This window comes from Lactuca serriola, chromosome 1 (genome assembly GCF_051521515.1).
Source record: "Lactuca serriola cultivar US96UC23 chromosome 1, Lser_US96UC23_V15, whole genome shotgun sequence".
In the NCBI taxonomy this organism is placed as follows: Eukaryota; Viridiplantae; Streptophyta; class Magnoliopsida; order Asterales; family Asteraceae; genus Lactuca; species Lactuca serriola.
The window spans coordinates 31885310-31957398 of record NC_136408.1 but is presented as its reverse complement, the minus strand read 5'-3'; the positions used below and the strand labels follow the sequence as shown (position 1 = coordinate 31957398).

General features: G+C 36.0%; 4 protein-coding genes, 1 long non-coding RNA gene and 1 pseudogene across 5 annotated transcripts; 2 read left to right on the top strand and 4 right to left on the bottom strand.

The window, feature by feature from the left end:
• Positions 1-16940: 16940 nt before the first annotated feature.
• LOC145067948 (uncharacterized) lies at positions 16941-21013 on the bottom strand. Its single transcript, XR_013688909.1, has 3 exons — positions 20880-21013; positions 20503-20583; positions 16941-17105 (listed from the first exon to the last, which is right to left on the bottom strand). It is a non-coding gene; the product is annotated as an uncharacterized LOC145067948 (long non-coding RNA).
• A 21274-nt stretch (positions 21014-42287) lies between these two features.
• On the top strand, positions 42288-43822 carry LOC145080835 (MICOS complex subunit MIC10-like). The gene is made up of 3 exons (XM_079023200.1): positions 42288-42544; positions 43352-43473; positions 43601-43822. The coding sequence occupies exons 1-3, from the start codon at positions 42415-42417 to the stop codon at positions 43604-43606; spliced, it is 258 nt and encodes an 85-aa protein (XP_078879326.1). The 5' UTR covers positions 42288-42414; the 3' UTR covers positions 43607-43822.
• A 625-nt stretch (positions 43823-44447) lies between these two features.
• Positions 44448-47151, top strand: LOC145080819 (receptor-like protein 46). Its single transcript, XM_079023198.1, has one exon. It carries the CDS (start codon positions 44560-44562, stop codon positions 46966-46968), a length of 2409 nt encoding a protein of 802 aa, XP_078879324.1. The 5' UTR covers positions 44448-44559; the 3' UTR covers positions 46969-47151.
• Positions 47152-49976: 2825 nt separating this feature from the next.
• LOC145080803 (alpha/beta-Hydrolases superfamily protein) lies at positions 49977-51449 on the bottom strand. The gene is made up of 3 exons (XM_079023197.1): positions 51210-51449; positions 50765-51060; positions 49977-50672 (listed from the first exon to the last, which is right to left on the bottom strand). The coding sequence occupies exons 1-3, from the start codon at positions 51309-51311 to the stop codon at positions 50144-50146; spliced, it is 927 nt and encodes a 308-aa protein (XP_078879323.1). The 5' UTR covers positions 51312-51449; the 3' UTR covers positions 49977-50143.
• A 283-nt stretch (positions 51450-51732) lies between these two features.
• LOC145080787 (ATP-dependent protease La (LON) domain protein) lies at positions 51733-53578 on the bottom strand. Its single transcript, XM_079023196.1, has 7 exons — positions 53179-53578; positions 52979-53047; positions 52752-52871; positions 52572-52646; positions 52343-52477; positions 52111-52252; positions 51733-51999 (listed from the first exon to the last, which is right to left on the bottom strand). The coding sequence occupies exons 1-7, from the start codon at positions 53479-53481 to the stop codon at positions 51839-51841; spliced, it is 1005 nt and encodes a 334-aa protein (XP_078879322.1). The 5' UTR covers positions 53482-53578; the 3' UTR covers positions 51733-51838.
• Positions 53579-56506: 2928 nt separating this feature from the next.
• LOC145053193 (14-3-3 protein 9-like) lies at positions 56507-57844 on the bottom strand (annotated as a pseudogene).
• Positions 57845-72089: the final 14245 nt, after the last annotated feature.

Sequence of the window (72089 nt, the reverse complement as noted above, 5' to 3'; positions counted from 1 at the left end):
ACATCAGTACGCGGGGCGTACTTCGGATAGGTCGGCTGACTCCTCTTCGGATAATATCGGAGGTTTAATTAAAAATAAATATTAAATATTTATTAAACTTCAAAAATTCATATCTCCTTCATACGAACTCCGTTTTCAACGTTCTTTATATCCGCACGTAGGTGAGACTACGCTCTACAACTTTCGTTTAGACTCCGTCGGCAAATTTTTATTTTATTTTTATTATTTATTTATAGGAGGTCGGGACAGAAAAACTTCGTTATAAATTCATAACTTCTTCGTCCGACGTCCGTTCTCGCCTATCTTTTCATCGTTTCACTACTAACAACGAGATCTTCGATTCTCGTTTAGATTGTTTCGGCTAAAAACCGCTCGATCTCAAATCGAGTATTCGGGCTGCATACTGCCCAGTCGAAACTTCAGAAAATCATAACTTCCTCATACGAAGTCAGATTTGGACGTTCTATATATATTCGGAAACCTCGTTTCGGCCACTACAACTTTATGCGAAGACATCGGGCATATCTAATACTTTAATTTTGACGCTTATTTTATTCTTAATTCATTAAATTATAATAATTAAGAAAATAAACACATAATTCACATAATTTACATATAATACATTTTTATTGTTTCAAATTGGGGTTACAAAGGTTAACCTAGACTATTACATTGTTAAAAATGGCAAGCCCAGAAACACGGGCGTTACAATTCTCCCCACCTTAGAATGATTCCGTCCCCGGAATCAGACACCAGCAAACAAATGCGGATAGCGACTCATCATGTCACTCTCCGTCTCCCAGGTGAGATTCGGCCCATTCGTGTGTTTCAATCGGACAAGCACTAACTCAACCATCTTACGTCGCAATTTCTTAGTCTTTCGGTCAACGATTGCCTCCGGTTCCTCAATCAACCTTTTGTTCTCATCGATCCTCAACTCCGAAAGTGGAATTATGTCGGGAACTTCTCCCGTGAACTTCCTCAAGTAACACACATGAAAAGTGTTATGAATTCCATTCAGTTCTTCTGGTAGTTCGAGCTTGTAAGCTTGGTTCCCAATTCTCTGAAGAACTTTAAACGGTCCAATAAACCTTGGACTCAATTTTCCCCTTTTCCTAAATCTTATAAGTCCCTTCCACGGCGAGACTTTAAGCAAAACCGAATCTCCAACTTCAAAACTCACCGGTCTTCGCTTTTTGTCAGCATAGCTCTTTTGACGGTCCTGAGCTACTAACATTCTTTCCCTAATTATTTTCAACTTTTCAGCAGTTTGATGGACTATCTCCGGCCCCATAAACTGCTTTTCCCCAGCCTCAAGCCAACAAGACGGCGTACGACACTTCTGTCCATACAATGCTTGATAAGGTGCCATCTTTATGCTCGAGTGAAAACTATTATTATAGGAAAATTCTACCAAAGGTAAATGTTCATCCCAATTACCTAGGAATTCAAGGTACACGCTCTCAACATATCTTCAAGTGTTTGTATCGTCCGTTCGCTCTGACCATCAGTCTGCGGATGGTAAGATGTACTTAAACACAACTTGGCTACCAATTCCTCTTGTAGACTTTCCAAAACCTCGAGGTGAAACGGCTATCACGATCCGACACAATCGTTAGCGGAACACCGTGAAGCCTCACAATTTCCTTCACGTAAGAATTTGCAAGCTTCTCCATAGACCATTTCTCATTGGCTGCTATGAAATGCGCACTCTTAGTGAATCGATCAACGACCACCTAAATCATGTCGTGACCACTTTTTGTTCTCGGTAGTTTAGTGAAAAAATCCATAGCAATGTCTTCCCACTTACCCATAGGTACAGGTAATGGTTCTAAACTCCCGTATAGTTTCTGATGTTGTGCCTTGACTCTTGCACAGGTCACACACTCTGCCACATACTTCGCAATGTCGAGCTTCATCGTCGGCCACCAATAATAGGGTTTCAGGTCCCTATACATTTTTGTGCTACCGGGATGAATCGAGTACATGGTTTTGTGAGCTTCTTTCATCAGAAGATCTCTGAATCCTCCTGTCTTAGGTATCCAAATCCGATCTTGGAACACCTTCAGTCCGTGACTGTTTACACCGAACACCAACGTTTTGCCCAAACGTTCCTCCTTCCGGTCATTCTTCTCAGAAGCTTCGCTTTGAGCTTTCTTTATACTTTCCAAAATAGTCGAGACAACTTCAATTCTCAACGCTTTTGGCCTTCTCCTTTCAAGATTGACTTTCTGACTGAGAGCATCAGCAACAACATTGGCTTTACCGGGGTGGTAAAGTATCTCACAGTCGTAGTCTTTAAGTAATTCCAGCCAGCGTCGTTTCCCCATATTCAATTCTTTCTGACCAAAGAGATATTCGAGACTCTTATGATCAGTGAAAAGTTTGCACTTTGTGCCATAGAGGTAATGCCTCCATATTTTCAGAGCGAAAACTACCGCTGCCAACTCCAAATCATGAATCAGGTAGTTCTTTTCATGCTCTTTCAATTGTCGAGACGCATATGCGATCACCTTATCTCTTTGGGTCAAAACACAACCCAATCCAACTCCAGACGCATCGCTATAAACAGCGAAGTCTTCAACCCCATCGGGTAGAGAAAGTATCGGTGCCTCGCATAGTTTCTTCTTTAGTCTCTCGAATGCTTCTTTATGCTTATCGCTCCAAGCATAAGTAGCTCCTTTGTGGGTCAAAGCTGTTAATGGACTAGCGATCGAAGAAAAAGCCTTGGATAAACCTTCGGTAATATCCGGCTAATCCTAAAAAGCTTCGGATCTCCGTGGGACTTTTTGGTTGTTCCCACTTCATTACAGCTTCAATCTTTGCTCGATCAACCATTATACCTTCTTGGTTGATCACGTGACCCAAGAATTGGACTTCGCGAATCCAAAAATCACATTTGGAGAACTTTGCATACAGTTTCTCCTTCTTCAAGACTTCCAACACTTCTCGCAAGTGTCTGCCATGCGCTTCTTGGCTTTTTGAATAAATCAGAATGTCATCTATGAACACTATCACAAATTTATCTAGGAACGGATTACAAACTATGTTCATTAAATCCATGAATGCTGCTAGAGCATTGGTTAGTCCAAACGACATAACCAAGAACTCATAGTGTCCATATCGCGTTCTGAATGCAGTCTTCTCTATATCTTGCTCTCTTACTTTCAGCTGATGATATCCTGAACTCAGGTCGATCTTTGAAAAATAACTTGAACCTTGTAGTTGATCGAATAGGTCATCAATCCTCAGCAACGGATATCTATTCTTTATTGTTGCCTTATTCAGCTCTCGGTAATCAATGCACATCCTCATGCTTCCATCTTTCTTCTTTACGAATAACACTGGAGCTCCCCAGGGTGATGAACTAGGCCTTATGAAACCTTTGTCCAATAACTCCTGAAGTTGCATCATTAGCTCCTTCATCTCCGTCGGTGCTAATCGATAAGGTGCTTTTGCAATTGGCGTTGTTCCAGGCAACAAGTCGATACGAAATTCTACTTGTCGATCGGGTGGTAATCCAGGAAGATCTTCTGGAAATACTTCCGGATAATCACACACAACAAGAATATAATAGGTCATCAATCCTCGGCAACGGATATCTATTATTTATTGTTGCCTTATTCAGCTCTCGGTAATCAATGCACATCCTCATGCTTCCATCTTTCTTCTTTACGAATAACACTGGAGCTCCCCAGGGTGATGAACTAGGTCTTATGAAACCTTTGTCCAATAACTCCTGAAGTTGCATCATTAGCTCCTTCATCTCCGTCGGTGCTAATCGATAAGGTGCTTTTGCAATTGGCGTTGTTCCAGGCAACAAGTCGATACGAAATTCTACTTGTCGATCGGGTGGTAATCTAGGAAGATCTTCTGGAAATACTTCCGGATAATCACACACAACAAGAATATTTTGCATCACCTTCTTTTCCTTCTTAGCATCGATCACGAATGCTAAGTATGATGTACACCCATTCGTCAAACATTTTCTGGCTTTCATTAGAGAAATGATTCCAGAATTTACTCTGCGTTTATCTCCGTACACCATAAACGATTCCTTCCCAGGCGGGTTCACTTTCACTATTTTCTTTTTGCATAAAATTTCGGCATCATTGGCGCTAAGCCAATCCATTCCTAAAACGATGTCGAAACCGTTAAGTTCGATAGGCAATAATTCATCGTGGAACTTATTCCCATTCAGATCAATTAAGATGTTTTTCATACGATGGCTAACAGGTACAAACTTGCCACTAGCAACTTCGACTAATAAGGCATTATCTAGTCTATCAACAGGTAAAGCCAGTTTTCTACCAAATCCATGCGATATAAAGGAGTAGTTGGCTCCAGAATCAAATAAAATTTGGGCAGGCAATTTGTTAACGAGAAAGGTACCTGAAGCGACATCAGCTTCATCTTTAGCAGCTTCCAGTGTCATCTGGAATGCTCTCTCCTTTGGCTTTGGCGGAATGTTGGGTCTTCCTGCTTCCTTCTTTTTCGGACAATCCCTTGAGATGTGCCCCTCCTCACCACAACCATAACAAACATTCTTGGTAAAGGTGCAGTCGTTGGCATAATGCCCTAGCTTTCCACATTTGAAGCATGTGGTTTCCCCGCCACACTTCCCATGATGCTTCTTCTTGCACTTGTCGCACCATTTCGCCTCTACCTTTCCTCCACTTCCCTTCGAACTAGACTTCAAGAATTAACTTTTCTTGTTGGACCCTGAAAATCCATCGATTTTCCTCTTCTCACCAACCTCTGACCTTTCCAGACCTTTTTCCCTGATCTGGGCCTCAACATTTCTAGCAGCCCAGATGGCGGCTTTCAATGTGGTTGCTTGCTTAACCATTGGACCATAGTCCGCTGGTAGTCCAAGGGCAATCTTGTTGACCTTAGAGAGTTCTGTAGGCACCAAATATGGGATAAACTTCATCTTTTCTGTGAAACTTGAAGCGTATTCAGTAACACTCAATTTCCCTTTCTTCAAATTCTGAAACTCATTACTGATTTCCAGAAGGTCCTGCTCGGAGCAGTATTGCAGTTTTAGTTGCTCCACAAAGTCTTCCCAAGACATTTTGCTTGCTTCTCCCTTGGGCATAGAGTCAGCTAACAACTTCCACCAACTCAACACGCCAGATTTTAGCAGAGGGATCGCAAGAGCGGTCTTCTGCCTGTTGCTGCATTCGCAACTTTCAAACATAGTCTCCATTTTGGAGACCCAGTCCATAACTTGCACCGGCGTCGGGCTTCCGGATAGACATGGTGGTTTGGATGCCATGAAATCCTTATACTTGCACCCACGACCATCATTTCCTCCATACTGGTTATTGCGTCTAACCACTGGTTGTTTGTCTTGACCAATGATCCCACTAAAGTTTTCTCCTTCAGACTGCCCTCCATTCTCCTCGGGCTCTTCCGCTTGAATTGACGGTTCTTCACGATTCTGCCTAAGCATACGTCTTGTTTCTTCCATCTGACGATCCAACATCGTTTGAATCATCATTTGTACACCAGCCATTGTTATCGGCTCAGGTGCAGCAGCTACAACAGGTACTTGTTGAATTACAGACGGTTGATTCCTGTTTTCATCAGCATTTCCAACTCCGCTTCTTGTTCTCACCATTTTTGATCTATACACCGAATAATTTCACCTTATTACTCCAAATGATTACATGCTAGTTCTAATATCGTATACATACGCTTAGAATCCTAAAAACATAAACCTTTAGATCTGGTTGGCAACAAACCGTAGATCCGCACAATTAATATCATGTATGGCAACATATAACATTTAGCAAATAAAAGCATTTTAGGCAACTCTCCTAAAATAAACTAGTGCTCGTGTCTAAATTTATCAGACACACATCTCACAATCTCCACTTAGCATCTTAAGTTTAAGTCTAGAAATCCTACAAATTCCTAGTTCGCTTAAACTAATGCTCTGATACCAACTGTGACATCCCCAAAATCTCGGCCAGAAAAGACCGTTTTCATTTATGCTTTTTAAACATTTTCAGAGTAAATCCTTTTAAATTTTAAAAGAGATGCGGAATTTGTTCCCCAAAACAAAACATGATAAAATAGATATTTATCAAAACATTTCATATAGAAATATGATTTTATTTCATAATCAAAAGTCGGGATGTCATGTTCTGATACAGATCACAAAGCATAAACGATAACATTACAAGTCATTCAACAAATATATACATATACAGACTTGTAACCAAAACAACTTGATGATTCGCCCATCTTAAGCTCTTGCGCCACTTCCTGTAATACAAATAAACTGAGTGGGTCAGGCTTGGGAGCCTGGTGAGCATATAGGTTTTCAACCCACAAATAATTATATTTAATTTCAACAATTCACAATAAACCCGATTACCCATTCTCATTATCCTCACTTTACGTCCCTAAAATAACATCTATTATAAGGAACCTAATTCAGGATTTTCATCGGGACGGACATTACTGCAGAGGGGCTTCCTCAACAATAAGTGCCCTAAAGGCAACCATGTGGGGGATAGAGTACACCGGTGAACACGTCATTCACAACACCTACAGGTAATGAGCCTGCTAGTGTTCCACATGACAGTCTAGAATAGTCTGTGGTCGTCATCCATACTCTGCTGAATGACTAGAATAACACCAATAACACCGAGGCCTCTCATCTGTTTATTTCACACCAATTATCTACCCATGTTCTACCCAACATATTAGTAGATAAAAATATACATTTTTATACATTGTTTAAAAACCTGTATAGCATGCTTTAATCAATACATATTCCACATAACAGAAGAGGCATATACACATAACACATATTTCATAGAGAATATATCAGATCTATGAGATAGAAGATAGTGAATATACATTCACACATATAACAACAAAATATATATACATAGCACGTATTTTATATAGAATACTTCATAATATTGCATTGGAATGAAAATGACTACACACTCACATCCCGTATTCTTAAATACGTTTAACAATTACTTGTATAATATCGCGTATTGAAAAGGGACTATACACTCACTTGATCGGAAGACGATCGGGCAGCACTACGGCTTGCAGAAGTAGTGTTTCTCCGTAGATCTGGAAGATCTACACAAAACCGGGCTCCTCACGGGCCGAGCTTCGGCTCGGGAATAACGCTCTTCGGGATCTTCGAGGCTTCGGATCTCGCCTTGGGGCTCGGGAATATTACCGGGGCTTCGGGATATAAACGACACGCAAATCGAGGAAAAACTAGAGAGAAAAGGATGGAATTTGTAAAAGAAAATCGGCTGCCTTCGCAAGCCTTTTATAGGGGTTGAACCCTCGCACGTACGCGGGGCATACGAGGCTACGCGGGGCGTACGCCTCGGATCGTAAGCACTTGCGTTATCGGAGGTACTCGAGTGTTGACTTCGTCATCCTTCGATGTACGCATCAGTACGCGGGGCGTACTTCGGATAGGTCGGCTGACTCCTCTTCGGATAATATCGGAGGTTTAATTAAAAATAAATATTAAATATTTATTAAACTTCAACAATTCATATCTCCTTCATACGAACTCCGTTTTCGACGTTCTTTATATCCACACGTAGGTGAGACTACGCTCTACAACTTTCGTTTAGACTCCGTCGGCAAATTTTGATTTTATTTTTATTATTTATTTATAGGAGGCCGGGACAGAAAAACTTCGTTATAAATTCATAACTTCTTCGTCCGACGTCCGTTCTCGCCTATCTTTTCATCGTTTCACTACTAACAACGAGATCTTCGATTCTCGTTTAGATTGTTTCGGCTAAAAACCGCTCGATCTTAAATCGAGTATTCGGGCTGCATACTGCCCAGTCGAAACTTCAGAAAATCATAACTTCCTCATACGAAGTCAGATTTGGACGTTCTATATATATTCGGAAACCTCGTTTCGGCCACTACAACTTTATGCAAAGACATCGGGCATATCTAATACTTTAATTTTGACGCTTATTTTATTCTTAATTCATTAAATTATAATAATTAAGAAAATAAACACATAATTCACATAATTTACAAATAATACATTTTTATTATTTCAAATTGGGGTTACAAAGGTTAACCTAGACTATTACATTGCTAAAAATGGCAAGCCCAGAAACACGGACGTTACAATTATGGTATGTAACTGGTAATTGACAATAATTAGTCTCCAATAACCTACATGCTCGCCAAATCCTTCATGTCGCCTATCATCATACAGTTCATCGCAATGACTTAGTGTCGACCATGAGTGAAGACGATCTCAACCTTTTCGTCGGAATCAGTGTCGTCATACAACAACGACCTTCCAATGCTCTATTCTTGGACCTACGTGGCATGGATGGGTCTCGATTTCAAGACTCGGAAATCGATTTCAAGATGAAAAGTCTAGACCTACAACTCGATCTTTATTCATCGGTTTTAAAAAAAATACTCGATTTCTCATCTTCATTTAAAAATCCCTTCACCCCCATTTTGGGCGATTCTAGACATTTCTTCAAATATTTGCAATGTTTAACTTTTATATAAGAAATTATGTAAGTTATTTTATCTTTTCTACCTGTTACTTTTTCTTGTAGTAATTGCTTCATGTTGTGATAAGCATTTTGTTTGTTGGAGTTGTTTCTATGTATCTTATTACCTGCTGAACGATTTATGGCACTTGCCATATTTTGTTGAATTTGGGTTTGTTTGGCTGTAGGATGGAATGGATTGTCTTTTGACAGGTAATTAGTTTTTAAAGTGTTATACTGCTTCTTTTTTTAATTCAAAAATCGATAACTCTAGCCATAGCCATCTCCAATAAATTCAAATCTTCATAGTTCTCATAAAGCAATTCCCCCCCCCCCCTGATGTTTTTATGTTGGATCATGTCTTATTTGTATTTTTTGAGCAATAGTTGAGTCTTGGTCTCTATCTGTTGAATAGGTGACATGTAGAGCCGGTATTTGGAGCAATTATCGTTCAACTTTTTGTTAGACTGTGAGGTGAGTCTTCCTCACTGTACTTACGGGTCGAAGGCACCAAGGCCGACCCATCAGATTGGGTATCCTGTTATATGATCTTATGTTGTTATGTTGTAGAGAACTGTTAGATCGGTATCCTGGTATATAGGATGTTCGCATGCGGTAGTGATCTGTAGATCTGGTTGTTACCTGTTATCGGGTTATATGTTTATTTGTTATGTGTATGTCGACATGTTATGGTTGGTTGGGTTGAGACTGTCATGCTTTGTGCCGAAGGCCAAGATACACGGGGCGGTCCGGATAGACTGTAGGCCCTATGGGGCGGTCCATTCAGGTCGGAGGCCCGACGTGCAGTCTAGATAGGTTGAAGGCCCTACGAGGCGGTCTAGTCATGCCGAAAGCTCGAGAGCGGTCCAGATTGGCTGTAGGCGCTACGAGTCGGTCCAGTTAGGCTGAAGACTCATGTATGCATGTTGTTGTTTGATATGTTTTATGTGGTGGTACTTTAGGGGAAACTCACTTAGCTTGGGCTTATGATTTTAGGTCACTATTTCAGGTACTTCTGATGATTGCGGGAAGGAGAAGACATGAACGTACACATCGTCCCGTTGAATGTAATTATGATTTTGGGATACTATGATATTGGATAAACATTTTTGAATCAATGATTTTGTAAAAAATTTATGATTATGGGTTGTTTTGAAAAGTTTAAAATTGTTGTGATTTTTGAAATGTTACAAAAACGCATTATGGGCCCAAATCCAAGAAGGCTCAAAGTCTAATAATGTCCCAAATTCAGAAAGACTATTGGCCTAACAAGTCCCAAAACCCTAATAGTCCAAAAATGGCCCAAAACATAAAAGTCAACCAAAAATCAAGTTGTTGAGTACGCCCGACGTACTCAAACTTACGCCCAACATACTCCCTTTGGGGCCAGTACGCGCTGCGTACGAGCTGGGTATGCCCAACATACTCCACAGACAACCAATACTTCCATTAAGCACTTAATGGGCTAAGCCACTAAGCCAAACTCTCAGTTCTGATCCTATGTGGTGTCTTAACACGTAAAGTTGGCAGCTTTACACCTTTTCATGACTTAATGGGGCCCAAGACTCAAAAAGAAGCATAAGAACAACTCTAACTCATGCATGGGCCAAGATGACTCATCAAGATTGCATTTTAATGAACAAGGGACCTAAAAAATGCCAAGATCTACCATCCCTAGCTTCTGCAGTAGCTCATACTCACAAGCTTGGCTTAAAGGACCATAAAAACATAAAAACAAGCTCTAAATAGATCTAACCTAAAGATCCATCAAGTTAAGAGCTATATACCTCATATAACTCGCAAAGTTGATGAAAATTTTGGATCTTCAAGCTCCAAGTCCATCAAAGCTTCACCATCAAGCTACAGTTCCTTCAAAGGATCCTAAAACCACACAAGATCACAACAATGGCTCACAAACACTCAAATGAAGGCTACAGTTTTGTTCTTAGGGTTTGGATAGGTGGAAGCTGGACATAAGAACGACCCAAAGCAACATAAGTTGTTTAAATAGGGCATAAACCCTAAAAATTAGGGTTTGTCCCAGTTGAGCGTATGCCTCGCGTACACCCAACATACGTGGGTGCCTCCGCGATCATGCATCAAGCCATTACACCCAACGTACTCCTTAAGTACGCCCAACATACTTGGCTAGGGGCTAAAACCACCAATCTTCCGAAATCTATAACTTCTTTGTTCTAAGTCTGATTTCAACGTTCTTTATATCCACAGAAAGGTGATGAGAACCTCTACAATTCTATCAACTCTCCTTTGCCTTAAAACTTCTTGAGCTTAAACCCAAAATTCATAAATTATCCAAACTATCACCTTACGGTTATACCCTTGGGCTCCAAAACACAAACTGAACTCTCGGATCACCTATCTATATTATCTACATCCAAGGGGTCTAAATCTCTCCTTCCCCAAGACCCATAGACTTATGACAACTGATCCTTGGGTCACGATCCTAAATTCGAATACGATTCGAAACAGGTTGTTATAAGCAAAGATTCTAAGCACGGGATGCTTGTTTGAGTTCATAAATGGCACTCTAAAGCTTACATTAAATTTGGATACTTAGGATGTACAACAGTACAAACCTTTTAGGATATGTCATGAACACACCGTTAGTGAAACTTTCATTAAAGAAAATAGTTCTTACATCCATTTGCTAGTTTGTACCAATATTTTGTGTGTAACCCTTTGCCACCAGTTGGATTTTATGTGTGTAACTTCCTTTCAATGTTAGTATTCTTTTTACAGATATACTTTCACTTAACCTTGTTACAATCAGGTGATTGATTAACCACGTTCCATACTTAATTATCATATATAGATTTCAGCTCACAATTTATATATTCTCCTTCCAACTATCAGAATTTGGGCCTGATATGGCTTTTTGATAGCCAGTAGGCTCATCATGATCTACCATAGACCCATTACCATTATATATGAGTAAACAATATCCTTATGGCCAGGGTCGGTCCAGACGGCGGGCAAATCGGGCGACCGCCTAGGGCCCACGTCTCCAGGAGGCCCAAAATTTATGGGCTATGTAGTGTGTGTGTGTGTGTATATATATATCACCTAAATGATTTTTAGAGACTAAAGTTGGTTTAAACTCAAACTAGCTCAAAAAATAAAAAATTTGGCTTGCTTGTTATTGTTAATTAATCGCGTTTATAGTGAAGAATAAATGATATTTTTTATTAAATTTGTCTTTAAAGGGCCATTTTTTTTCTTTTCGCCCCGGACCCCATATACGTTTGGACCATCCCTACTTATGGTACATGATATGCTCTATTAGAGATACGGTTTTGTGTTAGATTCCTCAATAACTCTTTGCTAAGGCTCAACATGTTATATAACATTTTGTTGAGTACTAGTGCCAACAACGAGTTCTATATTGGCTAAATATAGAGTTTCTTCAAGATCAATTTGGTAGGTGTAACGCCCGCAGATCCGGGCTAGTCAATTTAGAGGCAATAGGGGTCGAAAACGACTTTTCGACAAAAATATTATTTAGAATAAATAATCTTAACCAAGTTGTAGAATATGTCACAAGGTTTCCGTACATATAAAGAACGCTGAAATCCGAGTTATAATGAAGAAGTTATGACCCGTCGAAGTTTCGCGTCGGAACCGGCACGGCACCGGGAAGCGTAAATAGTAAATTTATGATAGAGTGAGATTTAGCCTTAGCGCTCTAAACAAAAGTCGTAGAATATGTTAAACTAAGAACATCGATAAAAAGAACGCCCAAATCTGACTTCGTATGAAGAAGTTATGATTTTTCGAAGTTTCGGATTAGCGGTGTACAGCCCGAAATTCGAATTTTAGATCGATTGATTTTTAGCCGACACAACCTAAACGAGAATCGAAGATCTCGCTATTAGTAGCGTAACGATAAAAAGACAGACAAAAATGGACATCGGATGAAGAAGTTATGAGATTTTAACGGACCAATCCTGTCCCGGCCTGTTAAAAATATAACTTTAAAAATAAAGTCAAAATTAGCCGACGGAGTCTAAACGAAAGTTGTAGAGTACGTCTCCACCTACGCGTGGATATAAAGAACGTCAAAAACGGAGTTCGTATGAACGAGTTACAAATTATAATAGCATATTTACGTATTAAAATAAAGTATAAATCATGTATACGTACACATATATATACATATGTATATATCATTAGAAAGGTATCGACGATGCGGTCATTATAAGACTAATGTTGAGTTCTTTCGACATTAGTTTAGTACAAATATCATTAAATCCATTTAAAATAGTATTATAGAGGGGTGTTTAGTTGTTTATATAACTAAAAGGTCATTAAGTAATTATGGAGGGTAGTTTTTGAAAATTCAATTAGTATAAATAAGAGCCTTGGGCTCTCATATTTCTTGCACCATTCTCTTGATTCAAGAGTCTTTCTCTCCTTATCCCCCGAGCATTTCGGTCCCTCGTGATTCGACTTCTCTTTCTGTAGTTTTAGTATAGTAAGGTGAGCGCTGAAGCGCTGCACGAATCTTTCTTAGAAAGATTCAACGACGAAGTTCTGCCCCTGCAGAGCCCGACTCCTAGCTAAAATCCCCTTGAAAGTAAGTTATGCTTACCCTATTTTAAATATAGTTTATATTTAAAATTAGTATTGTTATTATAAATTTATAATAAATATTTGAGCTATTATTATGACTTATATAAGTGTCGTTATAATATCTTTTAACTACTCGCGGTACGGGGAATCTAGTTTAAAGGGCCGCATAGGGTTGTTGGATTTCAGAAGTGCTATACGCCAAAATGGTCCTGCCCTCCGGTGTTTTATGTCTGGCCCCTGTCTGTACATAGTAGTTGGAAAGTATTGTTTAAACGCTTATATAATAATAATAATAATAATAATAATAATAATAATAATAATAATAATAAGACTAATAATTAGTCACGGTAATATTAGACTAAAATCTAGTGGTGATAATACTAGGTTTCGTCAAATGAATTATTTTAAAGTAAACGAAGCGATGTCCGAGTACCGAGTCACCACCTTCTCAGGTGAGTGCATAGTCCCTTTCATCTTACACATAGATATGAAGTATTTTAATATAAATTACGTGCTATGTGTGCATATTGTCTGAATACTTGTTGTCTATGCTGAGTGAAAGATTTTATACATGTTTTAAATGATTTAAACTATATATGTATTTTATATCTACGAAAATGTTGGGGTAAAACATGGGTAGATATAATAGATGAAATATGAGTTGGATGATGAGTTGAGAGGTGATATAGACTATAAGGTGTGGGTGAGAGGTGTACGATGTGAGAAGCCTTTTTCCCAAACGATGTCCCCGTCATTCAGCAGAGTATGGATGACAACCACGAACTATCCTAGATAGTCCAGTGGAACACTATCAGGCTCGCAACCTGTAGGTGTTGTGAACGATGTGTTCACCCGGTGTACTCTAAACCTTGGTGATCATGCAGACTTGATACCTAGACCCTGGCGATCATGCAGACTTGGTGCCAAAACCTTGGCGACTATGCAGACTTAGTGCCTATTGTATAAATTCTGGCGACTATGCAGACTTAGTGCCTAAACCCCGGTGACGATGGACTTCGTGTCGATTCCTTAGGATGATCCTTAGGAATGTATGAACGAGGAATAGTTGATTCTTAGGGTAGATCCTTAAGAATAAAGCGGATAATAGGGATGGGTAATTGGGTTGATTGTTTGATTGTTTGAAAATAATGATTATATTATTGTGGGTTGAAAACCCTATGTACTCACCAGGTTTCCCAACCTGACCCACTCAGTTTATTTATATCACAGGTGTTGATATGAAGTCACATTACACTGAGAGATTTAAAGATCACTAGTGTAAATAAATGTAAGTTCTGTTTATGCTTATGTTTCTGTATTAACGATGACATCCCAAATGTTTTAAAATGAACAAAATACGTTTCTTCGAAAATGTTTTAAAAACGTATTTATCATGTTTTTCTGGGAACAAATTCCGCAACATTTTTATTAAAAGAAGTACTCTGATTTTTATAAAACATAAACAAAAATCGGTCTTTTCGGGCCGTGAAAATGGGGATGTCACAGTAGGGGTGTAAACGAGCCGAGCCGAGCCCAAGCCTGACCAAGCTCGAGCTCGGCTCGTGAACAATTTAGTGGGCTCGCGAGCCTAATCGAGCCTCTATGTATATATATATATATATATATATATATATATATATATATATATATATATGTGTGTGTGTGTGTGTGTATGTGTGTGTATGTACGTATGCATGTATGCATGTATGTATATATGTATGTATGTATGTATGTATGTAGGCTCGTTTAAGCTCGTTTAGGCTCGCAAGCCCATTAATTGAAGCTCGGCTCGAGCTCGTTTGATAGACGAGCCTCATATTTAGGCTCGAGCTCGGCTCAGGCTCGTTTAATTCGATCTCAAGTCGAGCTTTTAACGAGTCGATCCCGGGTAGCTCATGAGTAGCTCGGCTCACTTACACCCCTACAATTTGGCTCCTACTAGCCTCCTTAGATATCAACCCCCTTTCTAGGAAGATTGCCGTACGAGCAACAAATGTCTCAAAAGGTGTATAAAATTAATACAAAAAGATCCAATAGGATATCCAATAACATTTCTCTAATATGGGTTCTAATTTTTCGTGAGCTTCACAACGAATGTAAGCATTACAAACTCGGAATTTTAAATATGTTAGTGACGATTTATTATATTTTAGGAATCTTTGAAGCAGTTTCTAAGGCATATGCCCACGAACTTATTAGAATCATAGTGATGGGTTATGGGGCATTCTATACATATGAATATAACGGCAGAAGACTTAAATAAAATTCCTATGTGCACATGTAACCTATAATGATCTAGGTTTCAATCTATTACTACAACTACTAGAACAAATAGAATAACATACCTCTTTTGTAGCTAGATACTTTCTAGCTTATGATCTTGCCCTTGCTACCTTGCTTGGACGGGGAGGATCCAAAGTAGAATCCCTCTTACGGTATCACATCCAAGACATCAAAGAGAGAATTAAAAGAAAATTAGAATGATTGATTTTTACAAACCCTAGAAAGGGTTAAGAAATTCGTCCAAGGAAAGGAATAAGGGAGGTTCGAAAAATCTAAACCAACGAGCAAGGAGGGTTTGACCCTTCGTACCCTATTTATAGGTTGTTAATGTTTACCCCAAAAGTAACTCCAATCCCATGTATGATGATCCCACTTTTTGTTCTCTTTCTTATCCTTAAAGGATTGTTGAATATTACAATCAACTAACTTTTAATTAATTAATGTTTAACCCATTGAATTAATTAATTCCCAACTAACTCAAAAAATAGTTTCTAATTAATTTATCAAGCATAATAAAATAATAAACTATTTTTTCTCCTTAATCCATTTTCTTTTAATTCCTCAAATGTGTTATAAGGGCAACCCAAAAGGACTCTGTTATTATTAAAAATATTACCAATACCTTCGTTGATCCTTTGCTCCAAAATGTGTAAATCTCCGACATGTGTAGATATTTCAGAATAAAATCCAGAATAAAGGTTTTGTATTTCTTCCTCCAAAATATGTTGGCATAGGCATCCTGGAATATGTGAATGGGCCATGCCGAAGCTATATACTTTGAAGTAGATTCCGAAATGACCCATTATGAAGAAAATGATTATTTTGAAGAAAAAAACCCGGTTATTTTGATTTTAAAAAAAAAACCCACCAAAAGTGGTTAGACTACTTAATTTCCCTTGTTTGTGCCTCATTATATAATCCTAGATTTGCCCTGATAATGCCACATAGATTTAGTTTATATAATTTGGTATGTCTAAATAGTGAACAACGATAATTATTCAAGTAAATCGTAAAGGGATTTAGTTTATTCAATTTATGTCCTTAAGGCCTACGTACGAACTTTTATACAGAGTGTGGTTACATTTTGCATATATCATCAAATTTTGGATTAATAAATTTGCCATTGATTTATAAAACTTAAATAGGCATCTATTTGTGTGATTTTCGGTAATCAAGGAAATCAAAAAATTTGATATTTAATACAAAATATTTCAACGACAAGGCACATCCTCTAGACAACTCATGTTGAACCTGCTCCAGAGCACATCACGTAAGTGGCATATCGCAGAGCTTCATCGTTATTTTGGACGTGCAAATTTTGAATCTTAAACATACTGTATATAATTTACATGTCAACCGCTAGACTCTCGTCACAAGATCTTAAAGCATAATATTTGAAACTGCGAACTGAAGAGTAGTTAGGGAAAACTGAAACTTGGAGACCTAACTAGCAAAATCCCTAAGCTATTTTTCATTTGTAACATCCAAAAATATATCTCAATTTTTTTTTTGTTTTAATAATAAAAATCATATGTTGAACGTCATATCATAAAACCATACGTCAAATATCTCAAACCATAATAAAATGTCGTGATACAACTGTATCAAATCAAACTAAGTATCAAAACAATCTCCCAGGACAAAAACTGAAGTTGTGGTGTGTGCGATGCCATCATCCCGAACTCTTCCCTTTACTTGCGGAAGTACCTGAAACCAAAACTGAAACTGTAAGCACGAAGCTTAGTGAGCTCCCCCAAATTACCACATACCATACAAACATATAACAATTACTGGGCCCTGCCCACTGCATCGGACCGAAGTCCGGAAAACTGCATCGGACCGAAGTCCGGAACTAACCAGGGCCTTGCCCTCTGCATCGGACCGAAGTCCGGAACTACTGAGGCCTTGCCTCCTGCATCGTACCGAAATCCGGAACTAACTACATCGGACCGAAGTCCGGAACTGACTGCATCAGACAGAAGTCCGGAACTACTGAACATAGCATAGCATAACATATCAACTAACACAACAACACATACTGCATACTGCTTCGGGCCATAACCCGGAACACATAACACACAAACCTGTCTGAGCCACGAAGGCATCAAACATACTAACTACTGCATCAGACCGAGGTCCGGAAACTATTACTAATTGAACGGGTCGGCATTGTGGCCTTAGACCTGTTCCTACTAGAAGGGAACTCACCTCGTGAACTGGCTGCTGAGTGTATGGCTCTGGAAGCTATATGCTGCTGCTCCGGTGTCTCCCCGGCTACAATTCCACAAACACACTCAATCAAATACTCATAACTGTATTGGGGTAAAATGACTCTTTTACCCCTGGCCAAAGTCAACTCTCCCGGTCAAAGTCAACTTACAGTTGACCTGACTCGCCGAGTTGGGCCGCCAACTCGCCGAGTCCCTACTCTCACTTCTCAACCCTGTTCGCTGCTACTCGTCGAGTATGGCATCAACTCGACGAGTTTCCTTTCGATTCTAGAACTCAGGCTATCTGCATCCGACTCGCCGAGTTGTATGAACAACTCGACGAGTTGTTCTTGAACTAAGAAGATTGCCTTGGACTCGCCGAGTTGTATGAACAACTTGTCGAGTCCCTCCATTACTGAGTCTGACCCCGGCTCACTGAGTCCATTCCACTACTCACTGGTCACAACTCAGAATCACTCAAAAGGGGGAAAAATCGGGGACTCGCGGCTCGACTCGCCGAGTCCGAAGAACGACTCGCCGAGTCGCATGCATGCAGTTACTATAAAGCTCGATTCTGCTTGAATCCAGCGCATATAACTTGTAGATCTGGGCTCCTTAGGCTCGATTAACACGTAAAGATTCTATCTTTACGTGCCCATAAGCATCCATGAAGATTAAAAGGCTCAAAAAGCATAATAAAGGCTAGATCTAGGGTTCTCATGCAAAGCAACTTCAAAAAGGCAATAGATCAGGGCTCTACAACTCCTAAATGAACAGATCTAGGGATATCTCGACCCATCATGTAGCACCTGGTTCCTGGTACATAAATTTCATTTGAGTATTTTCATTTTAGCCTTGGACTCGGCGAGTTGTAGGTCCGACTCGCCGAGTAGGGACGGGACCCGGGACACGTTTTAAGTTGGCGACCCGGCGAGTCACCGCTGTTTGATGAAACCCTAAGTTTCAGGGGTTTGCACCCTATTTAATCCCTCATTCCGCCCCAAACTCGCCCCCATTCACCCTCAGAGCCCCCAACATCGTCCTTGCCCTTTTTCCTTGAGAGATTGAAGTATTTGGGTGTGTTTTTGAAGTTGTTGAGGAGCAAGAAGAGAAGATCAAGAAGAGGAGAAGGAGGCCAAGCATCTCTGTGTCATCCCAACGTTTTCCCTGAGGTATAGCTCATTTCCCCTCTGTTTTTGAGCTTGTAGTACCTAATAGCTTCATGAAGGTCCTTCTTGAGCCATTTCCCAAGCTTGTTTGTGCATTGTGGGTCGTATTAAGTTGTTAGCCTTTAGATCTAGGCACTATTCAGTCCCTGGAGCTTGGATCCACTGTCTTTATGGAGTCATGTTGCACACAAGTCCTAGATCTACCCCCTTTTGGTGCACTTTGAGCCTTAAAACCTTCATTGGTGATGATCTACACGTAAAGTTGGAAACTTTACGTGTAAACCAGGCCCTAGGAGCCCAGATCTATGAATGGCATGGACTGGATTCAAGCAAAATCGCGTATATGGCTTTTGCATGAAGCAGACTCGGCGAGTCGCTCATCTGACTCGGCGAGTCGAGTCGCGAGTCTCCGAGTTTGTCCCCTTTTCGTTGTGTCGAGTAGAGTAGTGAGTCCTGGGTGGACTCGGTGAGTTGGAAGCCGAACTCACCCATGAAGGAACTTGGCGAGTCAATGTCCTGACTCGGCGAGGTTAAGGCAATCTTCTTAGATCAAGAACAGACTCGGCGAGTTGTTCATACAACTCGGCGGGTCACAACATAAAGTGTTCATCGGATGAAGATGAACTCGGCGAGTTGTTCATACAACTCGGTGAGTAGGATGAAGGACTTGGACATCAGTTTAGAAGGAGAACTCGTCGAGTCAACGCCCAACTCGACGAGTAGAGACAGGTTGCAGGACAATCGATTGGATAGGGACTCGGCGAGTTGGAGAGCCAACTCGGCGAGTCGGGTCAACTGAAAGTTGACTCTGGCTTTGACTTTTGACTTGATCAAGGGTAAAATGGTCATTTTACCCAAGGGTCAGTTAGTGGTGTTTGGTTGAGTGTTATGTGGGAATTATAGCCGGAGGATTTCCGGAGCAGCAGCAGACAGTCGATTCCCACACAGGCCAGCAGCTATTTCAAGGTGAGTTTCCTTCCAGTAGGAATGGGTCGAAGGCACCAAGGCCGGCCCGTATAGACGAAATGTTATTATTAGAGTGTGGGCCGAGCCCGTATCTCTTGGTTGAGCTGATTATGATATGTGCCAGTATGATAGAGTTGTCTATACTTGTTGTCTGTGTGATACTTGTATATTATGGGCTAGCGGTTGAGTGTGGGCAAGGCCCGTATCTCTCCGAGAGTGGAGTTTGGGCTAGGCCCGTATCTCCCAGATAGTAGAGTGTGGGCGAGGCCTGTATCTTCCGGCTAGCGGAGTGTGGGCAAGGCCCGTATCTTCGTGAGTGTGGGCGAGGCCCGTAACTCCTAGCTTCATGTTGTATGTTGTATGCTTGTATGGTATGAGGTATTATGGGGGAGCTCGCTAAGCTTCGTGCTTACAGTTTTCAGTTTTGATTTCAGGTATCTTCAGCTAAGGGAAAGGAGCCGGCGCGGTAGCGACATATCACACACACTCTTGTTTTCCGCACTATGGATCTTTGGGATGTACTCTGAATTATTACTATGACATTACCGGTTTTCAGACATGAATTATTATTATGAATGTTTTGTAATGATGTTTTTATGTTTTGACCTAAATTAAAAATGAAATTTTTAACCGGTATTTTTGGGGTGTTACACATCAAGGCATCCATACAACTACAAAACTTGGAAAATACATTAAACTAGCCTTAGAGGTGTTCCAATGGAGGTTTTAAGCACAAAACAGAATGATTCTGAGAAATACCTCAATGAACTCTGATTTTGACCTTGGATCTTTGCTCTACACCTCTTCTTTTTGGTCCTTTCTTCTTTTTCTTCTTCAAACCTTCAAGAATCCACACAAAACACTTTAATCAAACAAGGAATGGTTTATGGTTGCTCACAGACTCTCTGAGGGTGAAGGAGGCGAGTTTGGGGCACATATCATTGCTTAAATAGTGAGCAAACCCGGGGATTTAGGGTTTCTTCCAGACAGGCGGACTTGCTGAGTCCCGAATATGGACTCGTCGAGTCGCCGACTTATACGTGCTTGAAATCCCGTCTCTACTCGACGAGTCGGGCTATAGACTCGCCGAGTCCCTCTGGAAAACTTCAAAATAAATAAACATGAAAACAACATACCAGAGACGGGACGTTACATCATTAACTCCAACATGTGGAAAGCTTTCTCTACATATCAAGTGAGTCTCAAAACTCCCGTATGGATAAAAAAAATGTCTTTTTGAAGATGAGTTTCTATCTATGTATGATTCAGCTTTGTCCTCAAAATTCTATGCGTTATTAGTAGAGATAACAGTGTGGTCCTCGTCCATTTCCTTTTGTAAGTAACATGCTAATAGAGCAGGTCACTAGTCAGCCAACAGTGTTGTGATCGTCCCTTTCCTTTTGTAATTAATATAAGTGGTTTAGATTTCCTTTGTTTGAAATCAATAAATTAAATAATTTTAATTTACCATATTATTTGTAAATCTTATCTCATGTCCTAAGTTTTCTATGATAGCATGTGACTAGACTAGTAGAGCTAACAGTGTTGTCTTTGCCGCTTTCTTTTTGTTAGGAAGTGAATAAACCCCCTAAATATCCAAGGATAATCTTATTAGTTGGCAAATTTGATTGAAGTTTATTATTTTATAACAGGCAGTAGCAGATTGCATAAAAACCATACATATGTTGAGGCAATTTATAATATATGATTATTACTTTTAAATCAACATTTCAAATTATGTCCAAATATCTCTTAGGCTAGTGGCTATTGGGTGAGGTTCTCACACCACACCAACATCATCAAATTCACCACATCACCATTATAATTTTGTTGTTTCAAATGATTAATTGTTAGAGAATCCCATTTATTGACTTATGTTATCACTTATTACTTTTGGTGTATTACATTTTTATTTACAAACTATTTTTTGGGTTGCCAAACAGACAATCTCAAAAATCTCAAAATAATAAACTGCCTCAACAGCTAGCAATGATGTATGATGTGATAAATATAGCCAAAGTATACCTTTTAAAATGTGATTCCTTAAAAATAACAATCTAAGAGTAAAACGTCAAAGCAAAAAAAATGAAAACACAAGACAATAAAAAGGAAAAGATATATAGAAGAATGATACATCAAACAAATCACGAGTAACAATTAGCATCCGCAAGACCTTAGCTATCTCATTTAGTCCTTTACGATGCCCCAAATTCAGAGTTTCAGATTCCAGATTTCCAGTTACTGCCCAATAAATTTTGTGAATCTCGTGGTCATTTTCCCAACTTAAAACAAATTGTTTTCTCAAGATATATTTAATCAATATGTGGTAATTTTAGTGAAAAACTGTTGGATTATTTTATTTTTCATTAAGAGAGTTTTATATTTTAACCGATTGAGAGGGAACAACGACGGAAGTAGAAGTACACAAGTGTCTTACCCGATTCAAGTCCGACAACAACTCCAACCGATGTTTGTTCCAACAGTCCTGAATCCTGATGCACATGTGGTGTGGGCCCTCAACAAAACCTGGTGGACTGCTGCTTTTTTTGACCCCATTTAACGGTCTTCATTCATTGCTCCAAACGGCTCTTACTATTTTTCACCAAAATGCCACCTACAATCCATTTTTTACTTCAACATCATTTATTTACTACTAATTTGTTAATTTTATCTTTTTAGGTCTTATATATTGTTTTAGTGTTATGGCTATACTTCTTTCTATAAATACGAGTGTTATTGACTTATTTCATTCAAGTTTATGCAACACACGAGAATATGATACAAAAGGTAGCGTGGGGAAAAACAAAAAACGACTTCTTAAAAAGCGTAACTTTTTTCGCTTATATTAAACAATGTCAGTTCGAACCCAATACAAAACTCTACATGGTATTGGATAAATGTTCAATTTATATAACCTTTTTCTTTCGGTGCTTGTGAAAATGGATCCGTTGATTCTATTGACACATCGATAGTGGCCCATGATTTCCTCACCTCGTGCTCATGCTTGAGTCGAAGGCGCCTATACCAATTGCCACCTAGTAACATCTTATTATTATCATTAGACTCCTAGGTATAGACAATGTCCATCGGGGCGTTTTTGGGCGTTTTTATGCATTATGACGCACAAACACAGCCCCCTTCACCGTTTTTGGGTGTTACACGTCTGCACGTTGATTCCCGTTACCACTACAACCTCCATTAACGTCATTTCCTTCTTTTTCTCTAAAAAGGCCGATGTGGACGTTGCCCACACCTGCTAGCCTTAGGCTAAGCGGTGTCGTAAAATTTTCACCGGAGGTATGCTGTGGTGGCTCCTTAGTGCCAGTAAACACCAGGCCGCAACAAGATTTTTACCGCCGATATAATACTAGCGGTGGGTTTCTACCGGTGGCAAATGTGAGGCAAATAATGAGATTTCTCTCTCTCTCCATGGTGAATACCATCAACACCATACCCTGATCATTTTTTAAAATTACAAAAATGGCAAACATATCCCCATCATCCTAGATGACACACATTACTAGTGGTAAATTGTAACGCTTTTAAAATAAAGTATTTTCTATTATTACTTTGTGTACATATCTTAAGTGTTGGATAAACAATTTTCTTAAATCCATAAATTAAGTTAGATGGTTTAACTTTTATGACATAAGATGGTTATGAGTTTTTTTCTAGATATTAGAAAAAAAAATTAAATTTTTTTTTCCCGTTTTTATTGGTTTCTTTTTTCTCAATTTACCTCATAGATTTGGTTCAACTTTTTAGTTTTACTATCTTTTACAATTTTTCATTGGTTTTCCGGTTTTCTTTTTTTTAAATAAAACTCATAATAAAAACTTTAAGTTTATATTCTTTTTACAACTTTACTTAATTTACCCCATAATTTTTATACAACTTGCTATTCTTTTTTTAATTATTTTAGATTGGGCAATTTTGAGATACCTTTAATTAGATCAAACACTTAAAGCATACAAAATTATAATAGAAGTGGGTTGTATCTATGATGTACCTATACAAGTGACTACTAAACCTTCAACCAGATCAAAAATATCAAAATATCTTCCATGTTTCTTTATTTTACGTCAAACTTAATGGAGGAAGAGAGGGAGAGGGCCATTTAGTGTGAGATTCGTGTTTGACAATATTATTTATTTTCTTAATGACCCTAATCTCATCCTTAAATATATGAATTATTACCAAATGACTTATAGTCAAGCGATATCATGAATTGACAGAAAGACGACTTCATCGAAATCTGAGGGTTTAGTTATCACTAGAGATAAAATGTATATATTTAGAAGTAAGATAACAAGTGTGTGTATGTGTGTTAGCTGTTCTAAAATTAAAATAATACATACATGAACTATTAGATAAAGATTTCAAAGCCTTTAACTTCCATTGGAAGTAAACAATTAAATCTACTCTAATAAATGAAAGTTTTTTTGCCACATGTTCTCTTCTCTTTCACTTGGACACATGACATTTTTTAGAATTTTTAAATTTTCTATTTTCCACTTGTCATTTTATTGTATTTTTCATTTTATTAAATTAAAATTTCATATTTAATATATAAGGTAATATATATGTAAGGTATTTTTTAGAAAAGGTTTATATATGTAATGTATTCAATACATTAAAGTCTCATTAATTATAATAATTTAAATTTTTTCTCATTTTTGTTATAAATTCAAAAATTTCAAATTGTTAAAATTTCATATTTAATTTTTTTTTTAATTAAACTCATGTAATACATGAGTCTCACACCTAGTATGACATTAAATAAAGATTGTTTACTTTTTTTAAGAAAGGATTACACAAGCATTTATTATTATACTCCTAAATCTATATATTTAGTCTGAAACAAGACTTGAACCGTTAATGTTGTTTGAGGGCATCTTTTTATCAACTCCTATTCCTCAAGGCCAAAGGCTCTTTGTTATTTACTTGATATTAAATAAACTCTTTACTTGTGTATTAGAAACGACATTATGAATCTTTTATTCTAGTTGATCTCAATATCATTATTTTTTATAAATTGTTATTACAAGAAACAACTTATAAATTCATAGTATACGTCTTGAATCTTAATGGGGACCAAGTTACACCATCTAGTGGCTTATCACAAACATCAAGAATAAAGTCATCGATATGTCTCCATGCATTACAAACCGAGAAAACACCGTCCGGCTAACTCTCACTCCCGCTTATCTTCCTCTATGGAAAGATTAGTTAGGGTGTTTAAAAATTGTTTTGAACTAATAAATACTAGTAAAAGTTTCAAGTATTGATTTTTAGTTGATTATCAAGACTTTGAGTTTTTCCAAAAGTTAGTTTTCTATTGGGGCAAAACCATTTTAGATGAGTCTGGTTTTAGTTTCATTCAAAATAGGTTTTGTCTATATTGGTTTGGTTTCAATTTAATGAATATAGATAATATTATTATTCTTTTTTCACCTCGATTTCTAGTTCTTTCGATCTATAGATTTATAAGCATTTCATAGAACTGATTTTAACATTTTCTTGTAACATGAAGTTACCTTTTACATTTTTTTTCTCCTACTATTGTTTCCGCGATGACATATTTGGGACTTTACAAACCTAGATTTTTCCAACGTTGATAGTGTGAGTTATAAAACCATTCATTTGGATATGAGATCCTTGCTAATCAGGTTCGTTCATGTTTCTAACAAACCGTTGAATACAACATTTATTATTTATACAATACCCTTGAGGAGTGATTGATTGGCTTGCCGACACATACACATACTCCATTCGTAACACTATGTTTTTTTATATCCAACCTTGAGGACCGGGTGTTGTGAAAAAAGAACTTTACTAGATATTAGCTACGTCGTTTCATCGTTAGGAAGTGATTCAGTCCAAAGTTTTTTTTTTTTTATATATACATGGTTTTGTATTCAGATTTTTCTTTCTTTCATATACTCCATAGTCCTAAACCATGTTCATCCATATTACAAACATGATAGGGAATACTTATTGGCTACATAGTAGGTTGGATATTAAAATAGAGAAAATGACAAAAATAGCCATTTACACTAATTACATTACAAAAATAGCCAAAAAAATCGAAATTACAAAAATGGCCACCCATTTCGCAGATGAGAAGGTCCCATCTGCGAAATGGGCTTCTCATCTGCGAAAGTACAAGTACCTAAAGCACAGTTGTGCTTTAGGTACTTGTACTTTCGCAGATGAGAATTTTTTTTTTTTTAATTTTTTTCTGTATAAATAGGGTTAATTTCGCAGATGGAATATGGCCATCTGCGAAATCCTCTGAGCCTATCTGCGAAATGGTGTATTTTTTGCTATTTTTTTTTTTTTTAAGTTTGACTATGAAATGAATTGGTTTGACTACGAAATCACGTTGCTATATAAAAACTTTTGTAGAAAAAATATCATTTTGGTTGTTATTTGTTTAGGAAATACTCTCTACAATTTGCTCAAAAAATGATTGAATATTTGGTTTGTCTTGTAACCGGTGGGAGATGGCAAGTTAATGGAACTAATCTGGAATACATATGTCCACAGGGAGGTATTTCTGAACTCGCTTTGATATTTTCTGAGTATATTAGTTATAGTGATTTTGTATCTTTGGTAAGAAGCAAAATTGGTTTGTTAGACAAATATAGAATTAGTCTTCGTTTCCACCATCCTGAATTAAATTATTATATAGCTATAGTTGAAGACGTGGATGTTAGAATGTTGATAAATGTAATCAAATGTAGTGGAGGAAGGGTTGTGAAAGTGTTTGTGGTGGTTGATGAAGTTGAGGAGGTTAATGGGGGTGGTGAAATTGGAAACCAACTTGTTGGTAATTTATGCAGTTATAAAGGGAGCAACGATCCGATAGGTACTTTCAATACTCCTAGTGTACCTCAGTTTCACAGTGTTGCTGAAAATGTTAATGTTAGTTATTCACCTATTCACTATGTGGATCCCGAGAATTACAAGTCTGTTGGTGATGATGATGTTGGTACATATCTTAATCATGTGGGTGGTCGTTGTGATGATGTTGTTGAACAAGAAGTTAAATTTATGAATAGGCGTGTGGTAGATAAAACTAAAAAGAAAAAAAATTCAACTCAAAAAAATGAAAAAAATCATGTTTACGGGCATTATGTTGATGTTGGTGATGTATGTTTAGATATAACCGAGCTACAAAGTAATTCTGATAGAGATGAGTGGGTGATGAAGTTAAAGCTAAGTATCCCGATAACCTTTTTCACGGTATGCCCCCTGTACCAGCATGGCCAGTTGATCTTAATGAAGATATCCCAACACAGATGGTAGACATTAATCTTCAAAAGATTCAATGTGAGAGTATATTTAAAAACAAAGAACTTTTAAAGCGGTGTATTGGTAAAAAATGTCTTCGAGAAGGTTTCCAGACGAGGATAAGTAGATCCACCAAATCAAGGTATGAAGCTGTGTGTGTTTCGAAAAATTGTTCTTGGTTACTAAGAGCAAAAGCAATTAAAAATTCTGATGGACTTTTCCAAGTGAATAAATTTGTTGATGTACACACATGTTCTTCAACATTGTTGCAACCTAATCATCGACAAGCAAACAAATATGTTTTGGGTGAATATGTTGCTGATGTTTTGGCTAAAGACTATAGTAGAGTTTATCGGGGAAAAGAAATTGTTAATGATATGAATGCTCAATTGAATATCAATATCTCATACCATCAGGCATGGCGTGCGAAGCAATATGCATTGTTGTCGTTAAGGGGTACGAAAGAGGATTCTTTTACCAAACTTCCGGTGTATTGTCACAACTTGGCCAAACATAATCCGGGTACTGTCACACATATTAAAACAGATGCTGATGATCGCTTTGAGTTTTTGTACGTCGCACTCGGTTGCTCGGTTAGTATTATCATGTCCTAATTTTTTTTTTAATATTTATTTTGGTGTATTGGAATAGATATACAATGTATTGTAGGTACGAGCTTTTGTCAATTTTTGTAAGCCGACCCTAGTAGTAGATGGAGCTCACCTAAAGGGCGAGTTCAAAGGTACCATGCTACTTGCAGTTACTAAGAACGGACAAAATCAAATATTACCAGTTGCATATGGTATATGCAAAAATGAGTGTACTGATTCTTGGACATGGTTTTTTCAAAAACTACATGATTGCATAGGAAATATGCAGGAGCTTACAATTATATCTGATAGGTCTCCATCTATAGCAACATCCGTTGCCAACATTTTTCCTCACGCTCATCATGGAATATGTGGTGTCCATTTGTATTTCAACATAGTATCTAGATTCGGCAAGAGTAAGACGGTTAAAGGAATATTTTGGGAGGCGTGTAGGGCGTACACAGTTGATGCTTTTGATGCTGCCATGGATGTTATGAAAAAGACAAAAGAACCAGTATGGGAGTACTTAAAAAGTATAAATCCAGAAACCTGGTCAAGGGCACATTTTAAAGGGAACCGATACAATCTTATGTCGTCCAACAGTGCGGAGTCTATAAATGCATTATCCAGACACGCACGTAAGGTGCCAATACTTATGTTGATTGATTTTTTTCGTGCTACAATGCAACAATGGTGGTTTAAAAGACGTAACTTTGCAGGTATTACGTGAATTTGTAATATTAATGTTTTATTAGTTTTGATGTTATTGATCTTAACTTCTTCATTTTGGCTGTTTTTTTAGCGGAAGCAACAACAACACTTACCCCTTGGGCGGATGAAGTTGTAAAAGAAAACAAGAAAACTTTTACGAAATGGGATGTTCGCATGATCTCAAATACGAAATGCGAGGTCAAAAAGGGGGCACAAAATGTGATTGTTGATTTTCAACATATGACATGTACATGTAGGCATTGGCAACTTGATGGGATACCTTGTGGTCATGTCATAAGATGTTTAACAGTGAACAATTACCAAGACTGCTCGAGGTTTGCATTAAATGCTTACCTTACCGAAACACTGAGGAAAACATATGAGGAATCAATAAACCCTCTGCCGAAGCCATCCGAATGGGAGATCCCCGATGATTTGATGATTGTTAAGCCACCTATAATGGATAAACGTCAGCCAGGCAGGCCAAGAAACACAGACCGCATTCCATCCCAAGGCGAGGGTCCAATTATAAAAGAGTGTTCTACATGTGGTCAACTAGGACACACGAGAAATAATTGTACTGGAAGGGCGTCTGGTAGCAGAGCAGGTCACATAATTTCTACTCCAGAAATGGCATATAATATTGGTGGTTCAGCGGGTTGCTCACAAACCCATAACGCTGATTTTGATATAAAACAACCTTGAAATTAAGAGTAATGACGAGTTGTTAGCTTATTATGTATTATAATATTTTTATTAACTCTTACAAGACATTGCTATGCTCTCATATTTTAGTTAATTTTGTTGATTATAACAATGAATGAAGCCTTTATATTATAAAATATAGTTTGCAGATTTATTTTAACAGTTACAACATGTTATTTAAAAAAAACAACAAACGATCCTTTGGCAACCTAATCTGTTTCATGATAATATTACAACAACTTTATAACTAATTTTTAAACTCAGGGAACTGCAACGGGTACTTCTCTTTCTCCATTGTTATATAGTCATCCCTAATTCTCATTTTGTCTTCGAAACGATCCTTTTTTACCATAATGTGTATCAACTGCTCATCCTTCTCAGCAAGCCGTTTTTCAGTCATTTTGATTGCCTTCTTACTCTTTTTTATCCAATCTTTATGCTCTTTGATTTTGTTTTTATTGAGGTCAATCCATTCTTGAGCTTGTTTGCATTCCGAATCTATATCATTAGCAAGTTGAGTGAGAAGACGGGATGACTCTTTGTCCTCTTCTTGTTGTGCTTCAGCCTTCTTTAATTCTTCAAAATTTTCATGTGACATATATGGCCCGGCTGAAGAGGGTGTAAAAAAAGGGTCTACCGAATCACAGTAGTAACAATCTACTTCGTTGCATGAGCAAATTTCGAATTTGTGTGAGGAACTCATAATAAAGTCGACATTGTATTAAACTGGAGCAATAAGTGGTATTTATACATACTAGACAGTAATGAGATGTCCAACTTTGAAATAACTAGACGGTAATGAAAAGTCACTGTAGTAACCTGCACATCCCAGTGGGACCCTTAAGTGACAAGAGATAAATGACAGTTTGACATGACAAAACACTGCATAAAGCTGAAAATGGTAGTCCAAATATTACCATTTCGTAGTCAAAGTATTAATTCATAGTCTATTTATTTATATAAATAGATGTTTAAGATCTATAAACCAAACACCCAAATCACCTAAACGAAACGAATTCCCATTATTAGAAATGTCGTCAAATGCAGCAAGTTCTTCGAATGAAGTACCTGGTTCCAATTTTGAAAGGCCATGGACGACAAACGAGGTGTTACTTCTAACACGATGTTGGCTAAGTGTTAAGGATGGTGAACCGTTACTTGCTCCCCCGCATTGCCTAATTGGTGATGAATGGAGTCGCCTCACATCTTTGTTTAACCATGAGATGGGAGAAGGACAAAAAAGAAAAAAATCAGATGTTGTTACTAAGTGGACGGATGTAAAGGAAGAAGTGACATGGTTCAATTGAGCATGTAGTTATGCGAAACGTAACAATGTTCGTTATCGTGACGAAGAAGAGTTCTTGGAAGTTGTTACAGAGTTTTACATTTGTGAGCATGACGACAGAGACTTCGAATACGAGGAAGTTTGGAAGGTTGTTAGAGATAAACAATATTTCAAGTAGACCCCTCTAATTTGTGTTAAGAATAACCCATGGACTTGTGTTTTACGTTAATGCTTTGTTCGTATTATGTCGTTGTTTTTCATGTAATTGTTGTGATGTTTTTAATGGTTCATGGAATCCTTGTTACTAATGTATTCTAATATATTGTGATAACTAATGCAATGGTCATTTATTAACTCAAGTTAATGATACGAGTTGCTCACATAATAAACTAAAATAGATTTTAAACAAACGAAATACATACGAAATACATCAGAAAAACATGAAAATAACCTAGTACATGAAAATAACCTAGTACTCAAATAATAAACTAAAATAGATTTTAAACAAACGGGATATATTTCAAGATATTCCAAGGGGCTTCAAACTGGAATTCCAACCCGTTACTTAATGACTTATATTCCTCCTTAGCAGCTTCCAAAATGATATCCTCAGTAGCATTTAAACGTGTGTCGTCAATTTTGGTATAAAGATCGTTGAATAATAGAACTTCGGTTTTCATTTCATACCATCTTGCTAAGATGTCTAGTTCGTCACGATCGTTTCTTGTAGCCATTCGGTTTTCAGCATTGAAAATATTTGTTAAACGGCTCCAAAACATTGGATCGTTCAACTTGCTTGTCTCGTACACATGAATATAAGCATGTGTAAGAACCAAGAACTCTTCATTGCTCCATGATATAGAAGTCATTTGGATTGAAACAAAGAGAGTAGAATCTAAAAAACAATATTTGAACAACTATATTGGTTAATTTAATAAAGTATTGCATGTAACTTAAGGTCAATTTATAGTAGTTTCTACACAAAATCGCAGTCCAATCTTCTAATATGTCTGCAATTCATAGTCAAAATTAACTGACGAATGCAGTGTACTATACTTATAACACAACAGATCACTGTTCGAGTTGACAATTCATCCCCGGTTGAATGACAACACAATACATTGCTGTTTGAGTTGACAAGTCATTGCACCAGGAAAGTAACGAGTCGTTATAAATAGATTTCAATATCCGTTGTAATTGTATTCTATTACTTCCCTCCTTGCAATTATGGACTCACCACGTATATGGAGGAACGCAGAGGAGGTCGCTTTGGTTCAAGCTTGGATTACAACTGTAGAGGTGGATTTTCCACCGGGTCCCCCACAAGTTCGTGCTGGATCATTTTGGTCTCGTGTCTGTCATTTGTTTCACCATTTAATGAACCGCACTCAATATCGAAGAAGAAGAGATGTCAAAGCGAAGTTTCTGGATATGAAAATGAAGGTGAAACAATTTCAACGTATTTATAACGAGTTGGATAACGAACATGCAAATACGGATGAAGACATTCTACGGCAGGTGGCTTTGGAACTATACCGTTTTCAATATGATGGTAGCGAGTTTACCCACTTAGATGCATGGAATCTTTTAAAGAATGTCCCTTATTTTTAATATGCATGTTGGTTAAGTTAATTGTTTTTCGTTATTTAAGTTGCTTGTTGTTGTATGTGTCTAGTCGTTACTATTTAATAAACGTCCATTTCTTTTAATGTATGTTGTTTCCTCAATAGCCAATATTTAGAACGCAATAAAATATAAATGGGGTACATAAATAACTAACACATAATACGATATAAAAAATAAATTGGGTACATGGATAACTAATACGTAACACAGCACTAAAATAAAAACGGGGTACATAAAAAACTAATACATAATACTACATAAAACATAAAGGTGCTACATGAATAACTACTGCATTGAGGGAGGTAACAGGACCACCGTTTCATTTGGTATTTCCCAATGCTCGTATGATGGTATACCATTCACCAACTCAGATCCATATGCAACTCGATACACATAATTAGTGAACTTGTAATCAACCATTCTCTGAATGGACTTAGATGTACGGGTTCTTAGACATGCTATAGCGTGGCCACATGGTATACCGCTTTTTTGCCATTTACCACAACTACATACCCTTCGTTCAAGTTGTACGTTGCTGGTGGCAAAAGTGTCACCGACTTCAAATGTATCCCCATACAAACGTCTTGCATTACAATTATAAGACTTGTTGAGACTTTTTTGAACCTTACTCTCAACGTAAGGGGTCAACCCACCAGACAACCTCCCTGTAAAATTTGATATTTTAATAAAAATAGCAGCACAATAAAAAAAAACAAAATATAACAATCTCCCTTACCAGCCAGTTCGGCCCGTTCAGCAGACTTTGATTTTATCGACGTGGTGGTTAACTCAATTATCGTTGTTATAGGAAACTCACGTGAGGATATAATTTGCAAAATTTCAGGGACGTCAATCGATTTAACATTGTAACGTATTTTTGGGAAAAATGCTCTTGTCCATTTTGAAATCGGTATATCGTCAAAAGCCAGTAAATTGGACTCATAAGCAAGGTGCAGAAAGGTGGTTGCCTACATGTACTTTGCAACCTTTCCAAACACAAGTAAAAATCATCAACGCTATATGCATTGCATGACTTCCAAAACAACGATTCGACTTCCGTATTGTTATGTTCGACAGACTCACGTATCTTTCGAGCTATATCTTTAGGACAATATCCATGATAGGAATCCGGGTAGGCACTCTCAACACCAAAGTCTATGTTACCACACCGGTTGCTTATGAAACCAACCTCTATGTCCTCACCTAAACAATCTCTTAACCTCATCATGAACCATCTCCATGATTCTTCACACTGTAAGGTTCCCAAACCAATTGCTAAGAGTAGTGGTTCATGATTTCCATCTAAAGCCACTGCGAAGTACATTGTTGTCAGAAAGCTCCCAAGAATGGGTAAATAACCCACATATATCAGCGGTATCATGCACCTAAGGAAGGTACGAATCTACATAAAAACGAACACATATTAGTGATAAGTAACAACTAACCGAGATACATTACCATGAAATATTGTATAACTCAATAAAAGAAGTATGTTATACCACGCAACCTAAAGCCACAAAACAGAATTGAAAGCGGTTGGTATCGGTTTTCTTAATGGCTGTGAAGGTATTAGGATTTGTTCTTTGAAGGTTATGCAAGAAAATGGGTAGTTGAGAAAAGGTTCTTTCGCTGTAACTACTCATTTTCAATACCGATGATTGTGTTCTACAATGATCACACAAATGCAATTATAAATAGAAAATATTGTATCTCTACTGATCAAAATTCATAGTTTAACCTTTTAAATTCATAGTTGAACATTTTGAATTCATAGTCAAACCAGTTCATTTCATAGTCAAATTTCGCTGACCGACATGACAATACTACAGAATGTACTTGTCTGCATTTCATAGTTGAACTTTTTGAATTCATAGTCAAACTAGTTCATTTCATAGTCAAATTTCACTGACCGACATGACAATACTACAGAATGTACTTGTCTGCATTTCATAGTTGAACTTTTTGAATTCATAGTCAAACCAGTTCATTTCATAGTCAAATTTCGCTGACCGACATGACAATACTACAGAATGTACTTGTCTGCATTTCATAGTTGAACTTTTTGAATTCATAGTCAAACTAGTTCATTTCATAGTCAAATTTCACTGACCGACATGACAATACTACAGAATGTACTTGTCTGCATTTCATAGTTGAACTTTTTGAATTCATAGTCAAACCAGTTCATTTCATAGTCAAAAAGAATTGTCGGTAATATGATTTATTCTATAAATGGGTGTCACTCATTATGAAAAAATTTAACTGAGAAAGTAACTCCGATTTAAATGAATAAGAAGGCTAATGGCATACTGCAATTGCAGAGGAGAACGTATCGTTAGGATTTCGGGTACAGCTAAAAACCCAGGAAGATTGTTTTACGCTTGCCCGTATTTGGTATCATGTTCTTACCGTCATTCAAATTTAAACCCTCGTGTTTACATCACACAAATTTATTTTCTTACTGTGAATATTAAATTTAACAGGGACCAAAATGCGGGTTTATCAGTTGGGTTGATGAAGAGAAGGACCAATCTTCTATGGTAATAGCTAAAGTAGCTAAATCTAATAAGCTCTTTCAATTAGAAAATAAGAAGTTAAAGATAGTGTTGGTTTGTAGTTGGGTGTTGTTCTTGGCAGTTCTTGTTTACAAGTTGTAAGCTTTTCAATATTGTTTTTATGGTTTTGAAGTTGTTAGGTCAATAAATTGTTGTATTTGTAACGTTAAAACAAATGTTGTAGTCGTTCTTATGTTGTATGTATTGATAAGTAATTAGTAGGTCATTAAATTGTTGTAATTGTCGTCACGTTATATTTTTTGTCATCCGTTGAGTAAACTCTAAAAATAAACTAATAATGAAATCCAACATTAATTTGTATATACATTTATATAATCCAACTACATAGGAGCAAGACTAGACCCCCAAATAATTTTTGTCATCCGGAGACGGAACTCTAAAGCTGTGTTCTTTGGGTCAATAAGAACACGTATTGGTTGACCTGAAACCAATTGCTCCATAAACATACAAAGAAAAACACCGCAATCTCCCAAATGACTACTTTGTTGGGGAACGTTTTCTTCATAAATGAATTGCATATTCAATGGAATCCTTGGGATGTTCCTCCGGGCCCAATACTTAATCTTGTCCAAATAATTTGCCACCCGACGTTCAAATTTGGAAAAGATTCCTTCGGATTGGAATTTTTCATAAGCACCTCTACCAAGACTGTCATAAATATGCACTTCCATTGACGCTAATCGTAGTTCCCCAAATAGCCAATGATTAGGGGATGAATGAATCGGCAATAAGACCTGTATAAGGATCAGAAAATAAAATTATGTTTATTTACATCACAATACAAAAACATCACAATACAAAAACATAACAAAAAAACGATATTATTTTCAATATAAACTATTAAGTTTACCGTATCAACATCCCACCAAGCAACCATGAAGTTGGGGTACGTAGCAATACCAGCCATAAACGCCCTCCAGTCCTGTCCTTCTTCTAAAGCATGAGAAACAAAAAAATTTGGAGGCATTATTGTATGTCGGTCGCTCTCAAACCGTCTCTCCATCAAAAGTCGGTACCAAATGGTTATATGCTGCACACATGATACTTTTGTTATTGACTAAAAAACAATTAACTTTTAAAAGAATTAATTAACAATTTATTTACCGCTGACTCCAACCATCCGTCGTGTGTATGCCCAAACAATGAGCTCCAAAAATCTCTATCTAACACGAAATTAAACAAACGATGCTGCACATCATATGAATACAATACATAATTTTGGATGACATCCTCACCGCCTGCTACGTAAGGTTGTAGGCGCAACATGGAGAAGTCATGAGCAACACCAAAAACTGGAGGAGGAACGGGGCTTGTTGATTTCATATCAACCTTCTTTTTTGTTCTTCTTTTTTGCTTCGGTGTCGTGTGCAACTAAAAACAATATTCAAATGTTTAAATCTATATCTTTCAGATAATTTACATAAACATAAAATCATCAGTTTATAAATAAAACGAATACCTCGGTGTAAGGAGGGCACAAATATTGTGATGATTTTCGACTCCTCGGTTTATCGGGTGTAACTTCTTTGTCATCATCATCATCATGAAAATAATCTACATTTCCCGTTATTATTAGTTCGTCTTCGTCCGGCACATCATCATCAAATTTGTTCCATGCATTGTCATTCCTCTCCTCCCACTCCTACATTAAAAATAATACTTTATACTTAATAACGAAATACACATAATTTAATAAGCAATAATATCTAAATAAACAAAATATTTATATTAATGTAACTATAATAACCTCTTTAACTTCACTATAATCGTTTACATCAAACACATCATCATCAAATTTGTTCCCCGCATACTGATTACTCTCTTCCAACACCTACATTAAAAATATAACTTTTTACTTAATAACGAAAGACACTTTATTAAAAAGTAATTATTAAAATCGTAAAGGTAACATCTATAACAACCTTGTCGTCTTGAGTATCACCAAAAACATTTTGAGTTGTATTGTTTTTATTCATCACTTCATCTTGTACAACCTATATTTTCAAATATAAAATATGAACACAGGTATTCATATATGTTAATAAAATATAATAAATAATGTAGCGTGTAACTAACCTGTTCATCATAATTTCTTTGTGACACTGTTGTATCATCAAAAAAAATGTCGTTCCAAAATTGGTCATTATTCACTTCTTCAACAAAAACCTCTGTAGGTTGTCGGTTCATAAACACATGCTGCTCCAGTGCATGTAGCCGTTTCAACACCTCGTCTAGCTTGTGTTTCCCATTGCCCCGACCTCTACCATGAGAGCGATCACTGGACGACATACTAGACGAAGATTCGTCTTGTCTCCTAAAATGGTCTCGTACTGGGGATGGAACTGCTTTCCCTTCACCATATACATACTCTTGAAATAACATATAATAAAAAGATGTCATCTCACCATCACCCGGTAACATGTTTTGTCTTGGTGGTAGCCCCTCCTAAAAAATTAAACATATTAAAAATGCATATAAAAGTATAATAATCAACTTTATTAATAATAAACGAAATATTTTTAAACCTGCATCTTTGACCAAATCTTGTTCACGTCAACCCATTTCAATTTTTTTGTTCCACTCCATCTTTTCATCTGAGGCAATTCTTTATTTTTTCTCGATGCAAATCCACATGCACGAACAGCCGGAATCATCTCATATATCCATATCTACAATTTTTTTTACAATTATAGTAATAAAAGTTAAAATTAAAATAAAAAACATAACAATAAAACAATTTAAATATAAGAAAATTTTTATACCCTTATTGGAGCCGTAAATCCTGTGACGGAATACTTTAAAGTTTGACCACGCTTAGGAAGTGATAAATAATTATGTATCTTATTCCATGTATCCTCAAGGTCAACATAAGTAAAATCCCAGAGATAGCTACCCCAAGCGAAGCTAACAAAACAAAAAAACAAAATTGATTATTATATAAATTATAACTTTAATAAAATAGAACTTTTAACGTAAAGAAAATATACCTATTCCAGAGATCCAAATTCTCAGCCAAATAAACCCAATCTTGTGGCACCCGATCGTTAACTTCTTTGCCCAAAAAACCTTCACACAAAATGTATATCAAACATACTCTAACTGCATCAAAGTCGTCAAGTGCTAGGAATGTTTGATTTAAAATTAAACTTTTCAGGTCACCGATTTTCACCGAACTATTAGTATGGTCCGGAAATAGCCGTTTACACAGTAAACATCTTTTTTTACTGCTTATTAATTTTTCCGACCCTTTTCTCCCAATGTTTTTTGGATACTCCCCAAAATTGAAGCCGGTAATCAAACAAAACTCTTCCGGCCCATAAACCATTTTGGTATTGCCTACTCGAAAATATAAACGTTTTATTCCATCTGGAGATAAAACAGGGTCCGGCCAGATCTGGTGAAGGAACATTTTATGAAACAATAAAGCGTCCCCTTGTAAACGAGGGACATCAATAAAATAGCCAAAGACGGTATCTCTGAAAATAGCACGTCGGGCATCATCTAAAACTTCAAATACTTCCCATATGTTACCGCCAGAACCTTTTAGGTTCGCAAAGGCTTTCGTATTCATTAAACTAAAATGATGCTGCAAAAAAACACAAAAACAAATTAGATAACTAAAAAATATTTTTTTTTTAATTATATGATTACGAACTGCAAATACAATTTCTTAATTACTAATATATATATTTCCGATAAAAAAAAAACAATAACATACACATATATAAACAATTTTCCAAGTTATACAACAAATATATTTACGATAGAAAACAATATCATACATAATTATATAAATATTTTATTAAACATATTTTCAACTTAAACGACAAATATATCAACGACAAATTTTCAACTTAAACGACAAATATATAAACAATTTTCCAAGTTATACAACAAATATATTTACGATAGAAAACAATATCATACATAATTATATAAATATTTTATTAAACATATTTTCAACTTAAACGACAAATATATCAACGACAAATTTTCAACTTAAACAAAATTTCAACTTAAACGACAAATATATAAACAATTTTTATCTTTCTAATTAAAACTAACATTTTATAACCATATAAACAAAAAAATTTAAAAATAAAACGACAACCAAACTAACAATTTTGCAAGTTATACGACAACTTTATACAAATTTTCAACTTACACGACAAATACAAACAATTTCTAACAATATATATACGACAAATTTTCAACTTATACAAATGTTATACTTATACGACAAACACAAACAATTTCTAACAATATATATACGACAAATTTTCAACTAATACAAATGTTATACTTATACGACAGATATATATACAAACGACTATTTTGCACTTTATATAAACAATTATACGATAAGAATATACAAGATTTCAGGTTACACAACAACTAAAAAAACAACAAAAATAACACAACAAATAATACAACAAATGATAAAATAAAGAGATTGTTGACATTAAAAGAGTTAAAATCTAACCATATTTGCGGGATTGTTGACATAATCCTCCATTTTCTTCAAAAACTAGCAAAAATTCCGAGAGAAGCCCAAAGTTAGAGAGAGTTTTTGTGTATAGAATGGTGAAAAATGAAAAAAAAAAAAAAAAAAAAAAAAAAAAAAAAAAAAAAAACGTTTTTATAGTCAAAACGAGGGCATTTCGCAGATGAGGAAGCAATTTCGCAGATGTGGCTTCTCATCTGCGAAAGTACAAGTACCTAAAGCACAACTGTGCTTTAGGTACTTGTACTTTCGCAGATGAGAAGCCCATTTCACAGATGGGAGCTTCTCATCGGCGAAATGGGTGGCCAATTTTGTAATTTCGATTTTTTTTTTGCTATTTTTGTAATACAATTAGTGTAAATGACTATTTTTGTCATTTTCTCATTAAAATATGAATACATGATTACAGCTTAATTAATGCCTCACTTTGGATATGTAGTAACTTGTTGATAAATTTTTGGTGTTAGTATTGATGTAATTGTTTATAAGGATGAGTATGATATCGCACCGATATCAATATGAGAATTGAATCGAGTTAGTGTTAGTGTTACTAGTAGTGGTAGTGGTAGTGATACCGGTTTGCGATACTAGTACCGGTACCGATAGTATCAAATCCTAAATTTCATGATTTTAGAACACCAAGTACCGTCTGATATTTACATAAACAATGCGAGTTCAATATTGATACCAATTCACATTATGATATTTTGGTCGTTTTATATTTACATGAATCAAATATAAATGACAACCTAAGTCAATATTATTCGGATAAAAATAAACTATTCGTAAATAGCTTTACAAATTACAAATTGTCGGCTAGATGTCCAGATGAACAGAGGTGCACATATATTGGTTTTGAACTGTTTTAGTTTTTTTTTTCTTAAAAAGGATTTCAGTTATAATTGATCTTTTTTTGTTTTTTTTTTTAAATAAAATTAAATTAAAAAATCAATTCGGTTTTGTTATAAAAAAAAACGAATAGAAAACATGTTTTGGTTATATAAATTGAGGGTGTGGGTGTAGTAGCACCCACATGGTTTGCCACTTCATCCGGTTAAAACGTTACCCCCACCCTGCGGTCTTGAGTGTTAAATCTTGCCACGTGCACACTCTCTCTTGATTCCTCTTCTCTTCGAGTGTGGTGAAACGTCAAGATATTTACGATACAACAAATATTTCATTACTAGGCGAATGTCCGCGCGTTGCGCAGAAGCATCTATATAACTGAAATCTTTACATGTTTTTTTTTTTAAATATAACAATAATATTATTGTTAAATTTGATATAATAAATGATATACTAAGGAGATATAATATATTGATTATTTTGAAGAGTAAATTACACGAATGGTCCTTATGGTGATTTGCGTGCTTGGTCCCTAACTTGTTTTTTTTAACTCGGAAGGACAATAATATTTGTTTTTGTTATGCGCTTTGTCCCTACTGTTTGTTTTTGTTACGCGTTTGGTCTCTGTCTTACCTAAAAAGACTATTATTTAAATAGGGAAAAATTATGGGGTATGTAATATAAGGTGAATGGGTGGGGTTGGGGGTGTGTTTATTTAAATAAATTAGAAAATAAAGGGAAAAAGAGTATTTTTAGATAAGACATGGACCAAGTGCGTAACAAAAACAAATAGCAGGAACCTTCCGAGTTAAAAAAAATAAGTCAGGGACCAAATACACAAATTACTCTAAACCATAGGGACCATTCATGTAATTTACTCTATTTTGAATTATATGATAATATATACATCCATTAAAACTGCATAATCTCAATCTTTTGAATGACCTCTACCCAATGTTACTCATAAATAAAATAAAATATAATATATAGTTTGATGTTATTTATAGTTGTAGTTATTATTAATTAATTTTTTAAAATTTATTTTCTTAACTTTTTAATTTCTATCATTGTAATTATTTAAAACATCAAACAATTTTTTTTTTTTTTGATTTTAAAGGTAACAATATAATCATTTATATAGAGTTATTTTTAACTATTGTTATTGTAAGTTATTTTGAGCTAATTATTTAAAAACTTTTAACGATTATAAAAACATCTTTAAGAAATATTTTAGTTAAATTGATATTAAAATTTAGTTTTTAAATTTAGCACTACAATTTATCATTTTTAACTATTCACAAAATATTCTTTGGGTTTTTTAAGTGTATCTGAAATTTATATTGAAGTTGACCCTGTAATTTTATATTTAAATTAACAATTTAAGTATTTTGTCAATATTGTTCAAACGTTATGGCTTTAAATTGATAATGGTTTACATACAATAACATATTAAATCAAATAAATTAAGTATAATATGTTAAAAGTTAAAGACATAAGTTTATAAGTAGAAGTAAAAATATTATTTTAATATTGAAATTTAATTTATTTATTATTACACTTTAGGTTTGATACTTATTTAACCATATTAACCAACTTATAATCATTATTAGAAAGTCACTACAATTTATCATTTTTAACTATTTACAAAATATTCTTTCGGTTGTTCAAGTTGAACAAAAATATATATTTAAGTTGATCCTGTAAGGTTATATTTAAATTAACAATTTAAGTATTTTATACAAATTGTTCAAAAGGTGTAGCTTTAAAATGATAATGATTTTTATATAACAACATATTAGACCTAATAACTTAAGTATAATATGTTAAAAGTTAAAAACATAACTTTATAAATAGAAGAAAATATATTCTTTTAATATTGAAATTTAGTTTATATATAATTACACTTTAGGTTTTATATTTATTTAACCTTATTAACCAACTTACAATTATTATTAGAAAGAAAATTGAAAAGTCGTGGGAGTTTCAAATGAATGTGGTGAAAGGAAAAATAAATGGGAGTTTCAAATGAATGTGGTGAAAGGAAAAATGAATGGGAGTTTCAAATGAATGTGGTGAAAGGAAAAATGAATGGGAGTTTCAAATGAATGTGGTGAAAGGAAAAAATGAATGGGAGTTTTAAATGAATGTGGTGAAAGGAAAAATGAATGGGGGTTTCAAATAAATTTAATGAAAAAAAAAAAATATTAGTATATAATGATTTTAAAAGCTCAAGTAAGAACCCAAAATCCCAAATAGTTTAAGGGATTTGGATCCGAAATTAGTTGGAGTGTTGTAAAAGCTGAGTAAGGCTTTTCACAGCCCAATGGACCTGGCAATTGGGTTGGCCATGTAATTTACAATTTTGCCATCGTTTCAAGAATATGAGAAAACCGGTATATTGTCATCGGCTCATATCTTCCTCGCGAAAAACCCTCGGCGGTCGTGGAGACCTCAAGCAAATCAGGTTACATTTCCTTCGATTCGTAGAAAATTGAAGATCAAAGAAGGGGAAAACGCTCTAAAATTTATAAAATGGCTGAAAATAAAGAGATTCCGTCTCAATACGATCTGAATGCGAAGTGGGATGCCTGTCTAGATTTGGGTGTTCGTCGTTTCGTATACTCCGCCGGTATCGGTGCTTTCGCCGGTCTTCTGTTATTCCGTGAGTTCCTATTGCATTGTCAATCCCTTGATTCATAATTTTCGTTATCGCTGATTCCAAATGACGATCGATATGCTTTGATAGAATATAATAAACTATATGTCGCTAGGGCACTGTAATCAGCTTTCCGTTTGTTACGGGTATTATAGGTAGTTATTGTTTGAGGAGGAGTTTCTAAATCGAACTTGCCATACATGCGTCTCCGTTTGATATCTCCTTAACCAGTTGAATAAAACTGAAGCTAAATCAGCAAATCCAACCTTCTGAATTGTTAATGCTAGATTTCAATTTATCGTTTAGGTTATATATTTGACATTGGCGTATCAAGATTACTGAGATGTTTTCTTTGAAATTATTATCGAAAATGGGCATTTCTTATGGAAGTTGAAGTTATAATATTCATGCTTAATAAGAAGTCCTGTTACAATGTTTACAAAATGCTATAGAAAGGAGAAAGACTTTCATGAGAGTTTCCCTATATGTTTAACTAAGTTCTTTTTGACATATTTGTTATTAACTAGCTGTTGAGAAGAGAGTAGTATTCATTTCATATCCTCAATAGGTAATGCATACACATCTAATATACCCAATCTTTGGGACTTTGTTTTGTGGCTGTCAAACCTTCAAGTTCTACATTTGTGCTAATGCTCTTATTGTTAATTGAAACTTTGATGTAATTATAATTTTTATGCCACATGAAATGAAGTTACTACTATAATTTATACAACACTTTGGTTATGGCAGCTCAAGGTAATTTAAAATATTAGTATTTAATAGATGAAATGTTTTGTTAAATTATATTGGTAGGTTCCCCTGTTACAAGGTGGGCATCAATTGCTCTTGGTGCTGGAGTGGGAATTGGATCTGCATACTCTGATTGCTCTCACAAATTTGATGCCTCAACTTCCACTTCTCCCACTGTTGCTAAGGTAGCTTTGTTTTCTCACTTTATTATTTTTAATTTCTATTCATCTGAAACTGAAAGTATTGCATGGATGGATACAGCAATCAGCATTTGCATGAAATCTTTTTGAATTTCTGAATACGAATTTTCAGGACTGAAAAAAATAACCAGATGATGAGGGGTTGAAGGTGTAATTGTGAAGATTGTTGATGTTTTCCAATGATCAAGTGAAATGGATTTTGAATTTTATCTTGTATGAATGAATTTAGAAGAAGAGTAATAATTTTGGCAAACTGGCAATGTCCACTTTTTACATTACATTTACTGATTTCACATACATACATTTGATGTACAATCAAAACTATTTTTTTTTTTTTTTGGTTTTGGGCACTCCAATTTACCTTCTTCTTAATGTTTTGGTCTTCTTTTTTGCTTGGCTTTTGCTAAAATTCTACTCATGGTATTTATATATTTAAGATGGTATAGTTTATATGATAAGTAAAAGTTTATATCAGCAATCTCAATTATTAAAAATAAGGAGAAATAACCAATGGTTCCTTTTCCTTGATACATGTAAAAAAATTCTTGTTGCTTATTGTCTCGATGGCCTTGTGCATGAATGTCAAAGTAAACTTGTTTGCCAAATATGTTCTACATTGATTTATGTTTTATAATTCATGTTTTCAGAAGAAAAAAAAAACATAGTCAAATATTTTATTTTAATTTTGTTTATACTTAAATGACCATTTCAATATTCCCCGGCATGCCGACACTTGTAACAGAGAGCAAAAGGAGAACGGTTGTTTATTTCAAAGAGTAAAGAAAGCATAAAGAGTTTTTTTACAAATAATTTAATGGTGACGGTTGTTTATTTATTGATGCAAATCAGCGTTAAATGAGAAATTTCAAACTTATTGATATGGAAATGATACACCGACGTAATTAATCTTTTTTCCATTGCTATGATTATGCTTAATTTAGATCGTCCACGTTATTTAATTAAGTCAAAACTTTGGATTAAAAAAAACGAATGTTCCACATTTCAATCCCTTTATATTCACCATCAGTATTTGTACAAAGGAATCAAATATAGAATCCATCAAAAGCCACCATGGCCACCACCCTAACTACACCATTGTTAATGTTATCAATCTTCTTCGTACTCAATTCTATTCCAACCCCGTCATTCTCCTGTCCACTTCATCAAAAACAAGCGCTTCTCCACTTCAAATCCACCATCATTAATTCCAGATTGTTCATAGAGCTTAACTCATGGAATCCTGATTCCGATTGTTGCACATGGGACCGTGTTAAATGCAACACAACCACAACCATTACTGAGCTCAACCTCTCCAATGTTGTTCCCGAGTTCGCCAATCCGATTCCGGTGTTCTCCGACATCTTGATTCCGCTTTTCCATATCCAATCTCTGAAACTACTTGATATCTCGAGGAATTCCTTGAACGGAGAGATTCCCGGAGATGGGTTTGGTAATCTCACTGAATTAGTTCACCTTGACATGAAGCTGAATAACTTCCAGGGTTCCATTCCTTCTCAGCTTTTCGAACTTGAATCTCTTCGAATTCTTGATCTAAGTAATAATATTCTCCGGGTTGTTTTGAGCCATGAAGTTGGTAAGCTTCGAAATCTTGAACGTTTGTACTTGAATGAAAATTTTCTTTCGGGAAACATCCCAGAAGAGATTGGAAATTTAACAAAGTTAAGGGAATTATACCTTGGAAAGAATCAGTTCTCAGGCGGAATCCCATCTTCAGTTGTATACATGAAGGAACTAGAATCACTGGATTTGTCTGATAATTCTTTCTCCATGCAAATTCCTTCTGGCATGGGAATGCTACCCAACATGGCGAGACTAGACCTAAGCAAGAACCAATTCACGGGTCCAATCCCATCATCAATGCAAAACCTGAGCAAGTTAGAAACCCTTCGACTCCAACACAACAAGTTAACCGGAGTTATACCAACGTGGTTATTCAACATCACAACATTAAGGTATTTGTTCATTGGTGGAGCTCGAAACAACTTGATTTGGGATAACAAAGCAAACATCATTCCAAGATGTAGTCTAAAACAGATCTCCATGACTTCATGTGGAATTTCCGGCCAAATTCCTGAATGGATTTCATCACAGAAAGATTTGCATTTTCTTGATTTGAGCGTGAATGATTTAGAAGGTAGATTCCCAGATTGGCTCGTGGAGATGGATATTTCAGGCATAGTTCTTTCAGATAACAAGCTCACCGGATCTATCCCGCCGGGACTGTTTGAATCCATGAAGTTAGAATTTCTTGCCTTGTCCCGGAATAACTTTTCCGAGGAGTTGCCGGAGAATATTGGCCAAGCCAGATCGATCACGACACTTATGTTGTCAGGAAATAAATTTTCTGGACAAATTCCAATGTCCATGTCGAACATGAACAGGTTGCATGTTCTCGACTTGTCCAGAAACAGATTTTCTGGCGATAGTTTCCCTAACTTTAGAGAAAACCCTCTTTTATACGTAGACTTGTCGTACAATGACTTTTTTAGTAAGATCCCGTTGACCTTTTCTACAGAGATCTTAACTCTTTCACTGGGTGGGAATAAGTTTTCTGGTGACCTACCTTCAAATTTGACTAACTTGGTCAACCTCGAATGTCTCGATCTTTACAATAATGATATTACTGGATATTTCCAAGATGTTTTTCCTCGAATTCCAACGCTTCAAGTCCTAAACCTAAGAAACAATTCCCTTGAAGGAATTATCCCTGGAACAATCTCTAACCTCACTTCTCTCAGGATTCTTGATCTTTCTGGGAACAAACTGACCGGAAGTATTCCACAAGGAATTGCAAACCTTGAAAGAACGATCGAAACTCCCTATACAAAACATGCTCCCAATGATGTATTCTTCTCGGAAAATTTCCTTGAGGACATTGAGTATCAGGACTTGATAGTGAACTGGAAGAACTCCCTTCAGGGCCTATCTAGTCACAATCTTGATATGTATTGGTTCTTGGACTTGTCTAACAATAAAATCTCTGGTGAGATCCCAACATCGCTAGGAAATCTCAAAAGCATAAAAGTGCTAAACATTTCACACAACAACCTCGTTGGGCAAATTCCGGTGTCTTTCGGGAATCTGAGGGACATAGAGAGCTTGGATTTGTCACACAACAAAATCTCAGGTTCGATTCCACAATCACTAGTGAAGCTTGATCAACTTGCGATTCTGGATGTAAGCAACAATAGGTTAACAGGTAAGATTCCAACAGGTTGGCAAATGAACACAATGAACGAGTTGAATTTCTTTGCAAACAATAGTGGATTATGCGGTATGCAGATTATGATCAAATGCCCCGAGGATCCCTCACCACCAAAAGGAAATGTGGAGGAGAAGGAGAAACAATCATGGATTTTATGGGAAGGAGTGTGGGTTGGTTTTCCGGTTGGGTTCTTCTCATCAATCTTGATCATGGGATACTTTCTGAATTTTCTTTTGCTATTCAAATGTTGGTGAAAAATTCTTCCCTTATCAATTCGATAATCAATCCCATTAAACCAGTTGTTTGAACTTGGATACATATGATCTTGTTTCTTTGTGTGTTAAGCCAATTTCTTTTGCTATGAAATTACTATTCCCGTGTAAAAATCTAATGATGATTTTAGTGTCCGTACATTTAATGTAATTGGAAAAATTATGAGTGCCAAAGGAGATTTAATTTGTTATATAATACAATTTAGATAGAGATTGCATACTTGTATAAGTAATTTTTATCTCAAATATGACAAATGACAAGAGGAAGACATGATAAGAATAAAAGAATAATGAGACATATGTACTTCTTGGGATCGGTAAGGGGCATCTCACGATGCCAGCCAATCAAGTTAACCCATGCTGCTTATAGAAACAAATATGATTTGTACTTGTATGATTAGTTTTTCTAGGCAGCTCAAGCTGCCTAATGGATTTTCTAGAAAACTGTTCTTAACTATTTTAAACTGTTATTCGTCAATCTTGTCCACTTTAGGATAGTATGAGTATTTATACTCAATATTAGTGATAAATAAGATAAGTCCAGATAATATAATTATCTAGTTGTCTTCAAGTTGTATTCCTAGAAATTGGCCTTTGTTTGTTATTCTTGTATTATATATACTTGTAAACTCGTTTATATCCTTTGAGGTTAATTTAATAAAGTCTTATATGGTATCAGATTAGGTCAAGACTTTTCCTCTCTGCAATGACAAACGACGACTCCTCTTCCTCGTCGCCATCTTCTCTCCCTCTCAACATCATTCTTCATATGATTACTGTCAAACTTTCTCCTACAAACTACTTACTCTGGAGCAATAAAATGCTTCCCCTTCTTGCATATCAGAAGCTGTCCGGCCACATGGATGGCACGATTCTTCCTTCACCCAAGACAAAAGTCGTTGCAGATACTTCTTCTCCTAATCCTGACTATGAAACATGGTTGGAAGCAGATCGACGTGCCTACCTCGTTATCCAAGCCTCTTAGCGAGGCTGCTATGGCTGAATCTCTCGGCTCCAAGACTGCCTTTAATGTTTGGCGATCTCTTGAAGTAGCATATCGCCATGATTTCCTAGAGTGTATGCTGTTAGAAAAATGGGATAATAATAGCCTTGGAAATTCTGAGAATTGTGATTTCACTATCAAATCAAAGTATTGGGTGGTACTCCCTAATCTTTGATTGGATAAGACTCAGAAGAGAAAAGAACAGAGAATGAGATATATGAATTTCATGGGTATTAGAAAAAACTGACCAAAATTGGTTAAATATCTCCTTTGTCTGAAAACTGTCATAAAATAGTTTGCCAACAGTAAAAAACTGTCATAAATCTGGGTTTTCTATAATGATTAATACCAAGCCAAAAAACTGGTCAAATATTCTAAATTTGGATTTCTGATGCATTTTCGATCCCAGCCAGGGGCTCTACCCCTTGGACCCCGCCAGGGGCTGCCGCCCCTTGGACCCCGCTCCCAGGGGCGCTGCCCCGGACCCCCGTTCGTTCAGGGGCTTCGCCCCTAAATGACAGTCTACTTTTAATCTTAAGTAAATTTAAACAAGTGTGCACTCCACACCTTCCTTACTTGTTTAATATTTATTAAGATCACTTTTTGTCACACAAAGTAATCCCATTACACTTAAATCACATTAGTGAAACAAATCAACAACATATGCAAACCCTAAAGGATACCCTTCGACAACTTAAAAGGGGTTCCTCCACTGTTACCGAATTTGGTTCCAAATTCAAATCAATCTGTGACCAACTTGCTGCAATTGGTCACCCCATTGATGAATACTCAAAATTCGCCATTTTGGGAACCCTTTTAAGATATTGAGCATTCCTTACATTCTTCTTGTACATCTGTACATCGCTTTCTCTTTTCATGCCTGAACTTGAAAGTCGCATTGACAATCAACCATTTTTAGAAAATATGAGTATTTATATTTATAATTTGCCATTTTGAGAACCAACTTAAAATCTTCAAACATTCCTTACAATCTTCTAGTATATTCCTTTCTATTTTTCATATCTAAACTTGAAAGTGACATCGATGATTATCTCAAATTGGACGCCATGAGACCTAAGCATATGCTCGAAATATCAATTACACACAATAAACCTACACGATCATTGATCATCATGATATCCAGAAAAACCATATTGATTATTAAACTACCATATTTTCCCCATGTTTCTAACATACTCGTCTATAAAATAATTTATACTAAATGAACAAGGTTAAAACATTTTATGGCGTACAAAAATTAATTATACATGCTAACACACCATGTTACGATGTTCTCTCATACACACATGAATGCATGCTTTGTTTTCAAATATGTATTAAAATACCATATGTCCAATAGGGGGTGGGGGTTCAAACAAAACAATTATGGAATCGAGCATGCAGGAACGAATAATATTTAATCGTATGTGATATATATATATATATATATATATATATATATATATATATATATATATATATATATATATATATATATATATATATATAAAATAAAAAATTATAAAAGAATTAAAACAATTTTTAATTGCATAAAAAATATATTGTATTGATATTAATGTTACTTTATAAAGAATTAAATATTAAAATTTTAATATATTAAAAAAAATCCATAAATATAGCATTCCAAAATGAATTGTTAACATTCATTCTCACATTTTCAATTTCATAAATTTCTCGATCAATCCTAGTTCTGTCTAATCATACATTTGATTGTAAATTGTATTCACATTCATTCTTAACCCCGCTAGAAATGGATAACCGTTTGTCTTGGTGACAATCCACCGCCACCACCACCAGCTCATCTTTCCACCTCCACCTTTCGATCACTATCGTTTTCTTAAATTTAAAACCTATAAAAAAATATATATAATTCTAAACACATTTTTTAATTTTTTAAAACCAAAAATGAAAAATAAATAAATTTTAACTAAACATTTTTTCTTAATTTTCTAATGAAAACTGAAAATAAAAAATTGAAAACTTATTTCATTTGCCTGAAACGGTAACTAACATAAGCAAATATCAATGTACATAACTCTACAAACCATACAACACTTCCATTCATTCAAGAAATTGTTAAAAACTAAGAAAGAGATTGGGAAGAGAAAACCTATATTACGTACAAAAGATATATTAGTTTTTCTCTACAACCAACCCATTATGCAACCAATTTCTCATCATCGTAAAAGCTTCTTCTGCATCTGTATCATCTTCAACAGACGCTGGTCGATGAACAAATCCATGGCCTCTTCCTTTGAAAACCACGACCTTTGATCCCCCCACATTCTCCCTCTCGATCTCTTCCACCACCTTCACCGGACACAGCGGATCCTCATCCCCTGTTATATACAAAACCGGCACCTTCACTTTAGCAGCAACAGAAGGGTCGATTCTTGTGCCATAGAACGAGACTCCGAGGCCAAAACAACCCTCTTCATCTTCAGCCAGAACCTCAATTACCTTTCCGCCACCAAAACAAAACCCAACGATCCCAAGCTTCTTTGAGATTCCTGCAGCTACGAATTCTTCTACCATCCATTTGATCGAAGTTGTGATGTTTTTTGTAGCGATTTGGTTATGAGTTGCTCGCCATTCTTCATATGAGGATTTTGGGCGTTCTTTTCCCCATGGATCTCCGTTGAATAGGTCGGGTAGTAGAACGCTGCGTTATAACTTATAAGCATCAAAGCTTTCCATACAAGTACAACAATGGATTTGGAATATTATTTCCAAGGTAGAATTAGTAAAACATACTTGTAACCATTGCAGGCGATTCGATAGGCGAAATCTCTGGTACATGAATCTTCAAACCCAAAGACGTCAGACAATAGTAAAATACCAGTTCCATTGTTGTTCTTCACAGCGGAGAGAAGATAAGCAGGAACAGTATCGGATCCTTCACCTATGGAAACCTCAGCTCCATTCACCAGCTCACATGCCTCCTCATCGGTGCCTTCTTCGATCTGCACCTGACTGCAACACACCCGGCGATATGATTTTTTCCTAGACAAGGATCTCCGGCAACGATTTAAGCTTAGATTGCAGATTTTCTGGACAATAACTGAAGCTTTACGGTCAACATTCAAATTAAAATTGAAATATCTGCGATTTTTATAATTATGCTCTTCCCAATCCAAAACCACCGTCCACTTTTACAGAAGCAAATAAGAAGATTAAGAATGAGAAATCGGAGACTTACAGAGAAGGAAAGGCGCGGCGAGAAGCTTGGATTCGGAGCATTGAGAAGATACCTGGAGGTTGTTGCTGATGAAGCAATGATAATGGCGGAGGTTAACCCCATTTCTTGCTCTGGTCTCAATGTGGATTCTGTAATGTGGAAGATGATGGAAGATATCTGGAGAGAAAATGGGAATAATACAAAACAAATATCTGTTCAGAAAATTCTAGGCCTCAGACCTCATGAACATATCTTATTTTTATATAACAAAATAACAAATAATCATGTATTCAAACAACTAGTGAAAAATCGCAAATGATCATTATTTGTAAACAATTTTATACCACGTGTGCAAACAAACACTAATTGCGGACGTGTTTGTAACTTTTTAAATAAGTTTAGTCTTTTTGGTTTCAAGAAAGAGTTTAGCGACTTGTTTGCAAAAACAAAATGAAAAAATGTGATGGGTTTTAAATGGTTTTCTCAAATTTATATTGTGCATATTAATGAAACACATAATTCTACTATTTCTACAAGGTCAATATGAAAATGCAAACAAGCATTTTTATTAGTTGCATCATGATGAGCAATTTACAAATTCTGTATAACAAATTAGAAAATGCACAAGTTTAGTCCCTCTAGTTTTGTGTTTATTGCATGTTCAAGGACTGTATAGCAAGCTTGGCTGCAGTCATGGAGACTCTGTTCTTGACAAAACCCGTACAATTTTCAAGTCTTTGTAGTGTTTCTTTAACATCCATTGCTTTCAGCTTTTCTTCTTGCAACTTCAACATTTCTGATTGTGTAGATCCTGTCATAATTCATTAACAATTTTCATATTCAGTCACTGTGCTTTGAAAGATACACGTACACCCAGTTATAGCATCTTTCAATTAATCCAAATCATGAATTGACTTTATACCCGAAACATTTTGAAGTGCAGCAAAGGACACACGCTCAGCAAAAGATGGAATGAAAGCTTCTTCACAATCTATAGAAGGTTCTTTAAGAGCCCATTCTAAGGAGTTTGCTGTTTGTGTTTGCAATGGTTCATCTTTTGTAGCCTAATCATTAGCATAAGCAGAAAAATTAGTCATTTTTGTAATAATCTCAATGTATGACAGTTGTTTTTGACTTGCGACTTAATACAGAACCTTTAACTTTATTTCCAAACTATTCAAACTGTGAAGAGCTTCTTTCAGTTCTAGAACTTTAGAACTTATTTGACTTTCATTCTGTGGAACATTGTCTTGTAATGGTAATACAATGCCTTCTAAATAAGGATCCGCCTGCAGAATCACTAAAAGTTACCCCTTTGATTGAAGTAATTTTTAAACAATTAAAAGATTCTTATGAAGAATCGACACAATATTTCAACATTACCTTTGCAAATTTCACAAGTGTGACTCGACCAATTCCTCTAATGGAGACCAAGGCCCCGACATCTAATTGTTCAACCTGTCACAAGTCATAACACTGAGAGGACAATGAGTTTGACCGAAAAAAAAAATAGTAAAAAATGTAAAGGAATTAAAGGAAATGTGATGATTAATGGAAGCTTACCTTCTCTATAGAAACCAAACAACCGTATCTAGCAGCAAATGATGCTTCTTTGGATGAGGAACTCACCACAATGGGATCCAACACGAAATGCACAAAAAGTTTCTTCTTTTTGAACAAACACTGAAATCAAAGAGTAAAAGCATATCACATCAACAATTTGAAGTAAAGAACTAAAGAGGGATAACACTTTTGCAGGATAGAACTATAAAAAGAAGCGAATTCAATACCTCATCCAACAACTTTAGGTATCTTGCTTCAAATAGGTGAAGTGTCTTTGCCTCAGATGGAACTAGCACCTGAAATACATAAGAAAAATGTCCGCATTTCAAATTAAGTATAAGCTTCAAACTTGAAATGAATTTGAGACCTTGAGTGTGGGGTTTACGATATGAACAATCATAGCGAAGTAACATAAGAAACGAGATACCTGATCAGAAGGAAAAGGGAGAAGCGGAAGCTCCAAGAAGGTCGCGTAGGCTACGATATTGCGTCGTAATTTCTTATTGGGGCGTCTGAGTAGTTGGGTTTTGGAATCTAGACGCCGGAGGGAATAATAATAAAGCAGATGAGAGGTTGTAATTGAGGCTGCTCCTCCTCCTCTTCTTGTTCCTACTGTGGGGAAGGAATTGAGAGTGATGTTGGACAAAAGAACGGAGGAACGAGAAACGGCAGCAATGGAAGTGGAAGTTGAATTTGTGGTGAAGGCATTGAGAGTGGTTCTGCAACTCATTTTTGACGACTGCAACAACAAATTTCGTGATTCGGGAAGGGGGATAGGGATTCTTCGGCCATGATTATGTGGAAACCTGTTACCCCACGTACCCGTGTCACGAATTTCATTTTGTTTAGGAGGCGTTTGGTTTTCAGGATGATTCTGATTATGTCACATTATTAACGTAAATAAGAATTAGAGTAAATTATAAGATTAATCTTTTGTCGGTGTCAAACTACACTTATAATCTTTAATTTCAAAAATTAATTTGGACCATCCTTACAACGTTTTTCTCTCACTAGGATCATCCCTGACGAACATAAACTAACTAATTTACCATTTTCATTTTTTTTGATATATTTTATTTATTTATTTGTTATTAATAATTTTCTTTTCTTAAAAAAAAGACCCACCACCGCAAACACTTATCCTTAACCTAGCCCCACCCAAAAACTCCAATCATTCATCGGTTCTTTTTCTTCACTTAGGTCGCCGGAGCTGGAGAGATACGGGGGGCCGGAGCCACCACCCTCGTCTCCACCACAGTCATCGTCGAAGCTACCAGGAGAGAAAATAGAAGATCATCGCTTCACTCACATGCGTACCACCCCCACATCATCGTCGTCACAACTTCGTTGTCGTCTCCACCTGCACAACGTTGGTCGTCTCCGAAAACGACTCAAACTTCTCAGATTTACATCAGCATTAATCGGATTATCTTCTCAGATTTACTCGAATATCTTCTTTGATTTGTAGGTCGGTGATCTTCTCTGTTTGACAATCGTTGCCACATCATTTGGGGTTTGCAGATCTACACTCCAAATAAAACTCTCTATTTTCCATTTGTAGATCTACATGGTGGTGCTTGCCAAAGGTGAAAGGGGGAAATTTAGATGGTAACAAGTGGTGGTTGTTGGAGCTGAGAAATAGGTGGTTGGTAGTACCTGCAGGTGGTCGAAGGTTGGTGTTGGTCGGAGGTAGGTGGTTGTTATAACACTTCATCTTCTCCCATGTTTGTTGGTTGGTGATAGTGGTGCCAGGAAAACGTATCTGGTGAATTAGAGAGAAAGAGATTATGAGAGGTGTATGGTTTTGTTGGGGTTGTTGGGTTTTTGGATTTACATATTTTCGGTGGGTAGCCGACCGACAAGTAGGTAGTCGAAGATGGTGGTGGCTAGCCAGCTGACAAGTGTGAATATGGTTCCTAAAACTTCAAAGGAGTGGGTGGCTTTGAGAGGGATGAGGAATAGATGGTGGACAGATTCTTTTTGTTTTTTTTAATAAATTGAAAAGAAAATTATAAATAAAATAAAAATGAAATGAAAATGGTAAAATAGTCATTTTATGTTCGCCAGGGATGGTCCAAGTGAGAAAAAGACATTACAGGGACGGTCCGAGTTAATTTTTGAAATTAGGGACTAAACGTGCATTTTGACACTTAGCGGAGGGGAACGAATCGTGTAATTTACTCTAAGAATTAAGAATACAATAACTTCAAACAAAAATAATATATTTTATTTGGATAATCATAAAAATATCATCAAAATATAAAAAATGTTTGTAAACATGTATAAGTGTCTTTTCAAAAATGAAATACTAAAACATTTATATCAAACATACGACCTGACAGTTCTAGACATGAACACACGAATTCGTGTATAACACGACATGACACAAATACACAATATGAATACATCTTGAAAAATGAGATAAAACTTATTTCTTTGTGTGTGTATCCGTGTCGTGTCAAATTCGTGTCTGACACATAAAAGAAACGACACGAATACACGAATTGTCAAGTCTAAACATAATTATTAGTTCAATTATTAGTTAATTTAGACTTCGAAACCGATTTGAACATTGTTAGGGTCAGTGGCATAACAATATTTTATTTTAGGTTAGGCCAAATAATATACAAAATATGAAAGAGTGACTCTGATTTTCGGGAACATTGTATTAACATGGGATGTCATTTACTGGATTATTGCAACTCATTAATTATAGGGGTAAATTTGATATTTTGTTTTGAGAGAGAATTAAATAGTAACTACATTTTAGGCAACTAACTGAAATTAATCAAAAAAATAAAGAGAAATTAAATAAAAAGTTAATACAAATTAAAATATAATATGACAATGGGAATCTTAGATTTCTCATGAAAAATAATTCGACATTTTTTTAAAGGAATATCAATAATAAATTCTTGAAGAATACTTTTACCCGAGTTTAAGAAGTAAGAGAGAGTAAGTTGAACATACCAACAAATCAAATATTCTTTTAGAATTTATGATAAATAATTTGTTAAACTTAACAACCAATCAAATATATTCTTTTAGAATTTAGGATAAATAATCGGTATAACATAACAACGAATCATATACTTCTTTAGAATTTATGATTAATAAATGGTTTAACATGTTTTATTTTGTATACAACTGAAAAATTCTTAAAGAACTAAAATGTTCTGGCTATAACACCACAAATATTTTATACAAATAAAGTAATTCTTGAAGAATATATAGTTTTCTAACTCTATAACACTATTCTTTTTATACTCCTGAAGAATACAATGTCTAATTTTTTTTTTTGTCTTTTCACTTTAATCATCGTCACAGACCACCACCTTAAACGACTGTAATTCTTGAAAAATTTGATCATTCTTGAAGAATATTTGAATAATATAATGTCTAAAACTTTTTGTGTTTCCACTATTTTTGATCGATATTGATTACCACCTGCATCGTGATCCTCTCATAACATATACCTACATTAAAACACACCATTCAGACTTTAACATCACAAACCACCACCTCCAGCCTCTCTGTAATTCTTTAAGAATCAAAATTCATTCTTTAATAACAACAATTCATTCTTTAATAATCAAAGTTAATTCACGGTAAAAAAGTTATGCTTATTTTTTAATATTGTAAAAAGAAAAATAAGTAAATATACATTGATGTTATATAGAAAAAATGTATTTTAGTCAATCCTAGCCGTATAGATGATGGAAAAACTATTTATTACTTGTTTGGTCAAAACCCAACTATGGTTCAAATAGTTGAACCATAACTTTATAACAAAAGACCGATAAATTTAAAGTATGTCCCAATCGAATAGGAAATGAAGGTGGCAATTCACCTTTTGTTGTAGTGGTAGCTACCTCATATAATTTCAATGAAATATCTGCAACATCTTTCTTGTCATTTCCAAACTTGAATTCTACTAAATATCCATAATAATCCCTTTTCCTACAAAAAGAATAGAGTCCCACTATAATGATGCAAAATTTTGAAATGGGTTGTACAAAATAATAAATTATGTATGTTTTGAACTTACATCTTGTAATAAAATACATCTCATCACCAAAACCACCATATGAATAAATGAGATTCTCATCATGACCTTCTTGATATCATTCAAATGATATTGAGTTATTGAGTTATGATTCCACTTATGTCGATACTCCTCTCCTGATATCTTTTGCATTTTGATCATTACCTCTTGATTCCTCTTTCTACTCTACTGATGACAAAATCCTCCATGAAGCTCTCCTAGCACGGATTACATTTTTATACCTAACTGTGTAGATTCCTTTATTCCATAATCAGTTTCCACACCTAACTTTGCAACTTTTATCATTTATTCTACCATCTCTATCAACATTAAATCGTAAAAGGGATAGTTAGAATCAACAACAACACTAAACTAGAAAAAAGAATATTAGTGAATCTAAGGAATGTCAAAAAAAATATTCAGATTAAAAGCTTGAAATGGAACAAATCTGTCAAACAAATGACTATCTACATAAAATGAAGCATAACTAGTTAGATTAGGACCTTACTATGAAGATATCAAGTTCATAATCAAACTAACACCACAAAAATGGTCTAGCATTTCTAGCTCCATGGAATTTTTAAAAAGCAGCATACGCTAACACGTAGAAGTTGATATGTGCAATGGATAATCAAGTTATAAAACCCAAAGCATAATTTGGATTATTCAATTTAGATCCCAAAGCAAGTATCCAGTTTGCAACTATAATTACATGTTGCAATTTGTATGTACTAATAAACTAAACTATACTAAGGACTAGCAAGTAGAGAGAATAAGATCAATTTTGAGTCATTTGTATCTCTTTCTCTCAGTAAATTCCATTTCAGCAACAAGTGTGATATGAAACAATTATAAAACCAAAAAAAATAATAAAATCACATGAATGTGAACATAAATCGGATAATCCTTTCTCCAATTATGATGAGTAGTGAAGTATAAATAAAATAGAAAGATCAAAGAAAAAGAATTTTGACTGACCATCATATCATTCGCCTTGCTCAGTTAGCTTAACACTGTAGAAAGAGATCTCGGGTTTTCAAGTAGCCATGGAGATCGATCTATGAGATTTGATGAATATGATATAAGGATTCAAGGATTACTTTGTTGTTTGAGAGAGAGATAGAGAGGAAAGATCATATCGCTTTTTTTAAACAAGACAACAAATTATCAAAGAATAAGAAAGAGACATCATGATGGCCTTGTCTGTGATACAGTCTTCGTCGGAGAAGAAAGGGTACGATGAAGAGGAAAAATAAATGATAGTGAAATAGGATACCTGTGGTGGTCCGACGATGGTTTTGTGCATATGTGGAGACGGCAAGTCGATGACAGGAGATGACATTCTTCATCATTTACTTCTTATATGTGAATCCTATTTTATCCCAAAAAAACCCTCCCAAAATTAGGTCAATATATAGTGAAACATCCCAAAAATACAGTCCAAAAATTTCGTTTTAAACCATTAAATAAACCATAATTGTTGTTTGATAAATAAAATCGTAAGTCGTGATAATCTCAAAAACATCTATTAAAACCAGTATCAATGTTTCCAAATCACATATAAAAATATCATAGTAAAAGTCCCAATCTAAGAGATGTGGTGTGTGTCATGCGATCATCGCGATCCCCTTCCTTTGCTAGGTGAAGTACCTGAAACCAAAACTGAAAACCGTAAGCACAAAGCTTAGTGAGCTCCCTAAACTACCACATACTATACACATAACATATAACATAACTTTGGGACTTTGCCCAGGTGCATCGGGATGAACCCAGCATCGGGCTTACCCCGACATTAGACTGCATCTGGCATCGGGCTTGCCGCCACATACCTACAACATATCATATAACATAAACACAAAACATAATCGGACCGAATCCTAGAACACATCACACATAACATATAAGCTAACATACATCGGGTTTGCCCCGACATCGGACCGAAGCCCGGAAGACATAACACATAACGTATAAGCTAACATACATCAGGCTTGCCTCAACATCGGACCGAAACCCGAAACACATAACACATAACATATAAGCTAACATACATCGGGCTTGCCCCGACATCGGATCGAAGCCCGGAACACATAACACATAACATGCAAGAATCACAAAGACATCAAGCATACATAAACGCTTCTCGAGACCGCCCCGACATCGGACCGTAGCCCGGAACTACTAACATCTAAACGAGCCAACATTGGTGCCTTCGACCCATTCCTACAGGAGGAAAATTCACCTCGCAAAGCTGACTGCTAAAATCTCGAGTGAGGAATCTCTAACGGCTGCTCCAATGACTCATCGGCTATCAATTTCACAACAACACTTAATTAAAATCTGATAATCCTTCTTAGGGTAAAATGACCATTTTACCCCTGGTCAAAGTCAACACTGGTTCAAAGTCAAAGTCCAGGTCAAGTTCCAGTCAACCCAACTCGTCGAGTTACCTCCTAACTCGGCGAGTTCCTGTACTACTCAAACTCATGGTCAGCCGAGTCAACTCGTCGAGTCTCTTCGCAGACTCGTCGGGTTCTACCTAGCATACAACCGGGACAACCCAACTTCAACTCGTCGAGTCCCTTACTGGATTCGCCGAGTTCCCCTGTCTGTTTGGGCTATCTTAATGGATTAAGCCCCTACACTTCATATCCAAGCTTCATACTTCACATAAACCCTGAAATTGTCCTTTTAAGGGTAAAGTTTCTAACTTTACCCCTTAATACCACTTCTCAAAGGGTTTAGCTCAAACCCTAATTCCTTGGGACCTAGAACTTGGTCCTTAAGCCCTCCTTACACCAAACTCAAGCTTACAACCTCAGATATACACCCCGAGCACTACTTGGACACGTTAAGTTCCCACCTTTCCCACATGCATGGCCTTTTGGGGCTAAAAAGGCCAATATTACTTTGTAAAGCTTGCATGGGGGCTCCAATGGCATAAAGTTTGCACCTTTATGTCATAACAGCCCCTCTAGGTACTAAATCTGGAAGAATACTCTCTTGGGTCGACCATCTCCCAAAAGCTACCAATCTTGGACAAAAAACCCACATAAAGAGGACATAAAGAGATCTAATGAACTAAGTATTGGATAAGGTGTCTAAGTCCGTAACTATATTTGGTATCAACATGACTCGACCCGGCATGGTCCATTTGGGTTGCACTTCACCTAATAACTTGCATGGATATACTTTTGAGAATAAGATGTTTATGATATATTAATATATTATTAGTTATAATATATTAATATGATATCATAATTATTTAATTAGTATTGATCAAGAATTAATTTAGAATTAATTTAGTGATCAAAATGGAGCTAATTAAATATGGACTCTTATTTATATATATGGATTGGGCTGAGATTTATTTAGGATGGGCTAAGAGTATATGGAGTCCATGGATAGTCCATGGAGCTTTTAACCCATGGATCCTAGGTAAATGAAGAGTCATGGGTATTCGGGTTTAACCCTAATCCTCCATACTATAAAAGGAGTCATTGGTTCTAGAAATTGCACTAGTGTGTGTGAGCATAAGAGTGAGTCGATTTCTATAAGTGTTCTTATTTTCTCAAGAGCTTCCAACTTGTTTTGGTGATTTGTGACACCACTTGAGGCATCCACACTATTGGTGCTAGGCTCATAAACTCCAAGCAATCAACTACAAAAGAAAGGTATGTTATTATACTTAAAGTTTTGTATTACAAGTACCCCATAACATGTTAGTTAGGTTGTGAACCTTGGAAATCAAATTTGCATGTATTTTATAGAAAACATAGATCCAAGGTTTCTAGAGTTGCATGTACACCTTAGGAGTGTTAGTATGCTCTAAACCCAACACTAATGACCAAGATAGAAACTTGATTACCAGAAAATGTAGTAAATGGAGTGTATCTTCTGGATCTACTCTTTCCCTCTTGAGCCCTTTATCTTCTTCTTCTTCCACAAGCTTCAAAAGCACATAAAGATTACTCAAAATGGCTCACACACTCAAATAAGGCTCTAGGGTTTCGTGGATTAGGATTTGGGACAAGGAGGCTGGAAATGAGGCCAAAGGGTGGGGGTTAAGGAGCTTAAATAGGATGCAAAACCCCGAGATTAGGGTTTCACTCTGGCTGAGCTACTCGTCGAGTCGAGGGCTCTTGACTCGTCAGGTATATAACTCAAACCCCACGCATAATCTACCCTCTACTCGACGAGTTAGGGCCACCAACTCGTCGAGTTCCTCTTTCAAAATAAATAAATTAAATGCATACCAGGAACCCGGTGTTACATATAGCTGGTGCTTTGAAATCAAATTCCTTGTTAATATCAACTGCCATAATTATAAGATTATCATTTAAAATTAATTAAATGATTTATATGCTAAGATACCATAGTACCATTTTCAATTGATTGGCTGAGAATATGTCATACATTCATACAATATTTATAGGTTATATATGAACCTAACTCTCTCTCTCTCTCTCTCTCTCTATATATATATATATATATATATATATATATATATATATATATATATATATATATATATATATAACCTTAATTTTGTATGGGTGGGCCAAAGCCCACACTTGCCTTATATTGGTTATGTCCCTGGTTAGGGTGGAGGGATTCCCTCCCAAACTCACTGAGACATGAGCTTCATTTTTCTCTCTCGATCTTTCTTTCATCTTTTCCGGCCCAAAACATATGGAAACTTATCTTTTCCAACACATTAAGCTCATTCAATTTTTAATTTTATAAAATAAACACAAACTAATAAAATTCATACAAAACTAATTCACAAAATATTAAAAAAAAACATACAAACAAACTAAAAACATATATTTTTTGGGTACAAATATAGAAGCATAATGTAGAAGCAGTGTTGTAAAAATCTTGATTAGGTCTCGATTAATCTTCGAGTAGTCCCTAGGCGCTACCCGATCGATTGGTGGGCGTATAGAGATTAATTCACGCCTACAAAATGAGTGAGAATAAAAAGATAAAATTTTAACATTTTAAAGAATATTTATCTCAATAGAAACTATTTAAGGAACTATTAATGTTGTATTACTCATATTAACGAATTTTGTTATGATATTAATGGTATTTACAAACTTTATTATGATATTAGTTATATTTAATTTTTATAAAACAAAACTGTGACATCCCCATTTTCACGGCCAGAAAAGACTGATTTTTTTTATGCTCTATAAAAATCAGAGAACCTCTTTTAATAAAAATGTTGCAGAATTTGTTCGCAGTAAAACATGATAAATACGTTATCAAAGCATTTCCGAAGAAAAATATTTTTATTCATTTTAAAAATTTTGGGATGTCATCGTCAACACAGAAACATAAGCATAAATAGAACTTACATTCATTATCACTAGTGATTTATATATCCTTAATCTCTCAGTGTAATGTGACTTCATATCAACACCTATGATATAAATAAACTGAGTGAGTCAGGTTGGGAAACCTAGTGAGTACATAAGGTTTTCTCCCCATAATAAATAAGTTTATTAACTTTATCAAACCAAACAAACCCGATTACCTGTTCCCGTTATCCTCACTTTACATCCCTAAAACATCTAACACAAAGGACCTAGTCTAAGGACTTTCATCGGGGTGACAACACATGCTTCGGGGGTTCCTCAGCAATTCATGTCAAATAAGGCAACCATGTGGGGGATGGAGTACTGCTGGTGAGCACACAGTTCAAATAAACACCTACAGGTTGCGAGCCTGCTAGCGTTCCACTGGACTGTCTAGAATAGTCCATGGTCGTTATTTATACTCCGCTAGATGACTAGATCATCAATAACATCTATATCGATGCCTCTCATTATTTTATTTGGTCACACAACAACTATTATATCTACCCATGTTTTACCCAACACATTTTGTAAATATAAAATACATATACATTTTAAATCATTTAAAACGTGTATAAAAATATTCCACCCAGCATAGACGGCATGCATTTAGACAATATTCACATATAGCACGTAATTTATATTAAATACTTCATATCTGTGTGTAAGATAAAAGTAACTATGCACTCACTTGAAAATGTGGTGAATCCGAACTCAGACAGCGCTTCGCTTCTTAAAAATAATTTCCTTTAATGAAACCTAGTATTATTACCACTAGAGTTTAGTATATTATTCGCCGAGACTAATTAATAGTTTAGCTATTATTACTATTATATAAGCGTTAAACAATACTTATATAACCCATAATAATAGCCCAAGTACTTATTATAAGTTCCTAATAACGTTACTATAATTAAATAAAAACTATATTAAAAATAGCGTCGGCGTAGTTCACTTACAACGGGTTTTATAGAAAATGGGGCTTTGCTTGGAGCAGCGTTCCCGAGCCGAAAATCTCTTCTTCTCGGAGCCATCGAGCACTCGGGGGCTTCCGCCTTATGCTAGGGAGGTTACCTAGGCTTTTTTTAGGGGGGGGGGGGGTTCAGGGCTAGAGAAAGGTTCTAGAAAGAGAGTAAAGAAAAGAAAGAATGGGAAATGTGTAAAGAAAATGAGGGTGGGAGAGGTTCTATTTATAGGGTGAAAAATGGCTGAACTTGGTGCCACATGTCACCATCTAGTGGCAAAACTTAGGGAGAAAGCAATGGCCAAGATTGTGCCACATCACCCATTTTCGCACAGCACATTTCCAACTTCTAAAATCCGTAACTTTCACATACGACCTCCGTTTTGACGTTATTTATATCCACGCGTAAATAAAAATAAGATCTACAACTTTCATTTAGACTCTGTCAGCTAATTCTCGACCGATCTTAAATTTAATTGTACGAGGAGATTATACTGTTAAATGTCCGCGAAAAAGTCATAACTTCTACATACGGACTCTGTTTTGGTCTGTCTTTTTACCGTTAAGTTCCTATTAATGAGATCTTCAATTCTCATTTAGGTCACATAGGCCAAAAACCGCTCGATCTAAAATTTGATTTTCGGGTTGTGCACCGCTAAGTCAAATCTTAGAAAATTCATAACTTCCTCATACGAAGTCAGATTTGGGCGTTCTTTTTTTTGTATGTTCTTGGTTTAACGTATAATACAAATTTTGTTTAGATTTATAAGGCTAAAAATTCCTCCATCATAAATTCATTATTTACATCTCCCGGTGTCGTGTCGGTTTTGCTGTAAAACTTCGACGGACCATAATTTCTTCGTTATAACTCGGATTTCAACGTTCTTTATATGTACGGAACCCTTGAGACATATTCTACAACTTGGTTAATATTATTTATTCTAAATAATATTTTGTCATAAAGTCATTTTCGACTCCTATTATCTCTAAATTGACTAGCTCAGATCTACGGGCGTTACAGTTATCTCCCCCTTAGGATGATTACGTCCCGAAATCATCAACGAAACAGGGCTCACATGATGACTCCATATGTTATCTCTTCACCCTAAGTAATAACCGTAACTTTGATGTTTCTTCAAACGAATATGTAACTCTAAGACTTCCTGATTGTAGGCGGTGCTCGATCTTGCACTTGCTCCCTATCTCACATTAGACTCCAATTATGACCTTCAAGTCACAATCTCGATCCTTACTGGAGACTGCTTCTTCTTCTTAACAAACTTAAGATAAGTTATTTTATTACTAAAATGGACCGATGTGTCATATTCTAATGACTTATCATCGTATGTTCCCAGGCTTAGACTCATGTCTCTTAGAGTCTTCCAGAACAGACTATACATTTCTTCATGTTTTAATCACATCTTAAAAGGTAGCATTTCTTGCTACAAGCAACAATCGCGATACCTCTACCAATCGCTTTGATTATCGTTTATTTCAATCTTCAGACTCAAGCCAGATGCTACATCAAACTTGGTTCTCTGAACCACATAACATACTTATCGTAGTCGGACTCAATTCGATATGACCACTAGGGTCGGAATAACAATCATCCTCTTAGTCATTACCGAAACGATGGTAACAACATATTTGAATAAAATGGTATCAATTACTAGCTTATTGGTAACCATGTGACTTTCCGTGATCCAAGTGCGAGTCCTATGCATCCGGTAGTATAGGCCTCTACTACCATTCACACCTACTCATACTCATCCTAAGTATTGTCTCGCAGTTCTCCAAGTTTTTATCACAAAAACAATTTTAACACATACAAATGTGTCCAAACAATCATATAATTTTCTCTAGACTCTACTAGGACTTCTTCCATGCGTAACTTTAATGATTAATTTTGCTTCAACTCGGTTGATGGTGGAAATGTCAGACGATGGGATAACTTCATGCATTATACCAAAAATCTTTCTTTCTTCTAATCGAAAGTGAACTTCTTCCGTACTAGACGTATTATTTATTAGACGCATTCTAAAGACAAGATATCACTCTTAAAATATCTTCCAATAGGTATCATTCACTATCGTAAGCCTTCTCGTTTCCACCATTTGCTCAGTCTACTATGAGTCCTTATCATGACATTCTATACACCAAAGCAAGCTTTCGGTGTATTGAGACGAGAATATAGATAGAGGAAGATTTAGACGCGTATTCCTCCGTATTACTCCAAAAAGTTACATACCGGTTCTAATATCGTAATTAAACGTTTAGAAGCCTAAGCACATAAAATTTCCAGATCTGGTCGGCAACAGACCCCAGATCCGATCAAACGATAACATATAGCATCACAAATCATTTAACACATAAAAGCATTTTAGGCATCTTCCCTAATTAACCTAGTGCTTGTGTGTATTCAAGTGTACTTGATGGGTTTTGGTCATAAGACATCCTATGTGCTCATACAAACCCTAATGCTTGGATCTAGGTTTCTCTATTGTACATGCAAGTTATCCAAGACTATAAACCCTAATTCTAGCATATGGAAATCGATATTAACATATAATTAGGTTTATGATATTACCTTGATTGTTATGTAGCAATAACAATCCCAATTCCTCCTTGAATTGACCTTGGAAGGCTTAGAGTCACAAGTGTCACTCCTCTAATGGTTCATAAACACCATAAGCAAGAGGATGAAGAGGAGAGAGGATGGAGGCTGTCCAAAAACGTGTGAAACCCTAGAACAAGTCTTAGCCACGTTTTTGATCATAAGGGATCTCTTTATATAAGAGGAAATTAGGGCTATCTAACAAGGAAACCCTAATTTGGATGCTTAAGCCCTAAGCAACCCATGGAGCCCTTTCCTTAAGGCCTTGGACGATTTCATATGGGCTTCCCCCATAGAATTCGTCCACCTTATAATAAAAGGCAATCCATGGCCCAAATTGCAATTATCTTATAATTACAATTCCAGTCCCTTAAGTTTAATTAATCTCTTTTAGTCACAAAACTAATTACCAATTAATTATTGACTAATATTAATTAAACAATATGATTTCTCCTTTAATATATTATTCTCATAATATATTAATAAATCATATTTAATCATTTCTCTCCATAATTCATCCTATCAAGTTGCTTTGGTGAAGGCAACCCAAAAGGACCATGCACCATCGGGTCAAGTACATACCAAAATAGTTATGGACTTAGACACTAATCCAACAGCCTCCCACTTGGATAAGTCTAATAACTATTATGCGTATGACTTCAGATCCTGATCTGCAATTGTAGCTTTCCAAAGCCGCTGTCAACTCTGATCTTATCAGATACGCGTGTCCTTAGATAAGGGATCATATATTCCTCCATTCTAGATATCATATGAGATATGATTTCAAATCATTCTCTTTGTACTATATCTCGATTCCCGATTTATGACGACTGACTAATTGAATGTGACATCCCCAAAATCACGGCCAGAAAAGACCGGTTTGTTTATGCTTTGTTTAAAAATCAGAGTTACATTTTAAATGAAAGTGTTGCGGAATTTGTCCCAAAACAAAAATATGATAAAGATTTATCAAAAGCATTTCCATAGAAATGTATTTCATTAAAAGACTCGGGATGTCATGTTCGTACAAATCAAAAGCATAAACAGTACAATATAAGCCTTACTACATTATTTCATATCTACAGGACTATATCCGTAATCCCTCGTCCAAAACATCACACCTATGCTCATGCGCCACTACCTGTAATACATAAAACTGAGTGGGTCAGGCTTGGGAGCCTGGTGAGCACATAGGGTTTTCAACCCACAATAAATAAGTTTATTAATTTCATCGATCAACAATAACCCGATTACCCGTTCCCGTTATCCTCACTTTACGTCCCTAATCACCTATTATAAGGGACCTAGCCTAAGGATCATCATCGGGACGGACACTACTACTAAGGGGATTCCTCAGCAATAAATGTCCTAAAGGCAACCATGTGGGGGATGGAGTACACCGGTGAACACATCGTTCACAAACACCTACAGGTTGCGAGCCTGCTAGTGTTCCACTGGACTGTCTAGAAGAGTCCGTGGTCGTCATCCATACTCCGCTAGATGACAGAATCAACAACATCAATATCGAGGCCTCTCATCATTTTATCACACATCACCTATTACATCTACCCATGTTTTACCCCAACATTTTCGTAGATATAAAATACATATACAGTTTAAATCATTGAAAACATGTATAACAATGTTCATCCGGCATAGATAGCAAGTATTCAGATAATATGCACACATAGCACGTAATTTATATAAAATACTTCATATCTATGTGTAAGTTGAAAGTAACTATGCACTCACCTGATTAGGTGGTGACTCAGCACTCGGACAGCGCTTCGATACTCTCAAAACGATATTCCTTCGATAAAACCTAGTATTGATACCACTAGGGTTTAGTTTAACGATAACCGCGACAATTTAATTAGTCCGAGTATTATTAAGTGTTAATAATACTCGATATAACTCATATAACTCATAATAATAGCCCAAATAATTATTTTAAGGACCTAATAACATTCCTATAATTATCTGAAAGCTATATTAAAAATTGCGTAAGCGTAGCATACTTACAGCGAATTTTATCGAAAACCGGGACTTAATTGGAGCAGCGTTTCGAAATCGAAAAACTCATTTTTCTCGGGACTCGGGGAGCCTCGGGGCTTCCTTAGGGTGCTAAGGGGCTTAACTAGGGCTTAGGGGAATTTATAGCACTTAGAGAGAGAAGTGATTTTGGTGTGAAAAATGAAGAAATCTTGGCCTCCTTTTATAGCCCTGCGAGGCCTCGGTACGCTGGGCGTACCTCGAACCTACGCGGGGCGTAGTCATCGGATAAGAGCGCCAACGAGGGTCCAGCTGTCTAACACTCGGAGTAGATCAGGGCGAGGGTACGCGGGGCGTACAGACTTCGGACGCGGGGCGTAAGCGAGGGGTGGCGTGTCGCAATCCGAAGCGAGGACCGTGTTCAGCAAGCGACGGTCAGGATCTTGCCACGTCATCGTTCTAGCATCATATTTCGCAATTTCGAGTTACAACTTCAAAAATTCGTAACTTTCGCGTACAACCTCCGTTTTTGACGTTCTTTATATCCACGCGAAGGTGGGAACGTACTCTACAACTTTCGTTGAGACTTCGTCGGCTAATTTTGGCTCGATTTTAAATTTTATATTATTAACGGGCCGGGACACGATTGGTCCGTTAAATCCTCATAACTTCTTCATCCGACATCCGTTTTCGCCCATCTTTTTCTCGTTACGCTACTCTCAATGAGATCTTCGATTCTCGTTTAGTTCGTGTCGGCTAAAAACCGCTCGATCTAATATTCGAATTTCGGGCTGTACACTCTATTTCGAAACTTCGAAAAATCATAACTTCTTCATACGAAGTCAGATTTGGGCGTTCTTTTTATCGATGTTCTTAGTTTAACATATTTTACGATTTTCGTTTAGATCGCTAAGGCTAAATCTCGCTTTATCTTAAATTCACTATTCACGCTTCCCGGTATCGTGTCGGTTCTGTCGCAAAACTTCGACAGGTCATAACTTCTTCGTTATAACTCGGATTTCGGCGTTCTTTATATGTACGGAAACCTTGAGACATATTCTACAACTTTATGTAGAGATATCGGGCTAATCTCACACTTTAATTTTGACGCTTATTTTTATTCTCTATTAATTATACATTTATAATAATAAACACATAACACACATAATTCACATAATACTCAAATATTTCATTTTTCTTACTTCAAAAAGAGTTACAATAGTTGACCTAGACTATTACATTGACAAAAATGCTTAGCCCTGAAACCCGGGCGTTACATTGAACAAATCAAATTAGCCCTAGCCCGGCCGAGCATTTATGTTTGCATCACTAAATCATCGAGAGGCCCAAAGATATCGCTTTTATCCTACTTTGAATAAAAGGAACGGATAAACTTTGATACAATGCTTGCTTGCACTCACTCACCGAATTACACACAACAATATGTTTTATAACACCAAGTTACTAGTGTGTTTACATATTATCAATGTGCTACCGATTTGCAAGATACAACTCACACATCTCGGTTTCAAGAATATAAGATGTTATTGTCTCACCAATCACTCGTGATACAATCCATGGAGTGATCCAAGTGAGCGTGGGTTTAATCCAATGCTCAAATTCATATTCATAAGCACTCATGAACGTTGCAGCAAACATTTGCTTATGTCTAATACTCTTTTAGACAATCCACACACCAATTCACGACAATCTTCATTCATATCTACTTCCAACATATGAACGACTGTGGCCCGTTCGAATAATTCGATTATTCTTAATAAATTCAATTATTCTGGAAGTCAAAACATGCAAATGTGAAACACAAGAATAATACTAATCCCATATGGCCTCAAACCTTTGAGTATAAATAAAACTCCTTTTATTTATCACCATATCGATTGCTCATTATTTGTCGTTTCGGGTAATCAACTTCATACTTGAATTATTACACTTGTCCCATGCTCCTAGCATGCACACAATGTTTACCTATGGTTCTTACCTTTTGAAATAGATCACATTGAACACATTTCCAATCATTCTCATTTCACAACTCCAAATCCTTTTTCCATAAGTGAAAGAATATCAAATTCTTGTTACTTATAGATTTTGCTAGATTCTAACATTCTATGGAACGATCCTTTCGTAATGTCACTGCACCAAAGTCACAAAGACTATTGCCAATGATATTACAAAGTCCTCTAACGGAGATTGTTACAAGACAATTCCTTAGATATGATGTCTCTCACTCAAAGTACATTCCTTTGAACATCCTTTTGCATAAAAGTTTCTAATCTAGACATAGATTTTTAATATTCAATTCCCAATATGGACACGCTTCCATATTTTCCATATGACAACTCATTCTTATAGAATCTTATCTATTCGTAATGATGTCGATATGGCCATCCAATATGGAAACATTTCCATAATTTCCATATGACAACTCATTCTTAATAGAATCTTTTCTATTTATAATAATGTCGATATGGTCCATCCAATACCATGCTTCCAACTACTCACAAGCGACCAATCCTCGTCAAACTTTGGATTGTCCTTTGATAGTTGTTTAATTATTTTAGTCAAAACCAATTCTAGTCCCCTTTCCCTCTTATGGTGGACTTGATAAACACGCAACTTTGTGTGATCGATCTCCTAGTCCTTCACTTGACACTTTGTCAATGAATTAGTCTAATTTCCAAATATGAAATTTCTCATTCATCGTGCAACCAAGTTGCATGATTCCAAGTTTCTGTCCAATTGAAACTTGGGCGATGAGAAACTCTCCCTATTTGGTAAACTCTCGAATTTCCATAAATAACATAATAAGAACCAAACCCATTATTGCTAATAATTCAAACATCAATTTTTCATATACGTCATTGCAAGGATAATAAATAATATAAAAAAAATCAAAATTTATTTTATTGCGGAAAAATTTTGTCCTTACAATGCAATTCATTCAAAAACTATGCTAATACATCTTTCTTAGCAATCTAATTCTAACTCTAAGTAGTAGCTCAAGAATCTAATCTTCGAGAAATGCGATCGAAATCCATTCCTTCACGGTTAGATTCTGCTCACTTCTTCCTTTAAGCTTCATTTCTTTTCTTCGATCCGACAAAACATCAATTGCAATCTTATCACATTATGTATTAAGAATCTAGAATAGAAGCTTAAAAGAGTTAGTTAATGGATTTTTACCTATATTAGAGCCATACGTTTCGACTCTCCCATCTCTTAGATCTCTTAGGTAAATGGGGCAGCTTCGTCTCCAATGCCCTTTCTCTTGGCAATAAAAGCAAATTGACTCATTTGGAACATGACATGGAACTACTTCAGACATTGCCTTTCTCTTATGATCAAACTTTTCGATCATAGCATGTCTTTTGTTGCCATTGTCTATATCCATAGAGGTCTTGAAGGCAGATTCACCAATCAACTTTGCTTTTCCATTGCGCCAAAACATTTCTGATTCAGCAGCAATAAGCATATAGGTGAGATCTATAAGGGTCACATCGCGGTTCATCATATAGTACTCTCTTACGAACTCACTATATGAGTTAGGAAGTGACTGAAGAACCCATTTCCTCACAGACAACGGATCCTAACATTCTTAACCTATCAATGTGTGACTTCATCCCTAGGACGTGTGCACACACCGACTTTCCATCTTTATGTTTACTTGCCAAAAGGGCTTGAGTGATCTTGAACTTTTCAAGCCTTTGAACTTGTGGGTTAGGGAGAATAATTGGAGGAGGTGGAGGAAGTGAAGCATGATTTCTTATTCCTTGATCGAATCGTGGAATATCATCTTCATGTGGAATGCTTGTTCCACGGGAATTGAGAAGACCATAGTTGTCAAACTTTGACATCTACAAAATGGGAGAAAAACATATTCAAGTTAGTTGATTGATTGAGTCCTTAGTAAGTCACCCAAATGAGATACTAAGGCTAGGACCCAACACAATATTCTACAAATCGGGAGAGGGATGTCGTAACCCTAATTGCAGAATATTTGAAGGTAAGTGAATGACGATTCACTAATTTCCACCATGAAAAACGAAAAAGAATTTAAGTTTTAAATCTATGAAAACTCCTAGATCCTTTGAGATTCATTGAACTTTTAATGGCATGTTTAAATCTCGATATGCCCCTCTAGTTTGGGACTGGGATGCCGAGGATCACAAAGCGGGTGTGAATAGCCATGCAAACTTACATGGTGCCCTCACATGTTACAGTCACCTATTCGATGTGTCGGTAAACCACACACGCTCCACCGAACTATGACAAACATTGAGTCACCATTTGCTACCTTTGATTAGAACCATTTAGTGTGCCGGTAAACCACACACGCTCCACTAAC

Excerpts from the sequence above, each read along its gene's own strand:
- LOC145080835 (XM_079023200.1), top strand. The coding sequence starts at position 42,415 with ATGGCTGAAAATAAAGAGATTCCGTCTCAATACGATCTGAATGCGAAG. Across the intron at positions 42,545-43,351 it reads CGCCGGTCTTCTGTTATTCC|GTTCCCCTGTTACAAGGTGG; the intron begins GTGAGTTCCTAT and ends TTATATTGGTAG.
- LOC145080819 (XM_079023198.1), top strand. The coding sequence starts at position 44,560 with ATGGCCACCACCCTAACTACACCATTGTTAATGTTATCAATCTTCTTC.
- LOC145080803 (XM_079023197.1), bottom strand. The coding sequence starts at position 51,311 with ATGGGGTTAACCTCCGCCATTATCATTGCTTCATCAGCAACAACCTCC. Across the intron at positions 51,061-51,209 it reads CGCCGCGCCTTTCCTTCTCT|AAAATCTGCAATCTAAGCTT; the intron begins GTAAGTCTCCGA and ends GTTATTGTCCAG. Across the intron at positions 50,673-50,764 it reads ATCGCCTGCAATGGTTACAA|CGTTCTACTACCCGACCTAT; the intron begins GTATGTTTTACT and ends GTTATAACGCAG.
- LOC145080787 (XM_079023196.1), bottom strand. The coding sequence starts at position 53,481 with ATGAGTTGCAGAACCACTCTCAATGCCTTCACCACAAATTCAACTTCC. Across the intron at positions 52,253-52,342 it reads GTTTGGAAATAAAGTTAAAG|GCTACAAAAGATGAACCATT; the intron begins GTTCTGTATTAA and ends GCTAATGATTAG. Across the intron at positions 52,000-52,110 it reads TGCACTTCAAAATGTTTCGG|GATCTACACAATCAGAAATG; the intron begins GTATAAAGTCAA and ends GAATTATGACAG.